Source organism: Drosophila persimilis, unplaced genomic scaffold, assembly GCF_003286085.1.
Source record: "Drosophila persimilis strain 14011-0111.01,24,50 unplaced genomic scaffold, DperRS2 tig00000002-arrow-pilon, whole genome shotgun sequence".
In the NCBI taxonomy this organism is placed as follows: Eukaryota; Metazoa; Arthropoda; class Insecta; order Diptera; family Drosophilidae; genus Drosophila; species Drosophila persimilis.
In genome coordinates this window covers 683794-755882 of record NW_020825289.1, presented here as the reverse complement: position 1 = coordinate 755882, position 72089 = coordinate 683794, and the positions used below count along the sequence as shown (strand labels likewise).

At 45.2% G+C, this 72089-nt stretch overlaps 2 protein-coding genes across 2 annotated transcripts; both read right to left on the bottom strand.

Annotated features, from left to right (window-relative positions):
- Positions 1 to 22174: 22174 nt before the first annotated feature.
- LOC6602041 (MOXD1 homolog 1) lies at positions 22175 to 25414 on the bottom strand. The gene is made up of 8 exons (XM_002027046.2): positions 24954 to 25414; positions 24482 to 24637; positions 24114 to 24421; positions 23755 to 24053; positions 23539 to 23702; positions 22961 to 23480; positions 22739 to 22905; positions 22175 to 22684 (listed from the first exon to the last, which is right to left on the bottom strand). The coding sequence occupies exons 1-8, from the start codon at positions 25287 to 25289 to the stop codon at positions 22514 to 22516; spliced, it is 2121 nt and encodes a 706-aa protein (XP_002027082.2). The 5' UTR covers positions 25290 to 25414; the 3' UTR covers positions 22175 to 22513.
- An 11999-nt stretch (positions 25415 to 37413) lies between these two features.
- Positions 37414 to 38233, bottom strand: LOC113565244 (putative nuclease HARBI1). The gene is given in 4 exon segments (XM_026986981.1): positions 37414 to 37909; positions 37911 to 38005; positions 38007 to 38144; positions 38198 to 38233. Coding segments are annotated over 4 exon segments (765 nt in total).
- Positions 38234 to 72089: the final 33856 nt, after the last annotated feature.

Sequence of the window (72089 nt, the reverse complement as noted above, 5' to 3'; positions counted from 1 at the left end):
TCTCTCAAGAGAACCACCAAATAGGGTGTAGGGAGCCAACAAAGGGCTAGAACGATGAAATGTCATAACTTTGCATTTCGATGCATTAAGGTGTAACAACTTTGCACAACACCATGACTGAAAGCTATTGAGATCGGATGGCAAGCGAGAATGAAATGAAATGTCCTTGTATTGGACACAGATTTTAACATCATCCGAATACGTAAGTACTCGAGAGTATGTTAATATCGAAGGCAAGTCATTAATAAAGAGTGTGAAGAGTAAGGGGCCTAGATGGCTGCCCTGTGGTAGTCCCGAAGAAACCTTTACTGGTAAAGAGAGGGAGTTTTTGAAGAGGACTCTTTGAGACCTAGAACAAAGATAGCTAGAAATCCATCTCAGAAGGTTGGGCGGAAACCCTAAAAGGTCAAGTTTATGTGCTAAAAGGGAATGGTTTACAGAGTCAAATGCTTTACTAAAGTCGGTGTAAATAACATCCGTCTGTAAGTTACCTTGAAAGCCTTTAATAATGAAAGAGGTAAACTCTAACAAGTTCGTGGTGGTTGATTGCCGCCTTATAAATCCATGCTGAGTTGGAGATATAAGTGACTTGCAGAGATGTCGCAAGTGCGGAGTTAAAACCTTCTCAAACATTTTGGGAATAGCGGATAACTTTGCTATACCTCTATAATTTTTTGCATCAGATTTGATACCTTTTTTATGGAGAGGAATTATAAACGATTCATTCCAGATTGGGGGGAAGCAAGAGGAATCAATGGACAGGGTGAATAGTTTAAGCAATGGTCCACACAGAGCCTCGGCGCAGTACCTGAGTACACAACCTGGAACCCCGTCTGGACCCGGTGAAAACACCGGCTTAACTAGTCGAAGATCATGAAGTAGGGAATATTCATTTAACAAGGGACTGAAAATGCCGTTAGACCTCGGTAATCCGTATGGGTACGGTTGACCAGAGTAGCGTTCCTCAGAATAGGTGGTTTGGAAAAACTGGGCAAAAAGATCGGCAATTGCCTGATCATTATTTGCCGACGTATTACAAAATGATAGCGAGGATGGGTGTGCGGACGTTCTACGCTTACTGTTTACGAAGCAGTAAAACTTTTTAGGGTCCTGAGAAAAACGTATCCTGCAACGAGGTAGGTAGTTCTTATAGCATTGAGCAGTAAGAACTGAAAAGTTTGACCGAGCTTTTACATAACGAGAGTGAGAAGTAGGAGAGCCCACTTCTTGAAATTTTTTATAAAGTCTTGATTTTAAGGTTTTCTAGCCTGGATAACGCTTTGGTAAACTAAGGGGGTTTTCCAGATCTAATCGGACAAGAAAGCGGGACACAAGAATCAAAAAATGTGCCAAGAGCAGTGTAAAAAATGTTTGTGCCTTTTATGACATCAGTGCACAAGTACAAAGCAGACCAATCAAAATCCCTAATAAGGTTATTAAGCTTCGCAAACTCGGCTTTACGAAAGCAGCGGACACGTTCAGGTAGTCTACTCGACCGATCCAATACAGTTGGTCCTATATCTAGCGACACCTCGAAAGTAGGGTGGCAGGCGTCTTCAGGTATAGTGAGCGGAAGGGCTCGTGCTAACAACACTATGGTCGGATCCGATATAAAGCATAGATCAAGCAATCGACCCAAGAAATTTTTTACATGATTGACTTGAGACAGGGACAGGGCAAGCAAGCCGTCAACAAAGTCATGTCGTGACATGGGCACTAGGATACTAGACTCGTTTACCGAAGACCAAACAGTTCCTGGCAAGTTGAAGTCACCAAGAACTATCATACGATCTTTATCAGTAGCGAGGAAGAAACAGCGGTTAAAGCGGACAAGTGCTGCTCATCAATTGAAATATCCGAAGAAGGTGGGATATACGAGCAAGTAATGAATATAGCGAAAGCGGGAAGAATCAGTTTTACACACAGGAATTCCAGTTCCTGTTGAACTTGGACTGTGAAGTGTTCTGACGTGACGTAAGAGTCCACTGCAATTAGAACCCCTCCTGCACGTCGAGACGAACGGTCCTTTCTAAAAGTGGTGTACCGACCTGCCAAAACCTCGGAACTAAGAATGTCCGGCTTTAACCAGGTTTCAGTAAACACAATAACGTGGGAAGCGAATGCAACACTATCCCGGAAAAGAATGCTGAGCTTACTACGCAAGCCTCTTACATTCTGATAGGTTACTAAGAGGTTACTAAGAGAAGTTCGTTTTTTGGAAGGGTGGAAGCAGGACGGGAAGATTTCGGAGAAGCTCCTGCACGATGATGCATCCTGCGATCTGCTCAGTGGTGCTCAAACCCTGGAGTGCGCGCATATGTGAATTGAACTTGTCTGAAAGCTCCCGAAGCATGACCACTGACCCAGGTTCCACAGCCTGAAGCGCCAAGATCTCATCGATGTGTGCCTGAACCAATCGCCGATTATTGAATCTGTTTTCCAACAAATCTAATGCCACAGCATAATTGCCATCTGAGATTTCCAGCGACCGAACAGTCTCCAATGCCGAATCCCGCAGACATGAACGCAAATGCTGGAGCTTTTCTATGTTTGTTAAGTCCGGATGGCTGTCGATGATGGTGAAGTGTTCTGACGTGACGTAAGAGTCCACTGCAATTAGAACCCCTCCTGCACGTCGAGACGAACGGTCCTTTCTAAAAGTGGTGTACCGACCTGCCAAAACCTCGGAACTAAGAATGTCCGGCTTTAACCAGGTTTCAGTAAACACAATAACGTGGGAAGCAAATGCAACACTATCCCGGAAAAGAATGCTGAACTTACTACGCAAGCCTCTTACATTCTGATAGGTTACTAAAAGAGAAGTTAGTTTTTTGGAAAGGTGGAAGCAAGACGGGAAGTTGAGGAAGAGGAAGTTGGGGTTGAGGGTGGCACACTGGAAAGATTTGGAAGGGATATGGGCTTCTTCTTAGCCTTAAACTCCTTCACCACCAAATGCTCCGGCCCTGATTGAAAACTGATTGGCGCCACAGGGAGCTCCATCTGGTGGGTCTCATTCAGTCACTCAGTGACCATCATTGCTCTTTTACCAGATTTCCTCCGGAATGGTGTGAATCTTTCTTCCAGATTCGTCGCAAAAGCCTCAACACTGTCCATTGCTGTTCTTGCCCATGAGCCATCAGCCTTTCTTACCGGAAAGCGAGGTGTTGGTTGCTGCTTGTAGCGTCTGTTTCCAAAGGGCGTAGCTTGAGTGTACGCGAACTGTGGCCATCGATAGCAGTCTATCCGTGGCATCGATCTTTGGTTTCGCCAATTTCTTCCTTACCCGATTAGCCACTCTTCTGAAGACTCTGTTAACCTGCGGGTTATTGGTGCTGTTCAGTTGCAGAAATATGCTTAAGTAATAGTTTATAATACCCGTCGGCATAACACAGTGGCACCGTGACACAGTGTTCTATTTAACATGTAATATAATAACTCACGACAACACACTGGCCACTGCAGTGAGTTCTGCTGATAATGCACTCTCTACGCAGAGGGCGAAGACAGCGGGGCAGCTGCTGACCATCAAAATATCGCAATTGCCCACCAGACACTAAAATTATCCATAATACACAAAACATATATTTTACAGACTCAGCACTTTTGTACCTTTTATTACCTATAAATAAGAATCAGTTTTATCAATAAAATCAGTATCAGAAACAGTACCATAACTGCCTGTCACTCATCTTCCATCGCAATCATCAGAGGCTGTCGCCGTGTCTTCAGACCCTCCCTTACGCACCGTAGGATACCCACTCTGCAGTCCAACTGGTTCAAGTTCTATTTGCGACGACCAAACTGTAGACGGTTTATGCACCGTATGCAACCCAGCTTCCTACACACACACACACATTAACATTTGGTGGCCCCGACCTTGGTCATCCTTTCAAACTGTCAGACAAGCTACAGTGAAAGGATTCGATCTGGACATTAGATTGAAGCAGTCAACAGGACATCTTCAATAAAAATTTGGCACCAGGCCAAATACTTACGGTATCTCCCACCAATAAGTATCACTTTGGCAAATCTGACATATTCAGGTTATCAACCAACAGAAAAACAGCTATAGAATTCGATTACCACCAAGGTAATCAATTTTTGTTGTTCCGTGCGTTCCATAGATTGGAAACAGTACAAATCCCTCCTTCCAACACATCACCTGTACTATTACATTTATGCACATTCTGCAAGAAAGTAAGCCATTGGCTCTAGGATGCGAAGAATTTCGCTCCAAATCTCCATCAGAACGACTAAATTGGTACAAAAACAAAGAAATGTGCGTTAATTGTTTTAGAACAAATCACAAAACAAACGCATGCCCTGGTCGAAACTGCTTCAAGTGTGTAAAGAAGCACAACACAATGCTACATTTGGAAACAGCATCAGGCGCAGCTACAAAATCAAGAGGCCCGGTTGGTGCAGCAAGTAACAATAGTTACAATCTTCTGGCCACAGCAAAGGTGGCAGTAGAAGCCAACAGGCATGTTGCTAATTTCAGAGCACTGCTAGATTCAGGATCACAGATAAACTTGATCTCTGAACGAATGGCATCAATGTTGTCACTCAAACTAAAAGACACAACATTACGGATCGAAGGAATCGGAGGTCAATCAAAGACCAGCAGGGCTCGAGTAAATGTGCTCATGAAATCCCTTCACAATGGTTTTACGCAAAGAATTGAAGCTTTCGTATTACCACAGATAATAGCTGATCAACCAGCTCAGGCACTCGATTCAGAGAGCTTAAACGTACCAAGCAAGATCTCACTGGCAGATCCAAACTTCCATAAGCCAGGCAAAATCGACATGCTAATCGGAGCCGAGCATTACTACTCGCTGCTGCTACCAGATCAACAGCAGCTAAGGACCGTTGCTACAAAACACGAAACTGGGATGGATTGTGGCAGGAAAAGTCAAATCTGCCCACAATTCCTCACCCATTTGTGCAACGGACGTAAACGAGCTCATGGAAAGATTCTGAACTCTGGACAATCTAGAGACGGAAGACAAACCACGCACTCCAGTGGAAGCACGGTGCGAAGCTCATTTTTACAGAAAATCTTCAGACAGCTTCAGACGGCCGTTTTATTGTAAAGCTCCCATTTTCCGAACACCCTTCAGCCCTGGGGGAGTCGTTGGAAACCGCAACAAAAAGATTCCTAGCGTTGGAGCGGCGAAGCTCAACAGAAACTTGGAAGAGTTATGTGGACTTCATGGAAGAGTATGAAGGACTAGGACATATGAAGATTGTGCAAGCATCAAAAGTTCCCAAAAGGCACTACTTCATTCCACATCATTGTGTACTCAAACCTGAGAGCACCACCACAAAGCTTCGGGTAGTATTCGATGCCTCATGCAAATCAGCATGATTTATGTCTATTCTGCTACGATTTCGAATTCATAAGTACGTATTCACAGCGGACATAGAAAAGATGTACCGGCAAGTGTGGATGAATCCGGATCAATTCCATCAGATGATAGTCTGGAGAAACAATCCATCCGAAGAGATCAGGTACTATCGCCTGAAAACAGTAACATATGGGACAACAGCTGCTCAGTTCCTAGCAACGAAATGTCTGGATCATTTGGCAATACAATACAAAGACAGACTACCAGTAGGATCAACAACATTAAAAACCGATTTCTATATTGACGACTGTCTAACTGGAGTAAACACGATTCCAGAGGCAATTCATGTTCGACAAGAACTAAATAAGATATTGCTACCGTCCGGATTCAAATTGCGCAAGTGGTGCTCCAACAATGAGCAACTTCTCCAAGGAATCCCCAAAGAGGATATTGTAACCGATGTAAAACTAGGAGAGACACTAGAGCACTACAGCGTGAAAACTCTGGGTCTCATCTGGATGCCGAAGAAGGATACATTGTGTGGACGAACACAGAAAGGCCAGGCTACACGCATCACCAAACGGGTGGTATGTTCCGAACTGCCCCAAATCTTTGACCCACTAGGACTCTTTGCACCGGTGGTAGTAAAGGCAAAAATCTTCATGCAACCACTTTGGGAGCTCAAACTGGATTGGGATGACGAATTACCATTACAACACCAAACCGAATGGAAAGAATACCGGGACGACTTACAAACATTGAACAAAATGCAAATTCCCCGGCATATCTACGATGGTAAAATTCCAGTTACACAAGAACTCCATACGTTTGTAGATGCATCAGAACGAGCATATGGCACAGCAGTATATGTACGCGCAACATACAAAAACAACCAAGTGTCAGTAAGACTGCTCTGTTCGAAATCACGTGTGGCGCCGACAGCCAAACAATCGCTACCACGGTTAGAACTTTGTGCTGCAGACCTCGGTGCCGAGCTCACAAACTGACTCCGACAGGATCTGCACATGGACATTAACACGGTTTCAGGATGGTTTTGGAGTGATTCCACAGTTGTGTTATCCTGGATAAACGCATCGTCATCAACATACCATACCTTTGTGGCAAATCGAATAGCCAAGATCCAGGCATTAACAAACCAGTCACAATGGCGTCACGTGTCATCGGCCAACAACGCAGCCGATGTCCTGTCAAGAGGAACCGCAGCAAGCAGACTGGCAGATCACAATCTGTGGTTATATGGACCAGTATTCCTGCACGGATCTCGAGACAACTGGACGAAGGCAGCCAACATAGAACCCAGCAATCTTGAGAGAAAAGCTAAACATGTAAGCTTGCCAATCACACCTAGCGCACTTGGGGATGAATTATATACTTGCAGACATAGCAACTCGTTTCACAAACTGCAACGCATTGTGACTTATATGTTACGCTTCTGCTACAAAACCAACAGAGCGAACACCACGACGCTCTGCTCAGACGAACTGACTCACGCCCGAGTTTACAGCAGAGTTAAAACAGTTCCAACGCTATAAGACTGTGGATAGAAAGAGCTCGATCATATCGTTATCTCCCTTCCTAGGAGACGATGAGCTCATCCGAGTTAGTGGTAGACTTGAAGAAGCTCTACTTCCATACAACGCAAAACACCCAGTTTTGCTGCCTTACAATGACCCAATCGTCAAAATGATCTTGCGGGAGGTACATGAGGAGAACATGCATTGTGGTGCTCAAGCACTAAGACAATCGCAAGACAACAATATTGGATTATCAATGACAAGACAATGGCTAGAAGCATCATCCACAGCTGTTGTAGATGCACCAAAGCTGATGCACCAGATCATGGGCCATCTCCCAGCACAACGAGTCACACAAGCACGCCCGTTTCTTAATGCAGGCGTCGACTACTGTGGACCAATCTCGATCCACCATAAGATCCGAGGCAAAAGACCAGATAAGGCATACATCGCCGTGTTCTGCTGCTTTTCCACAAAGGCAGTACACCTGGAGCTGGTAAGCCACCTGACCACAGATGCATTCTTGGCCGCCCTGCGTCGATTCTTAAGCAGACGTGGGAAGGGCCAAACTATTCATTGCGGCAATGCAACGAACTTTGTGGGTGCAAACAACCAGCTTAAAGAATTAGAAGATTCTATATTCAGCTCAAAGGCAAGTTCTCTGATCACGAATCATTGCAACAAAAAACAAGTGGATTTTAAATTCATTCCTCCCAGGGCTCCATCGTTTGGCGGCCTCTGGGAAGCGGCGGTAAAATCAGCAAAAAAGCTGTTGATAACAACCACCAACACAACCTCATTGACATTTGAAGAACTAAACACAGTGATAATCGAAATTGAAGCAATTCTCAATTCTCGACCCATCACTCCAATGTCAAATGATCCCACTGATACAACAGCGCTCACCCCAGGACACTTCTTAATTGGTGAACCATTGACAACGCCTCCTGACGTCAATGCTGATCATCAAGGAAGAACATTGGTCAAGCGCTGGGAATTGGTATCGCGCCTAAAGCATTCATTCTGGAAACAATGGTCTACAGAATACCTCCAAGAATTGCAAGCTCGGCATAAATGGAAGACCGCTTCATCAAACGTACCTGAAGGATTATTAGTTTTGGTTAAAGAAGACAACCTTCCTGTAATGAAGTGGCCAATGGGTCGCATCATTAAGACATATCCTGGACAGGACAACCACGTACGAGTGGTTGACAGCATCTGGCGTATACAACCGCCCGATCACTCGTCTAGCGCCGCTCTTTCCAGAAGATGTGGCAATCAAACGTTCCCACAACGTGATCAGTGACACCACGGAGATTGATGAGCCACCCAAACAGCGAACAACAAAATTGTCACCTACATTAACATCAACATTAGGGGTGCTGTTGCTCATGCTTCCATTAGCATTGTCACAGTCAATAAATGTGACATAATTCGCAAACAAGCCTGGAATATTCTATGAGAAACTTGGAACATCAAGAATAGCAACGTCTGAGTGGACCTTGATCGTATACTATGACTTGGACCCATATTGGAAGGATATGCAAATAATGTCTGCTGGAATTTCAGAGTTACGATACATGTGCCCTGAACTAATAAATGTTCCGGCATGTAACTCTATAGTTCAACACTTTCAACATGTGTATAACGAGCTACAAGCAGGAAGCGTTTTAATGAAAAACTCTCGAAAACGCAGAACACAATTAACCCTGCTCCCAACAACTCTTCAACGAATGCAGTCCGACATATCTGATGTCCTAATCGGTATTCATCATCGGAGAATAAGCCCCACGCTGGTGTCTCCCGAGCAACTAATAGACCAACTAGACCAGATACGGGATCATTTGCCACAAGATCAAATGCTGCCGGTCACAACGAAGGAGGTGATTCAACTACACAGAATCATGCGAGCCGAAGGAACCTCGACTGCAAAACACGTCATCTTCAAGCTGACGCTACCGCTGGTCTCAACAGCTCAGCTCGAAGTCTTCAACATCATCCCAATTCCGTTTTGGGATTCAACAAGCTGGAGTCTATTGGACCTCAGAACCACCATAGTAACGGTTAACATCCACCGAGACCAGTTCATGGGCACTACCCAAGAGGAATTCCGACGTTGTCTTAAAGTACACAACGAGGAGTTCATCTGCTTTGACCATCAGACGATCTTCAATGTGGACAATCGCTGTGAGTTTCAACTGTTTAACAATAAAACAGAAACACTGTGTCAGGTAACACACACAAAGGCTGACACGGTGTGGCTAAAAACTCAGCATCCAAATAAATGGATCTTCGCAACGCATTCTACAACTAAACTTCAAGCAGTATGCAACGGACTTCCGTCAACCATAACACTGGAAGGAACTGGTCTACTCTCCATGTCCCCTGGTTGCACTGCTCGCAATACTGAAGTAAGCATCAGCACCTTCAGCACCACAATCAGCGAAGTAAAATCGACTTACACTTGGTGACGTGAGCCCTCCGGTGGCAACTGCCCAATGTGGCAACTGAAGAACCAGACATCAGACTTTCTTCAAGAACTTGATGATCTACGCCAGCAACTATCAGCCATCAATCATCACGAGCTGCCACACCATCTCACCACCGTGCAGCACCATCAACTCGCTGCTTATGCAGCCCTAGCAATATCAATTCTATTGATCATTGCCTTCATTTTCCGGAAGAAGTATCAGCTATGGAAACCAAGGCAATCAAATCCCGATCCAGCCATGTCATCACCCCCTATACCCCTTGCACGCCGGTTTGCCGTCGACTTGAACGATGGTTGAACACAGTTTCAACGGCCGGGAGAATGTTCAGTTGCAGAAATATGCTTAAGTAATAGTGTATAATACCCGTCGGCATAACACAGTGGCACCGTGACACAGTGTTCTACGTAACATGCAATATAATACCTCACGACAACACACTAGCCACTGCAGCGAAGACAGCGGGGCAGTTGCTGACCATCAAAATGTCGCAATTGACCACCAGACACTAAAATTATCCATAATACACAAAACATATATTTTACAGACTCAGCACTTTTGTACCTTTTGATTACCTATAAATAAGAATCATTATATCAATAAAGTCAGTATCAGAAACAGTACCATAACTGCCTGTCACTCATCTTCCATCGCAATCATCAGAGGCTGTCGCCGTGTCTTCAGACCCTCCCTTGCGCACCGTAGGATACCCACTCCGCAGTGCAACTGGTTCAAGTTCCAGTTGCGACGACCAAACTGTAGACGGTTTATGTACCGTATACAACCCAGCTTCCTACACACACACACACATTAACAGGTGCGTATCTACTCGCGTCTGAGTCGTTTCTTGAGCAGAATAAGCCCTTCGATCTCATTTGAAGTGCCGCCTCTGTGGTTTTCAGTCCGCAGGTGGCAACAGCTGCAGAAGGGTCACAGACTTTTTTTTTATTTATTTATTAAATAAACAAAATTATCTGTTAATAATGGTACTTAGTTACTAAAAGCGGAAAAAGATAAGTTAAAAGTTAGCTAAATTTAAGTGATTATAAATATTGCATGCAATTAGTTTAAGGATGTCAACCCAAACGTCGGTGGAAAGCGTAACTGCTACCACCGGCGGGCACGGGGAGGAGCAATCCTCTCTGCGTGTAGCCAGCGGTCACACCTCGGGCATGGCGGGAGCAGGTCATGTCAGTTGTAATACTACTGCCACTAAAACGACGCGTTGCAGGGTGAGCTGCGCGGGTGCCGTTGTCGACGCAGACTCGGACCTGGAGAGCGTGCTATCCATTAGCAAGACCGAAGAGGAAAGCCTTCTCCGCTCGCCGGACCCAGGTACCAGCTCCCTGCGTAGGGAAGGGCCGAAGCGTTCCAGGGAGGGGATGAAGGCAAAAGCTCAGTATAAGGCGGCCCTCAAGTTACCGAGCCGGCTCCGGGGCAAGGCGGATATCTCCCAAGAGGAGAAGTCCAAGCTAGCCTGGGCTGAGCAACGGGTACAGGAGGGCCGCGAACACTAAGCGCAGTTGCCCCAGATGAAGGCAACAAACGGTGGATTCGCCAACAAGGTGGAGGAGATGTTGGCCACCAAGGGGCAACGCTCGATCGAGAGTGCTGCCAAAGACACTCCGGCGAGCAAGCGGCAACGCGGGCCCAAGGTGGCCACCCCCCCAGCCAAAGACGAGGAAGCCGAGACAGAAGGCCATGAGCGAGGTGTCCAAGAGACTTCTCATTATGGCCTTGATCGACCGCAGCGACGAGAACGGGAAGATGACGGCGGCGCAGTGGATGTTAGTCCACGCGCAGCTCGTCGAGGCACTGTTCTCGCGAATGGAGGAGGACCCCAGCGCTCCCATGCCCACGTTCGATGGAGCGGGATGGCTGAACGGGGTCAAAATTCTCAAGTGTAACGACGACCCAACGCGGCAGTGGCTGGTGCAGAATGTGCCCCTACTGGAAGCTCTGTGGGAGGGGGCCAAGCTGGAGGTGGTAGACAGGGAGCTGATCCCGTCCATACCAAAGGCGAAGGTGCTCTTCCCCATTGCTGTCCAGGGGGAGCGAGCACTGAAGCTGCTGCAGAGGCAAAATCCGGACGTGCCAACGGCTGACTGGAAGGTTCTGCATGCCGGTAGCCCACTACCCAACGAGGGGGGCCAGCACGTGATCCTCCAGATCAGCAAGGAGGCGGAGGACATCCTGTATCCCAAGTTCGGGAAGATGGCGTGGGGCGTAGGTAGCGTATACCTACGGCTGAAAAAGCGCCACCTCGAGGACAAAGATGCGCACACCCTCCAGGCAGGCGAGGTCGAGAAGGACCTAGGTCTGGAGACCATAGTGGAGGCCGCCCAGGGTCTTGCGCTGGACGACTCGGAGGAGGAGGAGGACGGTGACTTGACAATCATAGTCAACCCGTCGTGGGAGGTTGAATTAGCCACCCATGACACTAAGGGTGCTGCAACTCAATCTTCATAAAAGCAAGGTAGCGTCGGCGGAGCTCCTCATTGCCATGGAGCAAGGGCCCGCCAACATAGCTTTAGTCCAGGAGCCGTGGATTGCGTCAGGTAACTCTGTGGCCGGACTAAAGTCCTCAAATTACAGCCTTCTCTACTCAACATCGGTAAGCAGGAACAGAACCGCCGTACTCGTACGGAAGGGAATCCATGCTCATCTCATGTCTTATTACAGCACGGATGACCTGACGGTGGTGATGCTGGAGAGCGAGGAAAAGCGCCTAATGGCAGTTTCCTGCTACATGGCACACGACAGGCCCGCCCCAATCGGAAGAACTTAGGAGTCTGGTGACAGAAGCCGGCTCCAAAAATCTCCAACTCCTCATCGGTGCAGACGCCAACGCCCATCACAATGTGTGGGGAAGCCCTGACATCAACGATAGAGGTGAGTCACTCCTAGATTTTATCTTTTCCACTGACTTAGACGTAGCAAACGTGGGGGAGGAACACACCTTCGTGGGTCCCACCTCGTCAAACGTGCTGGACCTAACTCTTTTCACGGGAAAGAGTACCTTGGTATCTGACTGGAGAGTCCTCGAAAGACCATCCTTCTCAGACCATAACTACATTTAGTTCAAGTGCGAATTCGAACACTCTTCGAAGATAACAGTCTATAGAAACCCCCGGAACACAAACTGGGTAAAGTTTAAAAAGACAGTTACTTCGAAGCTCGCGAATCCGGGCTCAGTGAAATCCGCGGAGGACATAGAGAAGTCTCTAGAGACCCTATCCAACGAGTTACTGAACGCCTACCATGCATCGTGCAAACCCTCGAGAACGAAGAGGAGGTCCAAGCCACTCTGGTGGAACCGAGATCTCTCTCTCCAAAGGAACAACCTCAAGGAATTCTTCAAGATCGCCAAACAAGCGAACGAAGAGATTGTCAATGAGGAATATAAAATCCTACTTAGGAGCTACAAGAAGGAAATACGTAAGGCACAAAGGAACTCGTGGAGAAACTTCTGCTCCAACATCGAGAAAGTGCCCGAAACCGCTAGGCTTCGGAAGCTGCTTTCAAAGCAGCCCATAGTACAGAGCCAACTAAAACTAGACAACGGACAGTGGACAGAGGGCAGTAAAGAAGCCCTAACAGCACTAATGGAGGCGCACTTCCCTGGATGCACCGAGGTCACTGACGCCAAGGAGCATCAGGACCTAGCAACCGAGGAACAGCACCCTCCAATAGGTATGTTAACCACTAAGAGAATCCACTGGGCCATAGACTCCTTCGCGGGCTTAAAAGCACCAGGACTGGACGGGATATTCCCAGCCATGATGCAGTTGACCAAAGAGGTTATTACCCCATGGATCCTCGCAATATACTCAGCATGCCTAAGTACGGGCTATATCCCCATCCAATGGAGAACCTCGAGAGTTGTCTTCCTCCCTAAGGCAGGAAAGTGCAGCCATGTGAGTCCCAAGGATTACAGACCGATAAGCCTTACCTCCTTTTTACTAAAAACACTAGAAAAGCTGTTGGAGTTACACATCAGGAATGAGGTAGGGGGACTGATGTCAACAAACCAACACGCCTAAACCAAGGGGAAATCAGTGGAGACGGCACTACACTCGCTAGTAGCCACCATCGAGAGCGCCCTTCACAACAAAAAGTATGCTTTGGGAGCATTTGTGGACATCTCAGGAGCATTCAACAACGTGGCCACAACCGCAATAACAAGTCGCCTAGAAGCGAATAACATACACCCTGCAATCAACGTCTGGATCAAAAACCTCCTAAGTTGTAGACGGGTGCAATCGGAGTGGGGCACTGCTTCCATGGTAAAGGGGGCACACAGAGGCACACCTCAAGGTGGAGTCCTGTTGCCACTACTGTGGAATTTGGTGGTCGACGACCTCATTAAGAGATTTGAAAGGAAAGCCCCAAAAATAACAGCTTTTGCAGACGACATAAGCATACTTATTACGGGTGTATGTCCATCGACCTTCAGTTCCATAATGGAACGTACACTCAGGGAGATACGTGAGTGGTCGGAAGAGGTAGGACTCAGTATCAACGCGGACAAGACGGACCTCATTCTCTTTACCAAGAGGTACAAGGTACCGATATGGACCCCCCCGAAAATTTACCAAACTAGGCTGACCCCAAAATCACAGGTGAAATACCTAGGCACAGTACTGGACAGCAAGCTGGCATGGAGGCCCAATGTAGTGGAAAGGGTGAAGAAGGCTACCATTGCGCTTTATGCATCCAAGAAGATGCTCAGCAGCACATGGGGCCTGTCACCTGCTCTAATGCACTGGATCTACATCTCGGTGGTGCGACCAACTCTGCTGTATGGAGCTTTAGTGTGGTGGCAGGCTACTGAAAAGAAGACATACCATAAGCTTATGGAAAAGACTCAGCGACAGGCTCTGCTCTGTATTACAGGGGCGCTGAGGTCAACCCCAACAAAAGCACTCGAAACTGTACTCGGAATCGACTCCCTGGACATCCACGCTCGCCTGATTGCGGGAAAGGCAGCACAATGCCTTATAGCATCAGGAAACCTATCGATACAACGATACGGGCACAGTTCAATTGGCAGGGACATGCCTTGCCTTGACAACTTGCCTTGACGTCAAAACAGCCACATCTTTGGGACCTGAAGACTGGAAAATTGGAAGGGACCAAACTGAGCCCCTCAATATATACACAGACAACTCCAAGATGGACGGAGGAGTAGGAGCGGGCCTATACTGTACAGATCCTGAGATAAGGCTGTATTATAAGCTACCGGACCAATGCAGCATATTCCAGGCAGAAGTTTTTGCCATCGGGAAAGCAGCGGAGCTCGCTCTCCTCACAGAACGAGCACACGATGCGGTCAACCCATTCGTCGACAGCCAAGCGGCGATAAGATCCATGCAGTCGTCCGCGGTCAGTTCCACATGCAGCTAAGCTAGGCATCACCAACAGAGACAGTTGTAAGAAATGTGACGAACCTGGGGCTATTGAAACCCTGAAACATCTCATCTGCTACTGTCCGGCTCTCTCAAGGGCAAGGAGGAGATACCTGGACGCCCCAGTGCTGGCATCACTAGATGATGCCTCCAAAAGGACGCCACAGGAACTGCTGGCCTATGATAAAAACACCTCGATTCTCGGCGACTTTAAAACCACATAAACACTCCCGCGACGGTTCATACACCCCCCCCCCCCCCCCCCCCCCCCCCCCCCCCCCCCCATATGCGTGGCCCCGTTGAGGGCCTAACCTATATGGGTGTTAAAACACATCTTATGATCAAAAAGGACTCCGAGGTCATTTGAACTCGAAATTCGCTCAAGGACATGATTTCCTAAAACATATGGGACAAAATGAGGAGCACGACGGTAAAATGTCATAAGTTTGCATTTGGAAAGGTTCAGAAAAAGAAGATTAGTTGAACACCACAATAGTAGTTCACTTAGATCAAGTTGAAAGCGTGTGTGCAAATAACAATCAGAGTAATAAAGACAGATTTTAACATCATCAGCATACATTAGTATAGTAGAGTATGTTATAACTTGAGGAATGTCATTCACAAATAAAACGAGGGGGAACGTTGTGAGTTGCTGCGGACACCGCAACTCTACAGTTATACCCGATACTAAGTCAGTATGGCTCTCCTCCGGCAGACGCCGCTAATATTAAACGACACGACAAAGAGTACGTGCGAGAGAGACAGAAAATCAGTCTGAGCGTGACGTCGAGCGCTGCGTAGCCACTGCAAATTGATTTGTTCCTTTTGGCTATAAAAATTATCTGATCTGATCCAGATTCAGCAATCTGATAGATATGGTCATTATCTATGATTCTGCGTTTTTAGTTTTCTCAAATCTGCAATATTGTGGATGCAACAGATTTTCGTCCTTTGTGTGGGCGGAAGGGGGTGGGGCGAAATTTTGAGATAAAGGTTTTATAGTGAGATCTAACAGAAGTGCGGATGCCAAATTTGGTTACTCTAGCCTTAATAGTCTCTGAGATTTGTGAATATCCCCAGATTTGCATCCTTTGCGGGGGCGGAACGGGGTGTGGCGAAATTTTGAAACAAACTCGTCTCGGTCCGATATATTAGGATTGTGGATACCAAATTTGGTTGCACTAGCTTTTATAGTCTCTGAGATCTAGGCGCTAATGTTTTACTCTAAGCAAAGCCGCCTATGCTACGTGTGTGTTAGAGAGAGACAGGGCGAGAAAAAATGAAATTGTTTTCTTGAGGCTGGCTATAATAATAATACGATCCAATTCAGATTCTGCAGTCTAAAAGATATGGTCATTCTCTACGATTCTGCGTTTTTGGTTTTCTCGTATCTTTAAAATTGTGGATGCCACAGATTTTCGCCTTTTGTGGGGGCGGAAGTGGGCGGGGCAAAGTTTTGAAATATTTTTGTAGCAGTGACATATCACAGAAGTCTGGATCCAAAACATCGTTGCTCTAGCTCTTATAGTCTTTGAGCATTAGGCGCTGAAGGGGACGGACAGACGGACGGACAGACGGACGGACGGACAGACGGACGGACGGACAGACGGACGGACGGACATGGCTCAATCGACTCGGCTATTGATGCTGATCAAGAATATATATACTTTATGGGGTCGGAAACGATTCCTGGACGTTACACACATCCACTTTTACCACAAATCTAATATACCCCAATACTCATTTTGAGTATCGGGTATAATAAACAGAAGCGGGCCCAGATGACTTCCCTGTGGCACACCTGAAGTAACATTAACAGTATTTGACAACACGTTAGAAAACAAAACACGTTGAGTACGTTTAGAGAGATAGGACAAAATCCAATCTAGAAGATTCGTTGGGAACCCTAATAAAGAGAGCTTGTGAATAAGCAGAGCATGGTTCACAGAATCGAATGCCTTGCTGAAGTCCGTAAAAACTACATCCGTCTGCAAACCAATTTGAAAACCACGGTGGATTAGGTTAGAAAACTCAAGAAGGTTAGTCGATGTTGAACGATGTCTGAAAAAGCCGTGTTGCGACGGAGATATCAAGCTGCAAAAAAGATGTTGCAGTTGCCGGGTGACCAGGAACTCAAGAAGCTTCGGGATGGCGGAAAGCTTTGCGATACCACGATAGTTTTCAATGTTTGATCTTGAACCTTTTTTGTGAAGCGGAATAATGTAGGACTCATTCCAAATTACTGGGAGACAAGACTGTTCCAAGGAGAGGTTGAAGAGAAAGTTTTAAGATGCAACTTGGTACCTTTTCTGGACCCGCAGAAAACGATATGTCCATAGATGACAAACCTTCCTGAACAACGCTTTCCTCGAAAAAGGGCAGAAAAATGCTGTTAGCTTGAGGTAGCTGGTACGAATACGGAGTGGATGCGTTGTAAATTTGAGACGAGTACGTTGTTTGGAAAAAGGTAGCGAATAAATTTGCAATACCAACAGCAGAAACTTCTGTTTTGTTCTGGTAATGAAGGGACGGAGGAAAAGCTTTTGACTTGCGCTTAGAGTTAACGAACGAATAGAATTTTTTAGGATCACTACGAAAGTTTCTACTACATTGTGAAAGGTAATGATTATAACACTGACTATTGACGGCAAGGAACAGAGAGCGAGCCCGACTTCTGGTACTTTTTATAAAGCCGGGATTTATTATTTTTTAAGTATGACAAATACTTGGAGAACCAGGCAGGCTTGGACGATACTGGTACAGTGATATCTGGAACAAAAGTATTAAGGGCGGAGTAAATAGAACTATAAAACGAGTTAACAGTTGCATCTATGTTCGGTAATGAATAAAGAAACGACCAATCAACACGCGAGAGATGTAGATCTAAATCGATAAAGTTTGTTTTGCGAAAACACTTTATGTGACAAGGAGCCATGGAACTTTCAGCACCACCAGATTGTGTACACTCCAGGGATATCAACAAAGTTGGATGGTAAGGATCTTCAGGGAGTGATATTGGGCTTTCTCTAGATACCGTAGCAAGAGAAGCATCGATTACAAAAACGAGGTCAAGAAGTCTGTCCCTAATGTTTTTAACGGCATTAATTTGGACAAGGGAAATATCCGTTAGCCCATTGATAAAGTCATTATGGCAATTGGGAAACCAATGGTTAGCGTCATCACAAGGCAACCAAGAAAGAAATGGGAGGTTAAAGTCCCCCATGACAATAATTCGATCATCGCACCCTAATGCAGAAACAACAGTATTAATTGCTGAGAGGTGGTGGAAGTAAAGCTCAGCATCAGACCTGGGAGGAATGTAAGAGCAGAAAAATGCGGAGCCAACACGAACTTTGACTGCAACAAATTCAATTCCGTGAATGTTATTGAATGGGAATAACTCAGATGAGAAAACTGATTTAACTGCAATCAGAACCCCACCTGCAAAAGATGGGCGGTCCATTCTATAAATAGTGTAACTACCAATGAAAATTTCATGATCATTGACAGAAGAGTTAAGCCAGGTTTCGGTAAAAGCTATGGCGTCGAAATCAAAAGACGCGCTATTAGTATGAATTTGACGCAATTTTCCCAACAAACTGCAAACGTTCTGATAGTGCATGGAAATGGTACATCAGTTTTTTGGAGCAGGTTCGGTAATTCTTGGATTCGAGTTCGAATCTTTGAGAAGGAACTCATGCATAATTGTATGCTCAGGCCATATTGACGGTTTTAGAGAACTGGATAGTAAAGAATCAGGGAGAAGAATTTTAAAGGATGATATGTTGCGCTTATGTTTAAATGTAAATTTAGTCACAACTATATCAACAGGCGAAGTGTTAAGTTTAGAGGAAAGATGTTGTTTAACATCCTCCGTTGTAGCCTCAGGAATAAGACGAGAAACAAATATTGCTTTCCGAGGGACCACTGCTCTAAGTTGAAGTCCCGAGCGAGATCGAGATGGTGGAGCCACTCCTAAAAGAGATCTCGGGGCAGAGGGCAGGGTCCAAGGGCAGAGGAATTGGCAGCAATGGCTGGAGCAGGAATTGGAGCAGGAATTGGCAAGACGTCACCAGCAACCAGCACACCCGCACTAAGAGCACTCACCGCGTCAGAAGTGACGGCAACAGGAACTGCGGGGATGGGATTGATGCTGTTGGGAACTTGGATGCTCGAAGGAAGCACATTGCTCGGTGTAAAGAACACCGGAGCCACCGTTGGCGGCGTGGCATAACTACACGGAGTAAAAAATGCTTCCGATGGATGAAGGTAGGCGTACCAATCGGATTAGGTTGCAAGAGATTGGTATCATTATGCGGAATTTTCCGTCTAGGCGATTCGCTCAAGAGTTTGAGCCCAAGAAACTGGGATTCAAGGGCAAGAAATTTCTCGTTGAGAGCCAAAAATTGTTTCCGGACATCCAGAAACCCAGTTCGAGTCTGTCTCTTAAATGTGCGCATTTCGGCCTCAAACTCCCGACATGCCGGACATGACCAAGACAGGCCCATGCGTTTCGAGATCAGATCATTCAGCCGGCCAAAATTTCCACCACCAGCCCATTTTCTGTGGGCAAAATTGTCGCACAGCCAGCAGCTAAGAAATGAATCACCAATGATTACACCACCGAATTCACATTTCTTTGCACTACAAACGATTGCCATTATTGACAGCAGTAGAATCACTGTGCACGAATAATAAAAGAACGGAGTGAGATCGCAGGTAAAGTAGGAGAGCAGACAGCAGAGCGAGCCAGACAATCAGCTGCAGCGGCAATAATTCAAAGCAGGTGATCCAACGAAGTGCAGAAAACGAGCAGTAAACTCACCAAAGCAGAGACACAAAAGAAAAGTCCACAGAGAGGGAGAGTATAGGCAATCCAGAGAGAGTGAGAGCAACAATGCGAGCAGCAGGCTTGCTTATACTCACGAGAGAGTGTGGGCGATGCAAACGCTGATGCGCGAGAACAGTGCACAGCGAAGAAGCGATAACGAAAAGCAGACTGGGCAAAAAACAATAACAAATTGCCTGCACGAGTCCGATGCGTTACGTTGCGAATATTGAATTTATATTAAACACTTGTTTACAAACAAAACACTGGTGGTTAACACAAAGTAGAATCAAATTAAAGAGATGCGATGATATATCAAAACAAAGTCACAACAATGTTGTATGATATTTAGGCAAAGGGCGGAGAATGCGGAAGCAAGAAAAAAACACAACCGGCTTAAGCAAGAGCTAGAAGCAAATGACCACAAGAGTGTCGATTGCAGCATCTACATCCTGAACGGTCCTTAAATATGTCTCTAAGTCTAGCGAGCTGAACAGCGAAACGTTTGAGTTAGGTTTCTGTTGGCTGTTGCCTCGTCACAGCTGGGATTGTCTGCGGAGTTGTCGATAAGGTAGCAATGAGAGGCTGGTGGTCCGACCTGAGGTCATGCTCTTCACGGATGGTAAGCTGATTGATGGAGATAGATCGATATATTAAGAGGTCTAGGCAGGATCTCCGAATCGGTGGGTAGTAGGTGGGGCTTCCTGTCGCCAGAACCAGCAAATGCAGCGCCAATCCTCTGCGGTCTACTCTGTGACTGCCTCAAAGCCTGTGCTTCGCATTAATATTTCCTAAGACCCAGTTGGGCCAGAAAATTTTCGAAATCAATGCTTGAAAAGATAATCGTTGGGGGCAAATAGGCTGTAGCAATGAGGATCTTCCCACGCACTGTTGAAGCCATGACCACTGCAAGAAGAATCAGCCCCAATTGCACAGCACAATTGGTAGTCGGAAATATCCCTCCGAACGACTACAGCTGCTCCTCCTCTTGTTTAATGGGTGGTTGGCTCTGTTACACATGTATCTGTGGAGTGTGTAGTTTTTCCCTGGGTAAAGGTAGGTTTCATCCACTAACATGATGTCAATGTTATAACGCTGTAAAAATAAACCCAGCTCATTGGTGTTAAGAGCCAGGCTACGGGCGTTCCAGAATGGGATCCTTAGGTCCGACAGCATTATGGTTTTCAGAGAGATTGCGAGGGTAAGAGTGTATCTGCGTTACGCAGTTGGTCAAGGGATTCTAACCTCTGCAGTTCAACAAGAACCTGAGCTATGGAGTTCACATCCATCTGCGGTTCTGTAGGAGAACCTTGGGCGTTGGAGGACCAAGTTGGTGGTCTGCGTTTTATTTTTAAGGTGAGGGAACTGGGTTTTGTAGTCCTGCTGTGACGAGTAGTGCCGGCGAGTATCAACGTAGGCCCGTTGGGGTTTGTTTAGGCGGAAAGCATCCGCGAAGGATATTCCCCGTTGTACTGCCATCGAGGGTACATGTCTCACCTTTCTTCACCTTTCTTGGTTTTGCGGAGAGACATTCTCGACGGATTGGCGATTTTTAAGTCGTCCTCGGTCATGGCGTTGCATTCTGGGCTACCTGTCCAGTGGTCCTCGGCGCATCTGCCACACACTGGTCGCTTTAGACAATAGTTTTTCGTGTGGTTGAATTCAAAGCAACGGAAGCACTGCCTCACGCTGTTGTTTTTGCGGGGCAGCTCCGTTTGCACCCGTTGTCTGCTGATTCTAGCAATCTTGAGAGCTTACTTGTTGTTAGAGGCCTAGGCGAGATCAATAAACCAGACGTTTTTGGTTGGGTGGTTCCTGCCTGACTCCATCAGCGCTGATGGATGGGCTCCTCCTGGACTTCGGGTTGTACAGGTTGACCACTCCCAACTTCTCAAATGCCTGGTTGATGGTATCCTTGGGTGTAGATGCTGCAAGTTTTTTTTGCCACTACCCTGAAGTTTCTGTCCTCGGAGAGGCTCAGGGAATCCTCGACGGCAGTAATGTCCAGCACCCCAGGGATGGTTATTGGCCTAGGCTTTCGTGGTTTTTTGGGAGTTGTCTCAACCTGAGTTGCTTGAGCAGCTATTAAGGTGGACATTAAGGTGAGTTTGGGAAAACTCATTTCCCTGTTCCAGGGAGGAAGTGATTGAGCCTGGACTGGATCTTGCCTTGGATTTAGGTATTGGTTTCTACGAAGGTGCGAGCGCTATCCTTGATGCGGTACCTGGACGACAATTAGAGGCTGATGTTGTGGTTGACGTGATAGCTGTCGTGACGGTCGAAGTGGTAGTGGTTGCTGGTCCAAACCCTGGCAATAGGGTATGCATAAGACCATTAGCAGAAGTAGGGTCACGGATACGAGGAGGAGAGTCCAAAGAACTGATGCTGTACAATCAACAATGGTTTGACAGATTGCAGATTTTCCCAAATCCAAATCTATTCAAAAACGAAGATAGGTTTGTCTGTCTAGGCAGTCTGTAAAATAATTAAGAAATAAAACGTCCCTCAGTAAGTTTAACAAAAAGATTTATGGCCATTATTCTAAATCATACAAAATACTAAATAAAGTTTTCATGAATATGGGAACCACATATTAACATTCATTTTAATAAATAAATAGGTATGCCTATGCTTCCAATTTTTTTGATAAATAAATATATGTATTTCAATGTCAAAACTAAAAGTAATCATCTATTTAATTGTCATTAATTCGTAGATGAAGACGATTCGACAAACACATGGTATACTTATGATAGGGTTCGCCGATTTCTCGTAGAACCACCGCCACCCAGCCGCAAAAAAATCAGTCACTTTTGAACCATTTTGCTCATTGGGGGATTGGCTCTGATAAATGCTATAATGTTGTATGAGGGTATTATTATTTTATAAACATAAATAAGAGTCATGTGTGTCGTAAGCCAATTCCTGTAAGGACCAGACTTAATGTTAGATCGGCAAGCAGTCTCGAGCCATTGGAACTTATTTCAGCGTTATTATGGAAAAGGTGATTTAGACAAGTACTAGCTGGCTTAACAAATGTAGTAAAGTTGGGAAAACGTATAATTTCCGATGGCTGAAAATATATATTATAGTATTTAATTTAAAAAATATAGAATCACTAACTTACAATTGATATGGAATCGTTAGAAACACGACAAAAAGTCATATGTTTACCAGTTATAAGTTCTTGTTCGACACGTTTAGTAAAAAGTGGCTCAGACCATGGTAATTGATTTAAATGGGACAGAAATGTGCGATCATGAAACTCAACAGGATCAGATATAACCAGTTTATCTGTAAGTCAAAGTAAAATTAAGTGATTGCATACTAACACGTCGATACAACTTACTCAACAAAGACTCTTCAAACAAGATATCCTCGACGGTCATATTTGAGTGATTTTTCCTGGTTTTCAGGGAAGCTCTTTTGGGTATATAATCTAAGAAATTCCCATTGTAAAGGAATAAATTTTCAACGTCCGTCATGTTTAGAGAATAGAACTGGGAAACACCAAACATTTCGAAAAATTCTCGAACTGGCGTCATACTATAACAACCAGCCAACTCGATCTTCGGATAATAAGTAATGAAGGAAAGACACATTTCTTGTTTCGTTGAGTAACCTCCAAATGTGGGGCGTTTCCGCTGGATTGTCTCATAAGCACAATCCGTGATAATGTAGTCTCCAGGCAGTACGACTGTTTCATTGGCTAGTTGATGAACTTGCTGATATCTGTAATCGTAGTTATCATCCTCTATAATGCGGCTTAATTCTTTTCCATCCCGAACATGACGAAGACTCATTTTCCGACCGGCTTGATGCGAATGAATCATTCCAGATATAATTTTAATGCCATTCTTAGGAAACATCTAAATACTATATTGTTAGATCTCACCAATCAACGGTATTTATAATATTTGTGCATACCATGTTAGAACATGAAGGTCCACAAATGCCAACACTGCGATACAATTTCTGTCCAGGTGGAATTAGTTGAGTGTCGGATATAGAAATGCCACTGATCATTATGCCGGCATCGTTTGGTCGCAGATGGTTCGTATAATGTATACGAAACCCGGAATTATCTACGGCTAAAATTACTGCTTATATATATTATTCATCTTTGTTGACCCTACTACTTACATTTTTTTCCGTTAGGATTGTCATAATGTATTTCTAGCATGTAATACTTCACACCCAATGAGCCTCCCATTGGAATGCCGACATGAGAAGGTAAAAACTGTCCTGCGGATCCACCAGTGGACCAAACTGCAACTGGCGTCGAGCAAGAATCCCAATCCCGTGGTGTCAATAGATTACTGTTGCACACTGTACCAGAACTTCTCACCCAAACATCCCAAGAGGCCGGATCCGATCCAGGATAGAATTTCGTTTGACATTCAAATAGTGTCATCTGATGAACAATATTTTTATGCTCTAACCTATTAAATAATAAAAAACATTATTGATTAAAAATTAACACTTGGCAAACAAGTTTTTACCCAGAACGAGACAAGAGAGCTTCAAAGCCAATAATATGTTGTTTGTCAGTTAGCTTGGGGAGTCGCACAATTTTACACCAGTATAGAGTGTCCATTGATGGTTCGATCGTTACATTATTTACTATTACGTCCCATTTGTTTGCCGCTGAGCTTTCCGCTGTTGCTCCGTATGTGAGGACGCTATGTTTTTGGAACATCGGAGAAAGTAAATGCAACGATTTTTCGCCTCGATTGCGACCATGTCCTTTTAAGCTGCCATAAACCGGGTCAGTATCACCAAAAGACCAAATAACTTTAAAAGTATCGCCCTATATGTGTTTAAGAATATGTATATGATTGTTCACAATCTATGATCATAAAATACGTACGGTTAATGGCATATCATATGGATCGCATGTGTCTATTTTACGAGAGAATCGAACATGGGTATGAGTAGCATTTTGATAACCACCGACGACGTGGTAATTTTGGGTATCATCTTGCACTGGAGCTCCGTTTGGAGAATAAATTGATCCATGACAGTCCTAAAATATTGGTTAATTGTGACAGACCCATTAAAGTTGAGTAAAGGCGAAGGGTAGTATGTAGGTATATATGTTTGTTTTATAAAACTAGAATTTTGAAATCTTTTACGTACAAAAGGCAGTTACTTTTTTATGTACATTCATACATACATATACAAATATGTATAAACTATATGTACTATATGTATAAATCTGTCCCAGAACCTGGATTGGGATCGTTATCCAAACACACGTACATATGTACATATGTACCCAAACTGTTTTGATATGAGATTTAATATTTAAATCAATATACAGTACAAATTATGAAACTTACTAAAGCATTTGCTTGGCCTGTGCGATCATCAACCCACAATAGCACTATGTCCGCTCTTGACATTTGTCCATCTTTTGAGAACCCGAGTCCAATAAAACCACGGGTGTTAACGTTAACTTCAAAGTTAATAGCTTTCTCGTTTAGATTTATCCACCACTGAAGCCAATACAAGCCATTGGAGTCCATCATCACATGACGCTTCCAGTTCTGATGATGCACTGAACCACCACCGTCGACCACATTGTATATTCTCTTATCATTATGATCTGCTTCAGAAAAACATTGACTCAGTTGTACGTAAAGGATCCAGAATGAAATGAAGACTAGTAACATCATAATAATGTTAAATAATTCTTTTATCGGATTAGCTGGCCCAAATCATTCAATTTCGTCCGTGAACTCCAATGACAAAATTAATTTCCGTGCTAGATATGTTGAGAGCGAATAGTTTTTTCACTCAGATAATGAATTCGTGAGTGTTCACTCGCAAAAGTATACATTTAATCTTTGTTTATGCAAAACCAAATCACATCTATTAACATACACATATGTTTTGTATGTTTGCTTTGCTAACACTTTTGGCGCCAATCTTTATAATTCTGAAAATCGATCATGCTCAAATACCAACAAAAAATACCAAACAATTATTCCTGTTTTTCACAGTATGACCACTAACCATTCAGTATATAGATGTGCGCACATCGAACACGGAAAAGTGAATCCCAAAGGTCTTCGGTTTTGGTGTTTTTGGAGATCGCCCAAAGAGCGATCCAGACTACCGGATAGTGGATACCATTCATTTCGGGGATTGTCCGTAAGGTTTTGCCTTTCCGAAAGTTTCCCAGTTTGGATGTTCCTAAGCCGCTCGTTTCTACGCAATACTTAGCCGATGGTTTTCAAATGCAACTCTGAATAATTGTCATTTACAACGAAAAAATGGTATTCACTGCGAAAACGTTAAAAATGATTGTGACCAAATTAGCAAAACACAACAACAATCGTTTCCAATGAAGTTGCAAGTGTGTAGCGAATAAATGGCAGACGACTGACAACATAACACAAATATTTGTTTGCTCTGTAAACGCTTTATTATATGCATAATTTATTCTTTAATAATGAGATTTTTTCGGATATTATCGAGTTGGATCTGGACGGATCATGTAGCTCCAGCACCTTTTCTGGCAACAAGGGCCCCCGCCAAAGCGAACCAAAAAGACGACACTTCTTGGATGGCAGAGATCGCCAGAGAGCGACTCGAAGAGCAGAAGGAATTTCACAGGAAGAAGGAAGAAAATTAAATGAGGAAGGAAAAGATGGTCAAGGACCTCATCAAGACGCAAAAAAAAAAAATACTGAATGATTTATTGGAAGTGGTTGAAAATAAAAGTAAATAAGTTTATAATTTGAATTACGGTCTAAACAATATTTTGCGATTGCGGATCGTATCTGTTCTGCTGACTGATTAATATCACCAGAGCTTTTGCTGCTATCGGGCTGTTTGCGAAATAATTGATACATCTTCATCATCCATTATTAGAAAAAAATTTTAAATCTTCCGCGTAAATTGAATGTACTTGTTATTGGCATTAGCTGTTTTTGACGGATGATGGATGGCGGATGGTGGCAGTGTGAATCGGAGTTTCACATCTGTCAAAAAATCCCAACATTCCCCCTGGATGGACTCAGTGTGCAGAGCTCTGAATAATTGTCATTCACAACGAAAAAATGGTTAAATGGTTGTGACCAATTTAACAAAAAACAACAACAATCACGGCACAAAACAGATGAAACAAGTTAAAATAAATATAAAATAGAAGAAGGAGCAGCAAATTCCAGTGCTAAGTTGAACAGATATATTTGTTATTTATTAAATTGATTATAATAGATAATAATAATAATAGAGAACCTGCTAATAGTCATTTGGCAGGAAAAAATATAAAATTTGCGTGGAGCACGAATAAAATTAGTATGTGATAGTATGATCGCTCCGTTTTTTAGAGTTCTGGCTTTCTGTTTTCTGTTGTCTCCAGCATATTTTAATGTACATATGAATACGCATTCTTACGTACTTTGAATGTGTATTATTATATTGCTGGTCGCTACAACCAAAACTTGAATTTGTTTTTTGTTTGAGCCTTCAGATTATTTATGAACTGACCTGACCGAATCAAAATAAATAAAGAATTGGCTGGTTGGTGGAGGGGTGCGATGCACTCGGGTGCGGGAAATTAAATAAAAACTGTTAATTCTTTAATTTATACTACAAAATGTATACTACAGGTATACTGGGTAAAAAATTTATCATTGGAGGAGACTGTAATGCACAGCACAGGATTTGGGGTAATCACAGAGGAGACCGCAGAGGGTTGGCGCTGCATGACTACCTAGCCAATGGGTCGACTCAATTTCTGGTAACAGGAAACCCACACCTACTACACACCGTTTCAGAGAGCCATGCCCTCTTGCCTAGAATTATTCATATATCGATCTATCCCCAGCAATCAGCTTACCATCCGTGAAGAGCATGAGCTCAGCTCTGACCACCTGCCTCTCATTGCTACATTATCAACCACTCGACAGACATTCCCAGCCATGACGAGGCTGTTGAAACCCAACTCAAACATTCCCCTGTTCAAGGAAATTCTGCGTAACATTTAAGGACCGCTCAGGATGCAGATTCTGCAGTCGACACTCTTGTGGCCGAAGTCTGTGAAGCTTCTGCAGCTGCTACCAGCTACGGCCCTCAAGGCAGTCGAACTTCACAGACTGGAAACCACAGAGGCGGCACTTCAAGTGAGATCGACGGGCTTCATCTGCTCAAGAAACGACTCAGGCGCGAGTACATACGCACCAATGACCTGCAGGTTGACAGAGTGTTCAGGAGAGTGGCTAACTGGGTAAGGAGTGACAGAGTGGAGGCTTTTGCGATGAATCTGGAAGAAACACACCACATAATTCCGGTCGACATCTAGTAGAAGAGCAATGATACTCACTAAAAGGCTAAATGAGACCCACCAGATGGAGCTCCCTGTGGCGCCAATCTCGGAGGACATAAGGACTCTCAAGTGCAAGAAGGCCCCTGGCGACGATAGGAAGGACAATGTTGAAGCAAAGGCGCTACCAAACAGAGTGATTCTGTATCTGTTGCTAATCTTTAACGCTCTCTCAGATTAGCATACTTTCCCAAAGCCTGAAGAATCCAGGAAAACCACCGATAGACATCAACAACTATATTATTTGGACGTTGACATGCAATGACTGCATTTTCAAGAGGCGATGCAGCTAGTCTAGTCTAGTCTAGTTTAGACTGTGCTAGTCTAGAGGTCTAGTATGCGTTCCACTACCCTGTGCAGTTGTTCGGGTGTGCCGTGCTGAACCCTGAACCCAAATTGATAGTTTGGCATGGCTGTTTTAAACAGTACCCCTCGTAGGATGCCGCGCTCAAACATTTTTCCAAGAGTTGACAAGAGACTATTTGGTCTATTTTGTATTGATTGCATGATTAGTTCCTTAGTAAGTTTAGTGCTAATTTTCCTCGAATGTTAGTCTAATAGCTATCTTTCTTGCATGTTCGCGTTTGGTTCGGCTACGCACCACGCGTCATGCGGCAGCGCCCCTCGGTCGGTTGGGCGGGAGGAGGGCTGCGTTTTGCCTGGGATCCGCGCGTAACAGCCTTCTGCTAGTTTCACACTGGCCACTTGAGGGTGCAATAGCTGCATCGCCTCTTGAAAGATGCAGTCATTGCATGTCAACGTCCAAGAAGAAGAAAAAAATAAAAATAAAGAAGCTAAGGCTTATCGGTCTGTAATCCTTGAGACTCACGTGGCTGCACTTTCCTGCCTTTGGGTGGAAGACAACTCTAGAGGTTCTCCATTGGATAGGGATATAGCCCGTACTTAGAAATGCTGAGTATATTGCTGAGAGCCATGGGGTGATCTTCTTTGGTCATCTGCATCTGGCTAGGAATATTTAGTCCAGTCCTGGTGCTTTTATGCCCGCGAAGGAATCTGTGGCCCAGTGCATTCTCTTAGTGGTTAACAGACCTGTTGAGGGGTGCTGTTCCTCGGTTGCTGTTCCTGATGCTCTTTGGCGTCAGTGACCTCGGTGCATCAAGGGAAATGCGCCCCCACTAGTGCTGTTAGGGCTTCTGGCCTATGTCAACTGTCCGTTATCTACTTTTAGTTGTGGGCTGCTTTGAAAGCAGCTTCCGGAGCATAGCAGCTTGGAGCAGAAGTTCCTGCAAGTCCTCCTTTGTGCCTTACGTATTTTCTTCTTGTAGTTCCTAAGTAGGATTTTATATTCCTCATTATATTTCGTTCGCTTGCTTGGCAATCTTGAAGAATTCCTTGAGGTTGTTCCTTTGGTGAGAGAGATCTCGGTTCAACCAGAGTGACTTGGACTTCTTCTTCGTTCTCGAGGGTTTGCACGATGCGTGGTAGGCGTTCAGTAGGTCTTTGGATAGGGTCTTTAGGGACTTCTCTAAATCCTTCACGGATTTCACACAGCCCTGATTCGCGACCTTCGAAGTAACTGTGTTTTTAAACTTTACCCAGTTTTTCTTCCGGGGGTTTCTATAGACTGTTATCTTCGAAGGGTGTTCGAATTTGCACTTGAACTTATAAGTACTTATTGTCTGAGATGGATGGCTTTTCGAGGACTCTCCAGTCAGATACCAAAGTACTCTTTCCCGGAAGAAGAGTTAGGTCTATTACGTTTGACGAGGTGAGACCTAAGAAGGTGTGTTCATCCCCCATACGTCTGATACGTCTGAGTTAGTGGAGCCATCCCCCTCCATCAAACGTGTGCATGGGACTGGCATAGGCAGCACTCTCGATCTCGTTTGCGGACCTCCTGTACCCGTTGCTCAGCCGAGGCTAGCTTGGATTTCTCCTCTTGGGAGATTTCCGCCTTGCCCTGGAGCCGGCTCAGTAACGTGAGGGCCGCGTTATACTGAGCTTTTGCATTCATCCCCTCCCTGGAACGCTTCGGCCCTTTCCTACGCAGGGAGCTTTTACCTGGTTCCGGCGAGCGGAGTCTTGTTCTGTCTTGCTAATGGATAGCACGCTGTCCGGGTCCAAATCTGTGTCGACAGCGGCACCCACGCAGCTCATCCTGCAACACGTCGTTTTTGTGGCAGTTGTATTACAACTGACATGGCCTGCTCCCGCCGTGCTCGAGGTATGACCGCTGGTGACACGCAGAGAGGATTGCTCCTCCCCGTGCCCGCTGGTGGTAGCATTTCCACCGACGATTGGGTTGACATCCCTACCCGTGTTTGCTCTCTTTCAGCCTCCATGTTTGGCCGGAAGGTCCATACCGGTACTCAGTACTTGATCACTGGGCATAAGAGAGACTCTACTGTGGTGAATTTGTAACAATGATTGGGAGAGTAATTATACAATGTGAGCGTAGGCTATCTATTTTACGAGGGCCATTCGAGTAGTTTGTTTCGTGAAAAGAGTTTGACCGAACCTTCCAGCCCCGTTGAAAGGACTGCTTTCAAACCACCGGAAGAATTGCCAACTTGTGTATTGGCCTGCAACATGTTCCATGTGCAGTGCGGAGATGCACCACCCGTACAAGCCCTTCCTTCCCAAGCACAGTAGACTGCACTCGGCCTAGTTTCCATCATCCTCATGGATGATGATCAACGTGCCCTCGGTGAGGTTCGTTGAGGGTGCTGTCCACTTCGTGCGTCAATAGTCAGCTGACCATTGCTTCCAAAACCGTTGCTTGACGGCCGCGATCGCATCGCAGCGGTCCATATTTGGCAGCTTGATATTCTCGAAGAACCTCTAAAGTAGTGGTCGCAATGATTTGCCAACCAAGAGATGACCAGACGTGAGAGTGCTATAGTCATTTGGGTCTGACGAAAGCGGCGATAGCGGGCGCGAGTTGAGAATCGATTCTATTTCGACGACGACGGTGCTCAACTCTTCAAAGGTGAACCTGGTGTTGGCCAGCTTACGATACAACAGGTCCTTTGCACTCTTGACTGCCGCTTCCCAAAGGCCTCCGAAATCAGGTGCCCTGAGGGGAATAAAATCAGATAATCAGATAAAATCAAAATCAGCGCAAAATTTATAAATTTCAGTTTGGGTCTACTTTAGGTTAGGTTAGCATCCCACCCCCGAGCTCACTTGGACCTATAAAAGGTCCGTTGTGTTGCCGCATGGGCATGTGCTCCTTCTCGTTGCCTGAACCGTGAAAGCAGGCTACTGCAGGATTAAGGGCAGTCCCATCCGGTCGCTTGGATGTATTTGAACAAGGTCCCTGGTTTGATTTCGGAGAGGTCCTAAATGTCCGTGAGGAAAGCGTCCCCGAGAATACGAAGACGACGATTTCCAAGGGCTGGGCAGTGGCAGAAGAAGTGGGGGACCGATTCCTCCTCCTCCTCGTCGCGACAACTCCTGCAGAAGTCGTTATGAGGGACTGACAGTCTGGAGGCATGAGTGCCGATCTGCCAGTATCCCGTAATGGCTCGAGTAACTGCAGAGCACTGTGCTCTGCTGAGTCTATACAGCTCTGCTGAGCGCTTCTTCGATCGATATGGCCATATCAATCTTGAGACTTTACAGGAGACGGTTTGCTGCCATCTCCTATTGGCATTTTGCTCAAACAATTCATGCGTTAGGAGCCTGCACGTAGCCAAAGGCTTCGCTACTTGCTCCTTCTCCGATAGAAGAGGAATCGTAGTACCCTGCCTGGCTAGCTCGTCGGCGGCGTCATTCCCCTCGATGTCCCTGTGGCCGGGGACCCATATAAGTAAGAGAACTAACTGCTCTGCGATCTCGTGCAGAGACCTGCGGCAGTCATTTACAGTCGCTGAGTTCGACGATATTGAGCCTAGAGCTTTAATAGCCGCTTGGCTGTCCGCGAAGACGCACACTAAGTGCGTGTCTAGACGTAGTTTGGAGACGATAGAAATGGCCTCCTTGATGGCTTCAATCTCCGCTTGGAACAAACTACAGTGGTCCGGGAGCCTGAAGCAATGACTGATGTTCAGCTCGCTGCAGTAGACTCCGCCTCCCACGCGGCCGTCTAGCTATAAGCCATCAGTGTAGACGTGAACCGCATTTGCAGGTCCTGGTTCGCCCATCTCCCAGTCCTCCCAAGGTGGGATTGATACCTGGAAGGGCGTCGAGAGGTGATCACTAGGAATAAAGTAATCTGTCCTCTCTGGTAATTGTGGGGTCTCATCAGGAGTCCCGAGTGCCCAACTGCGGACGCCTTCCACAGTCTGGCTTCTCTCATTCTGAGGGCAGAAAGTGTTGCCACCTTCTTTCCCATGAGATCTACAGGGAGGAGGTCCAGCACAGTATCCAGGGCTTCCCCTGGAGTAGTGCGTAGCCCGCCAGTGATGCATAGCTCTGCCATGCGTTGAACTCTGCTGAGTTATTGAGGCATGTCCTTCTGTCTAAGGCTGGCCACCATACCACCACTCCATAGAGCATGATCGGTCGTATGATGGCGGTGTAGAGCCACCGGACTGTATAGGGGGTCATTCCCCATTTCAGTCCGATAGCTTTCCTGCAAGTATAGAGGGCCACTGTGGCTTTCTTTACTCTGTCCTCTATGCTCAATTTCCAGTCGAGCTTTCTGTCGAGGATTAGGCCAAGATACTTGGCGTTGTTGCTAAAGACTAGCGCTTCCCCACGTAGTTTTGGGGGAATCAGTGCCGAAACTTTGTACTTCCTAGTGAAAAGCACCAGTTCCGTTTTAGACGGGTTGACGCCTAACCCGCATTTGTCTGCCCATTTCGACATTTTCGTGAGAGTACTTGTCATGCATTTACACAACGTCTGCGGAAATTTTCCGGAGAGTGCTATAGCAACATCGTCCGCATACGCCACCACACGGCAGCCACCCCCCTCTATATCGTTCCATAGGAGGGGCGAGAGGACTCCGCCCTGCGGTGTGCCTCTGCTGACAAATCTGGTGCACGTTGACGTCCTCAGTGATGCCTCAACCGTCCTGCATTGCAGCATCTGATCGATCAGGCTCACCGTCCTGTAGTCAACCCCCAGATCCGTCAGTGCGCCCGTGATGGCGGTCGGAAGGATGTTGTTAAAAGCGCCTTCTATGTCGAGGAAGGCTACGAGTGTGTACTCCTTAAAGTTAAGGGACGCTTTGATGATCGATGTGATCGAGTGTAGGGCCGTTTTGGTGGATCTTCCCTTCCGATAGGCATGCTGGGAGTCTGAGATCAGACTGGACGGAATACACGCTGTGAAAATGCCGTCTGGGACCGCGGATTTGTTAGGTTTAAAACTTCTGATCGCCCAGGAGATGTTCTCCTGGTTTAGCAGGCTCAGGATGGCATTTGAGACGACAGAAGGAGGCGCGAAGTAGTTGGGTCTGTTTTCATCGCAGCCAGGGAAGTGAGTATTTAGGAGAAGACTTAGCGATTCATCGCTGGACGTAGTCCACGACTGGTCGGTGTTCTTCAAGCAGCTCAGGGTGGGTGTTGTCTCCGAGAGAACTTTGCGCAAGCGCGAGGCTTCTGAGTTACTCTCGATTTCGCTGCAGAACTTACGCCAGGAAGCGCGTTTGGCTTTCCAATTTCTTTGTTGTTCTCCGGCCTCTGTTCTTGCCAGAGGGGCATGCTTTGTCGAGCGCCTTATTGCAGGCGTCGTGGCCTCCGTGGAGAACTCCTCCTCAGATGGGGGCTCGGGGAGAACACGACAGAGGTAATCAGAGTACCGAGTCCAGTTTGTCCGCCTGATGTTCCGGAAACGAACTGGCTTCGGTACTGAGAAGGAGAAAACAGTTTCCACGTACCTGTGGTTCGAGAAGGAGTGCTCTTCCTGGACCCTCCAGGATACAATGTTACTCTGTATCTCATGAGAGGCAAGCGTGAGGTCCAGGACCTCCTTGCGGTTTTTAATAATAAAGGTGGGATCACTAATAAGACCATCTGAGTGGTCAGTAAGTAACTGAAAAGGTAGTCACCCCTTTCGTTTGTGTCAGTGCTTCCCCACTGACAGTGATGTGCATTGGCATCGGCATAGGCCGATGTCCTTGGCCGAACATTCTGCGATTAGAGCCTGGCGAGGCGCGTGTGGAGGGGGTTTGGTTGATCATGCCCCATGCATGCGGAGCAGATCCTGAGTGAGCGCTCTTGGCCTTCGAGGCTCACTGCTGAAATTTGGGAGCAAAAATAAGTGCAACTCTCTCTTTGCAAGAATGCAGGTACGAATTTTACCTGCGGTCTCAGCTACGTATAGCTTGTAGTCAGAAGTCCTCAGACCGGAGACCCTGTTTCCGAGGATCCAGGGCTCCTGAATGAGGACTATGTCGGCTCCTTGGCCAGGTGGAGAAGTAGAGCAGCGCATGCTGCCTTACAATGGTGGAGGTTTATCTGCTGGATCATCAGTGACATTCCTGAGTCTCACCTCCACCATTGTTGCTTCTAGATCGCTGTCGGGGGAATCCGGCTCCTCCACGACAAAGATATGGCTGAGACCTCTGGCTAGGTCGCTCTCGTCGAACGCGTGGTCCTCCAGGATGTCGTCCGCAGAGCGTGCGTCTTGGCAGGCGATGGCTTTCACCTTGCCTTGATGCCACCCTGCGTCCTCACACTTTGGCGGTGGTCCGCTGTTCTCCTCCAGTTCCTGTAGGAACCGGTCCTGCAGCTCGTTCACCACCAGGTGCCACTTATCGCGAGGAACAGTGCCGTCCTCGGCGCCCCAGTCCAGGACACCGATCAGGGTCTTGCCCCTCGCCACCTCAGCGAACGACCGGTTCGTGGCTTGCTGGGCTTGGCCTCGCTGATTAGCGGGGTCCTCCGCTGACCGTTGCCGCTTGTTGGGGCCTTGGCTGCGCCCTTTCCGGCTTTGGCTGGCTGGAATAGTGGCAGGATTGAGGAGGCCCACAGCCTCTGCTCCTTTCCTTCCAAGTTCCAAGTTGGACAGGTTGAAAGCCGCTCGTCTCCTGTCCTGGTACGACGGCTTTCCTCCCGTGGTGCAGAGACGCTGCTCGCCGGGGCCCCCATGGGTTCCTCGGTCCCGGTGCGTTTACCAACTGCGATTACGCTCTGCTTGGCAGCCACCCCGGTATCCGACTCGCCCTTGGAGCCACCCGACTTGGAAGGACCCGATTGGCTTTTTGGGCCCCCCCTCGCTGCGGCTGCTGCCTGAAGACGGTGGAACGACTCAGTCTCGTTCCCCGTCTTCTTTGGACCTGGTTTCCCAGGCGCTGGTACAGAGGGATTAGCTTGTACTTTAAGTACTTTAAGAGGAGTACCGAGCTCCTTTGCCGTGTTTTTGTTTTTTATATTTGATTTATTTGGCATTGTTGTTCCCACGAGTAGGCGGGCAGGGGTTGGTCACCCGAGGCATAGCCCGCTTGCCCCGGGAAGCCAAATTTAAACTGGAGGTCGGCAGGTATCCAGAGTCCGCATATTAGTGACCGGGCACCCCCCGGCCATGCATCCCTCGGCATATAACAGTGTCACCTTGGATTGGGGGTAATTTCACTGAGAGTTTTCTTCTCTCCGCCCGACTACCATTCGCCAGAATCCTGGCAGAGACATGTCCGTGCCAGGACCTGTTTCCAGCCGCCCTCACGGGGAGAGTATAGTCGCACGTCCACCGGTGTGTACAGTTACGCAACCCTCTGTGTCCTAGGGGGTGTGGGACGCAGGCCGCACCGGGTTTTACTAACCGAAGCGGCTGCGCCTCAGTTCCGAGTTCACAGTTGTGCGAGCCGACCTGTCATCCGTTTGTCCCCCTGTAGCACCCGATGGCTGACGGCCTGTGTCTACTTTAAGAACATAACCTTTTTTAGTTCATGCCGCTGATTCGATGCCCTTACAAAGTTAGTGGCATTATCGCAGAAGATGTCTGCCGGCAACTTGCGACGACAGCCCATCCGTTTCAATGCATTTAAGAATGCCTTTGTTGACAAGTCAGATACTACTTCGTTGTGAACGGCTTTGGTGAGAAGCCAAACGAACGTGGGTATGTATGATTTAGTAGGTCCCTTTCCTCGAATACGTAGATTTGTGTTGATGGGTCCTCAAAAGTCAACTCCACAGCGTTCAAAAGGTCTAGCAGGAGCAGATCGCGTAGGCGGTAGTTATTGTAGCAGCTTTGGTCTGTAGCGAACGCAGTGTAGACAGGAGCGGACAATTCGACGTGCCAACTCTCTGGCGTTAAGATGCAAATGGCGAATACAGTTCCATACAAATTTTAGCTGACTAGGCAGTAGCAACGGATGTTTTTGATCGTATGGCAGGTCTGAGTATTCCAATCGTCTACCAACCTTGATAAGTTCAAATCCGTTCACGACTTCTAAAAAGGGGGTAAGAAACTTTAAGCTGCTTTTTAAAAATTCCTGCTTCTGAAGTAAACGGATGTCCTCTGCAAAATGAGTTTGTTGAATGTTCCAAATAAGGCAGCGTGGGATTTAGTATTCCATCATGTGAATGTGAAACAAACCGAAGTTCATCTGGCGTCGGTGAGGTTGTGGTAAACGTCGATTGCTTCCGACATCTCCTTATGAACCTTATGAACATCCAAGCAATGAGACGAAGACTGTGAGTGTACGAGCTGATATTATCGACGATGTTGAGGATATTATTTGTCTCCTGTACGGTAGCGAACAAACTCTTCCGTTTCTCCGAGTTAACCACGTCCATGTCAACATCAAGTTTTCCACCAGTGGCGGGCCAGTTTAGCGAATCCTCGACTACAAACGTATGACCCGAAAACCACGGAGACTTGATCAGTTCGCTCACGTTACAGCCTCCTGAGAGAATATAAGCAGGGTTTTGATGTATTGACACATAACGCTACGCTCCGTTTTTCACTTTCACAAAAGTTTTCCGATTTACTTTTGAAATCTCATAAATTGGGGCTCCCGTTTTCCCATTCCACAAGATTTCTTCGTTTTCAAAACGAAAACATTTTCGTTGACGAAATGAAAAGTAAACGGATTTTAGACAACAAAACGAACCTTAATTGCAAAAGGAAAAAAATAGATGACTTATTGATGCATTAGCATAAACTTGACACCTATATCAGGGTAATTTAACTTGTGCTTTCTTTATAAATAATTTTATTTGAACCCAACCTCAAATTTGATTCGTAGAAAATTGGCCACGGCAACAACAAATTTCGTTTTGGTGTAAACAGCTGACGCATTCCGATTTGGTTATCGGAACGTTGGTAAGTAATACATTTTTGCGCATTTAACAGAACATCTGGGTGAGCACAGCTGTTTCCCGCCCAATTTAATTCGGACTTCAAAATGTAAGTGCAGCAAATTAAGTTTTTATTTCAAAATTACCGCTTTGTTCTTTATATTCAGGGGAAAGCATAAATCATCTCTTATTAAAAAATTGGAAGGAGTATGGGCCAGCGTATGGACTTCCCCCCCGTACGACCAAGGAGGCCGACACTGGGGTTAATTGCGTGATGGAAGACCCCAGAAGAAAACATATGAAAAAATTTGCATTTTAATAAGGAATGGCCTGAGCTATTTCATCTCGTATAGATGATCCATTATTTTCAGTGTCATCGAATTCATTTTCATTGTCTAGAGGGTCGTTAAATCGAACATCCTCCTCGATTAAGTCATTACGTCTTCTACAAATATTGTGCAGGGCACAGCATACATTTATAATTTGGCAACAAAATATTGGTGGGTAATTTAAAGTGCATTGCAAGCAACGGAAACGGCTTTTAAGGACTCCAATGGTGTGTTCGATAATATTTCGTGCTCCAGTAAGCTTTATGTGGAATCTGTGTTGATAGGTGGCTATCTCCGCGCTCCCATAAGGAGTCAGAACAAAACTCTCTAGAGCGTAGCCCGAATCAGCCAAAAAAAGCCCATTAATGGTCGTGGATAAATATTCCCTAGCAGGAAAGTGATTCCAAATGAAGGCGTCATGGCCGGAACCAGGGTGCGTGGCATCAATAGCAATTATCTCCATGTTGTAGTTACACACCACCATTCATGCTATAAAATCCTTTCCTATTATAGAACACGGATTGGTTTTGTACAGGCTTTAGTATTCTGATGTGAGTTCCATCCACACAGGCTGGTGTCTCGAGGCAATTTAAAATTCCGATAGAAATATTCATATGATTGTTGCAATTGATGATTGTTCATCTGCAACGAAATGAACTCAACACATCCAAAATCATATTGAAAGTTTTTTTGTCGATCCGAAATGACTTCACAAATCTGAAAGCTTGATCATTAGCAATTTAATTTTCAATTTGCATGCTGTTACTCACAGTTCGTCTGACATGTTGAAGACACAAGTGTTGCATCTTGTATTGCCTCAAAACAAGCAATTGAATTGATAGCTGACCGATTGGATCGAATAGCGGCGACGCAGTTGACAAAATTGTTCGTTTTGTGATAGTGGGATATACTTCCTTTGGATTGAATGTGAAACTAAATGCATCATTTCGTTGATGCCAAGTTATGCCGAGTGTGCTGCTGACTGAGATTTCTGAAATGATTATTTCCTTCGTAGATTCATCTTCCATCACGCCTGGATGATTTGAATGCCACTTGCATAATGGAAACTGACCAAAAGCGAGAGTTGATGTGATTTCAGTTTTTAGTTTGAGGAGTGTATCTATATCATCAGACCCACACAAAAGGTCATCAACATAAAAGGCAGTTTTAACAGCAGCAGATCCTAAGGGCCATGCATTTTTACAATCCTCAGCCCAGTAATGAAAACTACGAGTTGCGAGATATGGGCAGACGCAGTCCCATATATGTCACGGTATTGAGTGGGTAGGTTTGAAGATCCGTATTTGGAGATGCTCGCCACAAAATGTACTGGAATTTTCTATCCTTCTCACCCACAAGTACCTGCCAGTACATTTTTGTAACGTCAGCCGTGATGCCGAACCTATGCATGCGAAACCGCAGCATTTGCAAGTGCAACTCATCCTGGATGGTAGGGCCGACTAAGAGTAGATCGTTAAGTGACCTTTGAGATGTTGTACGGCAATACGCGTCAAAGACAACTCTGAGCGTCGTCGAGGTACTGCCTGGATTTAAAACGAAGTGGTGTGGTATATAATAATGCGGTTCCTTTAAGTTAGAATTCGGTACGAGGGACCGAGCGAGATATGCTGCGAGCGAATTTCCGATGCAAAAAATCGAGTTTGAGCTGTATCAAAGGAACTTCCAAGACAACTAGGACAATTCGCCCACTGGCATCCTCATGTGTTGTGTCCCTAAAATGGTCCTCACAGCGACGATGATTTGGAAGAATTGTAGCGCTTGGATCGACAATTGAGTCCACTTTCCATAATTGCTGCAAATTCTTGTCGATCGACTCTTCTACAGTCGCCAAGAACAATGGTGGCTGTCTGTTATGTTGGCGCTGGTACCTCCCAACAACAACCCAACCAAAAAGAGTCTTCTGCCAAGTGGGAAGATTTGGACCAATGCGAATCTGGCCAACAGCTAGAGCTCCATAGAAGACTTCAGTTTCCAGTAGCAGATCAATACGTTTAGTCCTATAGAATGATTCGTTAGCCAATGGAGTGTTGGCAGGTAGGTTCCAATTCGACATGTCGATCTCACTATTTGGCAGGTAGGCAATATGGGATGTAATTCCCAACTGTGAGCTGTAAGAGTGAGCTGATAGCCAGATGTATGTGACTTAATAGAGATAGTCGTACGAGCCTTCAAACTAGTAAGGGAGTCTCCTATACGACGAATTCCAATGTGGTGTCTTTCACGACGAAGGCGAAGTTTCTGTGCAAAGGATTCGGTTACAAAAATTAACCTGAGAACATGAATCAAGCAACGCTCTGCCGAGTTTGTATTCACCTGAGGAATCCTTTACCAACACCATAGCTGTTACCAACAAAAGTTGATCATCTGCTACGATCTCCATATGACAGTGTGAAGCAGCTTGATGAGACTGAGTAGCAGACGTTTGTCAGGAGGGTTGCTGGTTGGAGTACCGGTTCTGTCGTTGAAGATTGTCCTGCTGATGATTGGGGTGACTGTTGCGGCTGAGAGTGATGCAAAGATGAGTGATGAGTCCGATTACAGGATTGGCAACGATGAGTCGATGAACATTGTGACACTCTATGACCGCTTCCAAGACAATTGAGGCAAAGACCGAGGCGTTTTGCATTGTCGTACCGTTGGTTGCTGTTCATAGCCTTGAGCTGAGGGCAGTTAGTGATTTTACATTACAATAAATATAACCATAGAGTGAACAATATTCTCAGGTTTGCTGATTGACTCCAACGAACTCAAGATAGCGGATGCCTTATAGACTAGGCTGCGAAGCTGGTGACTGTTTGACTTTTCCACAGGTTTTAGTGCAAACATTGTCTCAATACCTTCTAAAAATATAAGAGTAGGATTATCAAAACGGCTAATGATTTTTTTTAGGGCCTTCGGATAGTTTTCGCTTGTAACCTGAAATGCCTGAATTGTATCCAGTGCCGGCCCCGTGAGGCAGGTCAGAAAATAATTAAACTTTTCTATATTTGACAATCTAGACTCCCTATCTTGGACGTTGACATGCAATGACTGCATCTTTCAAGAGGCGATGCAGCTATTGCACCCTCAAGTGGCCAGTGTGAAACTAGCAGAAGGCTGTTACGCGCGGATCCCAGGCAAAACGCAGCCCTCCTCCCGCCCAACCGACCGAGGGGCGCTGCCGCATGACGCGTGGTGCGTAGCCGAACCAAACGCGAACATGCAAGAAAGATAGCTATTAGACTAACATTCGAGGAAAATGAGCACTAAACTTACTAAGAAACTAAGCATGCAATCAAAATACAAATACCACTACAATTACTAATTTCTAGAATGGTGTGTAAGGCTTAGTAATTTAATAAGAGGAAGAGAATAAGTGGTGGATATAATATGGTAGAGGGAATTATAATCCGAGCATTAGACTCTAAACGGTTCAAGCAAGGAATAATTCGATCTACAAAGTGGAAGGAACAACGGTATCTAATTGCTAGTCAGTCTAATAGGAATTGTGAAGTATATGCGGCTCAACAGATCAGGGCTGTCTATGTCACCCCTGATCAAGTTGTGCATAAATATCACACCAAGCATTCTTCTACGGTTAACTAAGGATGGGAGGTTTACTAATAGTAGTCTACTAGAGTAAGATGGAAGTCTTACACCCGCATCCCAGTTAAGGCCCCGCAGAGCAAAGATTAACGAGGGGGAACGTTGTGAGTTGCTGCGGAGACCGCAACTCTACATTTATACCCGATACATAGTCAGTATGGCTCTCCTCCGGCAGACGCCGCTAATATTAAACGACACGACAAAGAGTGCGTGCGAGAGAGACAGAAAATCAGTCTGAGCGTGACGTCGGGCGCTGCGTAGCCACTGCAAATTGATTTCTTGCTTTTGGCTACTCCAATACGCTTTCTTGGAGTAACCAAGTATTCACTATTTGGTAGAACATATAGCTGGTAGAACATACTGCTACTGGTAGAACATATAGCCTACTAAGAAAACTCGCATTAACACAAAAATACCTACCAGATATACTCAAACTAATGATAGCTAAGACATATTTGACACCCACCTTATTCTATGGTATTGAAATATTTCGAAATTGTGACGCTGAATCTCAAAAAAACTAAAAGTAACATTTAACAACAATGCCCGCTACATATATAATAAGAGACGGACCGATCATATCTCAATCTTAGCAAGATAAATATTCAAAATGGATTTAAAGACATGGATAGGGTACAGAACAATTATTTTTCTACATAGAATAATCTATACCAGACAGCCGAGCTACTTATATGATAAATTAACCTTTGCTTCATCAAATAGAACGTTGAATCTGGTAACCATAAGGTACAAACTCGCCAATTCAGGAAAACAATTTTTAACAAATGCTATTTGGTTATGGAATGAGTTACCTTTCAATATTAAAAAAATATTAGTAGAGCAACGCAATTTAGGGATAAATTAGAAAAACACTTGATAAACCCCTAAAAAAAAAAATTATTATAAAAAAATAATAATAAAAAAAAAAATTAGAATGAGTATTAGTATTCATAATACAAATATAAGTCATAATAATAAAAATATTAGTCATACTAAAAATGTTAGAATAAGAAAATCATTCTGCTTAAAAGGACACAACTATGCGAACTCCATGTGACTAGCGCATTAACAAAAAGTCGAAATACTGATTTGTGGTAAAAGGGGATGTGTGTAACGTCCAGAAGGAATCGTTTCCGACCCCATAAAGTATATATATTCTTGATCTGCATCAATAGCCGAGTCGATTGAGCCATGTCTTTCTGTCCGTCCGTCCGTCTGTCCGTCCCCTTCAGCGCCTAGTGCTCAAAGACTATAAGAGCTAGAGCAACGATGTTTTGGATCCAGACTTCTGTAATATGTCACTGCTACAAGAATATTTCAAAACTTTGCCCCGCCCACTTCCGCCCCCACAAAGGGCGAAAAGACGATACAAGAAAACTAAAAACGCAGAATCGTAGAAGATGACTATATCTTCCAGAGTGCAAAATCTGAACGAGATCGTATAATTATTATAGTCAGAATCAAGAAAACAATTTCACTCTTTCTCGCTCTGTCTCTCTCTAACACACAGGTTTCATGGTCGGTGTTCGGTCAAACTCCTTTAAGGAACAAGTATTCAAATGACCCTCGTAAAATAGAGAGCCTACGCTCACTTTTTGTATTTCCTCTCACCATAATTGTACTAAATTCACCACTGTATTCTCTCTCTTATGCCCAGTACTCAAGCACTAAGATTTGTAATAAATAGTTATTCCCTAATACTCAACTGGATCGATCGACTTTTCTCTTTCTTGTATAGACTTTGATTCGTTTGCAGAAAAAACTAACACACCCCCATCCGTGAATTAACAATAATGCGAAAAACGCTCCGTGTACAAACATTTTGGAGCCCAACGTGGGGCATGTGTGTTATGTTAATTCTTCTGTGAACAATTAAGCTAATCGCAATCTACAAAGCCAACAATTACAACATTCGCTCGTCTCGCAGCTGCAATCGAAAGGCCGAAAACCGAATCAGAATTGTTCGTCTAGATCGCGGGATCGTTGTCCTCGCCTTGCTCTCGCCGTTCTCGCTTAATTTTATCATTCGCTTGTCACCCACAACGCATTCAACGGCGCTTGCATTCTCGTTCGCTTTGCAGCTACCTGCTTTGGTCCATCGATCAACGCATTCTTTCTATTGGAATTCCACCGCTTCACTTTCGTTTTGCTTTCGTTGCCGCTGCTGGAACTTTTGCTTTTGCTTTCACCGTTGGATTTGTGCTCTAGCTGCTGCTGCTTGCTGCGTTTTTTGTTGTTGTTATTTTTGGAAGCTCTAGTTCTGTGTCAGCGTAATTAAACTACACAACAAAATGACGACGCTCGAAGACTTAAAACGCCAACGGAGCAATATAAAACGAGATATAACTCGGATCAAATCTGTGGTAGATGCTAAATCGAAAACCCCGATATGCAATGATGATCTTCGCTATCGGTTGAACATCTTAGAAACGTATTTCAAGAATGTTTTAAATGTCCAAGCTAATATTGAAGACCTTAGTCCGAATGATGAAGGACGGGCAGATTTGGAGGATACATACATAGCAATCAAGCTAGCCATAAAGGAAAAAATGGGAAGAGATCTGAACGCCAGCATTGTTGCGCCGGACTACCACCCACCGCCAGTGAAGTCATCGTTACCAAGGTTGTCGCTACCCACTTTCGACGGAACATATGCAAACTATAAGAATTTCATTCACTCGTTCGAGCAAATTGTTGTGCGTGAGTCTGGATTGTCTAATATAGAAAAGTTTAATTATTTGCTGACCTGCCTCACGGGGCTGGCATTAGATACAATTCAGGCATTCCAGGTTACAAGCGAAAACTATCCGAAGGCCCTAGAAAAACTCAAAAGCCGTTTTGATAATCCTACTCTTATATTTTTAGAAGGTATTGAGGCATTGTTTGCACTTCAACCTGTGGAAAGGTCAAACAGTCAGCAGCTTCACAGCCTAGTGGATAAGGCATCCGCCTTATTAAGCTCGCTGGAGTCCATCGGCAAACCTGAGAACATTGTTCACGCTATGGTTATATATATTATAATGGAAAAGTGTGATCAGCAAACTCGGAACAAGTGGAAGGAATCGCAGGACTACAAAACTCTGCCAACCTGGCTAGCATGCACACAGCTTTTGGAACGCCACTGTCAGTTTCTCCATTCGTCTGGAAACTCGGCTGCTACTTCGTCACAACGAAAGGCTGAATCCAATAAGTCAAATCGTCATTCTAATCACCAAATAAACTCGTCGTTTGCTATCACTAATCCGTCTTGTACACTTTGTTCTAGTTCTGGCCATAAGATCTCTAATTGCGCTCAGTTCAAGGCTATGAACAGCAACCAACGGTACGACAATGCAAAACGCCTCGGTCTCTGCATCAATTGTCTTGGAAATGGTCATAGAGTGGCGCAATGTTCATCGACTCATCGTTGCCGATCCTGTAATCGGAATCATCATTCATCTTTGCATCACTCTCAGCCGCAACAGCCACCCCAATCATCAGCAGGACAATCTTCAACTACTGAACCGGTACTCCAACCAGCGCAACCCTCCTGGCAAACGGCTGCTAATCAGTCTCATCAAGCTGCTTCACACTCTCATATGGAGATCACAGCAGATGATCAAATTTGGTTGGCAACAGCTATGGTTTTGGTAAAGGATGCCACAGGTGAATATAAACTCGGTAGAGCGTTGCTTGATTCATGTTCTCAGTTTAATTTTGTAACCGAAACCTTTGCACAAAAACTTTGCCTTCGTCGTGAAAACACCACATTGGAATTCGCAGTATAGGAGACTCCCTTACTAGTTTGAAGGCTCGTACGACTACCTCTATTAAGTCACGTACTTCCGGCTATCAGCTCACTCTTACAGCTCACAGTTGGGAATTACATCCCATATTGCCTACCAGCCAGATAGGGAGATCGATATATCGAATTGGAACCTACCAGCTGACGAATCATTCTATAGGACGAAACGTATTGATCTGTTACTGGGAACCGAAGCCTTCTATGGAGCTCTAGCTATTATCCAGATTCGCATTGGTCCAAATTTTCCCACTTTGCAGAAGACTCTTTTTGGTTGGGTTGTTGCTGGGAGGTACCAGCGCCAACATAGCAGACAGCCACCATTGTTCTTGGCGACTGTAGAAGAGTCGATCGATAAGAATTTGCAGCAATTATGGAAAGTGGACTCATTTGTCGATCCAAGCGCTAGAATTCTCCCAAATCATCGTCGCTGTGAGGACCATTTCAGGGACACAACACATCAGGATGCCAGTGGGCGGATTGGCGTTCGCTTGCCATTCCAAGAAGATCTAACTTGTCTTGGAAGTTCCTTCGATACAGCTCGAGCTCGATTTTTTGCCATTGAGAGACGTCTCGCTCGTCTACCGGAAATTCGCTCGCAGTATATCTCGTTCATGCAGGAATATGCAAGTCTCGGCCATATGTCCCTTGTACTGAATCCTAACTTGGAGGAACCGCATTATTATATACCCCACCATTTCGTTCTGAAACCAAGCAGTACCTCGACGAAGCTCAGAGTTGTCTTTGACGCCTCTTGCCGTACAACATCTCAAAGGTCACTTAACGATCTACTTTTAGTCGGCCCTACCATTCAGGATGAGTTGTACTTGCAATTGCTGCGGTTCCGACGTCACAAAAATGTACAGGCAGGTACTTGTGAGTGAGAAGGATAGAAAATTCCAGTACATTTTGTGGCGAGCATCTCCAAATACGGATCTTCAAACCTACCAACTCAATACAGTGACTTATGGGACTGCGTCTGCCCCATTTCTCGCAACTCGTAGTTTGCATTACTTGGCTGAGGATTGTAAGGATGCATGGCCATTAGGGAATGCTGCTGTTAAAACTGCATTTTATGTTGATGACCTTTGGTTGGGGCATTCAAATCATCCAGGCGTGATGGAAGACGAATCTACCAAGGAATTAAACATTTCAGAAAACTCAGTCAGCAGCACACTCGGCGTAACTTGGCATCAACGAAGTGATGCATTTAGTTTCACATTTAATCCAAAGGAAGTCTATCCCACTACCACAAAACGAACAATTTTGTCTACTGCGTCGTCGCTATTCGATCCAATCGGTCTGCTATCACCGTTAGTCATTGTCTCTAAGATCATTCTTCAGGAGTTGTGGCTTTTGAAACTAGACTGGGACGAGTCTGTCCCCCAGAATTTAAGCCACGCATGGAGCAAGTGTTTGGAATCGCTGAATTAACTGTCGTCACTAGCGGTAACTCGTTTTTGTTCGCTGCCTGATACTAGGAGCATTCAAATACATGGATTTTGCGACGCATCGATTCGGGCATACGGCTGCTGTGTTTATGTGCGCACGGAGAATTCGCTTGGACAGGTCACAGTGAAATTGTTCACTTCTAAGTCAAGAGTAGCACCAGTGAAGAAACAGTCTCTTCCGAAGCTTGAACTATGCAGTGCACATCTACTTTCTCAGTTATATAACAAGGTCAAGGCCATATTCAGTAAACACACTATCACATCTTATTTTTGCAGCGACTCACAGCTCGTATTGCATTGGCTGCAACAACACTCAGTCACCTTATCGACCTTTGTTGGAAATCGAGTGTCCGACATTCAGGATTTAACGTCTGATGGAAAATGGCGCTATGTGCCAACACATCAAAACCCTGCTGATATTCTGTCGCGAGGCTGTAACGTGAGCGAGTTGATTAAGTATCCATGGTTTTCGGGTCCTACGTTTCTAGTCGACGATTCGCTAAACTGGCCCGCCACTGGTGGAAAACTTGATATTGACATGGACGTGGTTAACTCGGAGAATCGGAAAAGTTTGTTTGCTGCCGTACACGAGACAAATAATATCCTCAACATCATCGATAATATCAGCTCGTACACTCACAGTCTGCGTCTCATTGCTTGGATGATTAGGTTCATAAGGAGATGTCGGAAGCAATCGACGTTTACCACAACCTCACCGACGCCAGATGAACTTCGTTTTGCTTCACATTGCCTTATTTGGAACATTCAACAAACTCATTTTGTAAAGGACATCCGTTTACTTCAGAAGAAAAAACCATTAAAAAGCAGCTTAAAGTTTCTTACTCCCTTTTTAGAAGTCGTGAACGGATTCGAACTTATCAAGGTTGGTGGACGTTTGGAATACTCAGACCTACAAGACGGTCAAAAACATCCGTTGCTGCTGCCTAGTCAGTCCAAATTTGTATGGAACTATATTCGCCATTTGCATCTTCGGAACTATCACGCTGGACCTAAAGCCCTAGTCACTCTCATTCGTTTGGAGTATTGGATCGTTAACGCCAGAGACTTGGCACGTAGAATTATTCGCTCCTGTGTACACTGCGTTCGCTACAGACCGAAGCTGCTACAACAACTCATGGGCTCATTACCGCCTACGCGACTCGCTCCGGCTCTACCCTTTGAACGCTGTGGAGTTGACTTTTGTGGACCCATCAACACATATCTACGCATTCGAGGAAAGGGACCTACAAAAGCATACATAGCCGTGTTCGTTTGCCTTCTCACCAAGGCCGTTCACATCGAAGTAGTCTCTGATTTGTCAACAAAGGCGTTCTTAAACGCATTGAAACGGATGGGAGGTCGTCGCAAGCTGCCGACAGACATCTTCTGCGATAATGCCACTAACTTTGTAGGGGCATCGAATCAACTGCAGGAACTAAAAAAGTTTATGAAATCTATAAATTTTGCGCATCTGACTTTATTAATTTCCATTTTATTCCCCTCAGGGCACCTCATTTCGGAGGCCTTTGGGAAGCGGCAGTCAAGAGTGCAAAGGGGCTGTTAAATCGTACGCTGGCCAAGCGCTATCGCCGCTTTCGTCAGACCCAAATGACTATAGCACTCTCACGGCTGGTCATCTCTTGGTTGGCGAATCATTGCGATCACTACCTGAAAGGTCCCTCGAGAATATCAAGCTGTCAAGTATGGACCGCTGCGATGCGATTACGGTCGTCAAGCAACGGTTTTGGAAGCAATGGTCTGCTGACTACGTCAACGAATTGCGATCGCGCACGAAGTGGACAGCACCCTCAACGAACCTCACCGAGGGCACGTTGGTCATCATCCATGAAGACAACCTGCCACCGCTACGCTGGAAACTAGGCCGAGTGCAGTTTACTGTGCTTGGGAAGGATGGACTTGTACGGGTGGTGCACCTCCGCACTGCAAATGGAACATGTTGCAGGCCAATACACAAGTTGGCAATTCTTCCGGTGGTTTGAAAGCAGTCCTTTCAACGGGGCCGGGATGTTCGGTCAAACTCCTTTAAGGAACAAGTATTCAAATGACCCTCGTAAAATAGAGAGCCTACGCTCACTTTTTGTATTTCCTCTCACCATAATTGTACTAAATTCACCACTGTATTCTCTCTCTTATGCCCAGTACTCAAGCACTAAGATTTGTAATAAATAGTTATTCCCTAATACTCAATTGGATCGATCGACTTTTCTCTTTCTTGTATAGACTTTGATTCGTTTGCAGAAAAAAACTAACACACCCCCATCCGTGAATTAACATTAATGCGGAAAACGCTCCGTGTACAAACAGTCGGTTTTGCCAATTGCAAAATATGAGTTCAAAGGTCTCAGAACCCCTGTTGCGTGACCTTCCATCCATGGCCACAATTATTAGTTATAGATGGAATTATGAATTATGAATTATGAATTATGAAGTCTAGTGTAAGTTAGGCTAGGGCAAAGCGGGAGCGCAATAAAAGCTCGCTCTCTCGCTCTTGGCGAATTCGCCCCGCTTTGCCACCGTAGGATAGCTAGAGTAAGAGATTTGAATTGTGAAGAAAATATAGTTGTTCGCCAACCTTGAAATAGATCGAGCGTATCAAGTTTTTCGCCCCGCCAAATAAATAATTTAAATTACAGCCACCCAAAGTTTTCGGTAACTGATTAGAAAAACTCTTCTAATTTTTCATGGCGCCCCCGGGTGGACTGTAAAGTGAATTATAGGCAACAAAAAACAAGTGACAGTGACACAAGAAATTGCAGTATACATATGCAAACATATTCGTTGCCCGCGTCGTGTGTGTGTGCAATCGGCAATCAATTTTTGTAAAATATCATCGCGTCGGTCGCGCCAACAATAATTTTTGTGCAATTCTGCTACCGCCGAGGGATGCCCTGCGAAAAAGACAGGAAAGTAGCAGTTGGATTCAAAAATCCAAAAGAGGAATCAGAGGTATTTGTGCAGAAAATTGAAGGCTGAGCTAAAGACATTCAGATCTTTCTTTGAGGTGTCTTGTGCTGAATACATTGCACATCGCCTTCAATTCTAGGCACAGACGTATGATACATATATAGTAGAGCTTGATTGCATGCATTTTGTTATTAATTGCATAAATATAACTAAAAACATAAATACATACATACATATCGACCCAAACAGACATACATATGTGAACCGCTATTTGGCCGCAACAGTTATACATATGTACATACATACATACATCTTTCGTTTACTGCAATCACTGTCAACGCCCCCCCCCCCCCCCCCCCCCCATTTTATTTTGTTCTACCTTTCTCGTCGTTAGAACAAAGTTTGTTCGTTCGTTCACCCAAGCCACGGCGTATAGAAAATATCCACACATACATACAAGCAGCAGCACCGGTGCATTATTTCGTTTTCGCTTTCGCTTCTCCACTGCTGCTTGCGTTGTATTTGTTGGGAGAATTTTCGTTGCCGCTCTTGAGCTTAACGGTGCGCCAAGTGACGTGCTACCCTACATCCAACGGGTATATTGTTTTCGGCTGTTACTTGCCAAGTGACGCGCTACCCTGTATCTAACGGGTATATTGTTTTCGGCTGTTACTTGCAACAACTCTTTCCCTTGATACCTCGTGCATCGACATTCAATTAAAATTCGTTTTCGATTATCGTTCTCGTTCAAAAATTTAAAATTAAAAAAAAAAAAAAAAAATATTAATAATAAATATATAAATAAAAACACAGCCATTATGGCAGAAAAAAGTAAACCCACTCTTGAAGACTTAAAGATTAAGCTCAAAAGTAGAGTAAAAAGCATTCGCCGCTTAGAGGATCGATTAGATCAAGGGTCGATTCCTTTGCAATTACCGGAATTACAATGTAGATTAGATTGTTTGAATGCTTCAATTGAAAAGGCTAACCATTTGCAGGAGCAAATCGAGGATATAACAGGTGATGATGCATATGCAGCCGAGTTGGAAGAGCTGATAATTGTCACCAAAGGAAAGATAATGTCGCTTATCGCCGCCTTTGATGCAGCAAGCGAGACGAAGCCAGTGTCTTCTTCAGCCCCAACTCATGCTAGACTTCCGAAATTGGCATTACCCAAATTTAGTGGTAAACACTCGGAATTCAAAAATTTCATTAGCCTTTTTGAAAGACTAGTCCATAGCGACAACAGCATACCGGTGATCGAAAAATTTAATCATTTGATTTCGTGCCTCTCTGATGAAGCATTAGGAACAATAAAGGCGTTCCAAGTCACCGAGGCAAATTATGAAAAGGCCATGGCTGGCCTAAAACGAGTGTATGACAACGATTATTTGATTTTCACGAATAATATTTCCACATTGTTCAATCTGCCGAGAATGTCGCATCAATCTGCATCATCTCTAAGAACTCTAATCGATACTGTTTCGTCGATTTACGGATCGTTACTGTCGATCGGAGATGATACAACAATTTCGAATGCAATGCTCATTCATCTCGTTTTAAACAGAGTCGACCCAGTGACGAAACAAAAGTGGGATGAACAGCTTACTTATGAGAAGTTGCCGCTTTGGTCCGACTTTGAGAAAGTCTTGAATCGTCGATACCAGCATCTGTCTGCTGAAGAATCGACCAAGCCAAGGCAAGACAAAGTCATGCCAAGCAAGCAACATAATCGCAGTTCATTTGCTTGTTCTTCCACTTCCACCAACAGTAGAACTCAGCAAACTTGTAGCTACTGCAATTCAGGAGACCATGTAGTGTCAAATTGCCCTTCATTTTCGCGTCTCTCGGTGATGCAAAGGTTTGAGTTTGCTAAGTCGGCATCCCTATGCATTAATTGTCTGCGAAAAGGCCACGCTGTTGTAAAATGCAAAGCCAATAAATGTCGAGTGTGCAGCCGCTCACATCATACATTATTGCATCGATACACAGTGTCGGCTAATAGTCTCGCGTTGCCACCACCCCAAGAGAGTCCTTCTCCTCCATCAAATCAGAATCAACCTTCCACGTCACATGTTTTGCATGCGACAGCGTTGGACAGGGTAATTCTGGCTACGTCGATCGTAAGCGTCCGAAATAAGAGCGGTGAACACATTCTGGCCAGAGCTCTGCTCGACTCTGGATCACAAACAAATTTCATTACCGAGGACCTCGCTAATCGCTTACAGATCCGTAGAGAGGAGTCCTGTATTAACTTGCTTGGAATTGGTGAATCTAATTCCCAAGTAAAGGATAAAATACACACAGTGGTGAAGTCGCGAATAAATGGTAGTGAGTTCTCCTTTGATTTTTGGATCCTGAAATCAATTTCAGGTTATCACCCTGACCAGTCAGTGAATGTGACTGACTGGCGAATCCCAGAGAACCTACCACTGGCAGACCCTTATTTCTACAAGCCACAAAGAATAGATATGTTAATTGGAGCAGAATCGTTCTTTGAATTATTAGCTGTTGGTCAAATTAAACAAGGTCCTGACTTTCCAACTCTTCAGAAAACCCTTCTTGGTTGGGTTGTGTCGGGAAAATATGTTTCCAGGAGTTCTGCTCCTCAAATTACAAACAGTTTGAGTTGCAGTGAAGAGTTGCTAGTATCCATCGATAGGACCTTGAAAAAGTTTTGGTCACTGGAAGAAATGCCATCTACCAAGAAAATTGCCACACCTGAGCACAAGCTATGTGAAGAACACTATCGTAAGACGACTCAGGTACTATCATCAGGTCGGTTCGAAGTAAGGCTCCCGTTTAAATCAGATCCAAATTGTTTAGGAAACTCCTTTGAGGTTGCGAAACGGCGGTTTTTGTCGCTTGAAAGACGATTGCATCGTGACCCTGAGTTGAAGAAAATGTACTTGGAATTCATGGAAGAGTACCTCTCCTTAGGTCATATGTCTCCTACTGACAATACGATTCCGTCTACTCCACACTACGTAATCCCTCATCAGTGTGTTCTGAGGCCCCAAAGTACGTCTACCAAGCTCCGAGTCGTGTTCGATGCTTCGTCCAAGACGTCCTCACAGGTGGCCTTAAATGACATTCTGATGGTGGGACCTACCATTCAAGAGGAATTATACTCGACACTGCTCCGTTTCCGTCTGCACAGGTTTGCCCTGACTGCTGATGTTAAAAAGATGTATCGCCAAGTGATGGTGAACGAAGCGGATCGGCAGTTTCAGCTCATAGTGTGGAGAAGAGACCCTTCTGAATCCTTGAGATTATACAAGCTCAACACTGTAACCTATGGGACTGGACCAGCCCCATTCTTAGCTATCCGGTGTTTGAAAAGGTTGAGTGAGTCTGCGAAGCTCTCATTCCCTAGAGCTGCTAACGTTATTGGGTCCGACTTTTACGTCGATGACTTGTTGACTGGTGCTGCATGCGTAGAGGAGCTAAGGGCAATTAAGTCCGAAGTGTCTCAGGTTCTTCAGACCGCAGGGTTTGAGTTGACTAAGTGGTTTTCAAACTCACCCGAGATCACCGCATCTGAGAGCACCGCCAAACCCATAACAATCTCGGATTCAGAGTCGACAAAGGCGTTAGGAATCTCATGGTTACCTACTGACGATGCCTTTAAGTTCAAAATTGACAATTCAGTTATGGGTCTCCGAGCGACAAAACGGAACATACTATCGGTGACATCAAAGTTGTTTGACCCCCTAGGTTTATTAAGTCCTATCGTTATAAAAGGCAAGATCCTATTGCAGGAGCTTTGGCTTAACAAACTAGATTGGGATGAGTCGATCCCGCTGCATTTGGAAACAGCGTGGAATAAGTTGAAAAATACACTATCTCAATTGGAAGACATATCCATATCTCGGTTTGTGTATTCCGATCCGATGTCACCGGTTCAAATACATGCCTTTGCTGACGCCTCCATGAGAGCGTATGGAGCGTGCGTCTATATACGTAGCAGAACTGCAGAAGGTTTAAAAGTATCATTGTTGACTTCGAAATCCAAAGTAGCGCCGCTCAAGACCAAAACGCTCCCAAGGCTTGAGTTATGTGCCGCTCACCTTCTCGCAGATCTCTGTCACAGAATCAAGCCCCTATTAAACGTGCCCATTGAACGAGTCGTTTATTGGTCGGATTCAGAGGTAACTCTCCATTGGATCCGGTCTCATCCATCGTCGCTGTCGACTTTCGTTTCAAATAGAGTGGCTGAGATTCAAGAGTGGTCAGATGATGCTACGTGGCGGCATGTACCCACGAAACAGAACCCAGCAGATATTGTCTCAAGAGGTTGTGACGTCGACGAAATCGTTCAGTCAATTTGGTTCGAAGGACCATCATTTCTGAAAGAGGAAGAAGAAAACTGGCCCAAGAACGCTCATTTCGAACACTCCGATGATCTTCAGCTGGAAAAGAGGAAGACTGCGGTCGGGCTGACCGCGGCTGTGCGAAGTTCGGAGCTGTTAGATGTCATCGAGGGATTCTCGTCACATCTCAAACTGCTTAGAGTGTTCGTGTATGTGTTCCGCTTTATAAGAAAATGTAAAGACCCAAGCCTAAAATTCGAAAAAACTATCTCACCGACCGAATACAATGAAGCCTTTTATAAAATTGTCGAAATCGTCCAGCATCACGAGTATCAAGGAGAAATCGAAAAGGTTAGGAAAGGATCTACAATTGGTCCTAGTCTTCAGCGGTTGAACCCATTCATCCATGAAGACACAGGGACTTGGTGTAACTTTTCGTTGTTGCGAGTGGGGGGGCGACTAGCTAAAGCTCCTATATCATACGATGCCAAGTTTCCTCTGCTTTTGACTAAGCGCTCGCAATTCGTGCGAAGCTATATTCGTCATCTGCACCATTCGAATTTTCATGTCGGCCCACGAGCACTTGTGAGCATCCTTCGACAGAGCGTGTGGATAGTGAACGCTCAGGAAGTCTGCCGTCAGACAGTTCGATCCTGTATGCGCTGTTTTAAATGCAAGCCTCGATTGCTGACGCAACTCATGGGGAATTTACCCGCAGATCGACTCCGTGCTCTCCGCCCATTTTCAATTTGCGGCGTTGATTTTTGTGGACCAGTGCACACGACATTGAAAATTCGCGGAAGGCCCCCATACAAGTCATACATTGCGCTTTTTGTTTGTTTTGCGTCCAAGGCGGTTCACCTAGAAATAGTTTCCGATCTAACCACTGATTGTTTTTTGTTGGCTTTTCAAAGGTTCGTCGGGCGCCGAGGATATCCCCAAGTCGTTCATTGCGACAACGGGACGAACTTCGTCGGAGCGAGCCGCCATCTCAGCGCTCTGCGGATCAGGCTCAAGGAGCAGGGAGACGCAATTCGCGACTTTGCGTCAAAAAACGGATGCGAATTTGCGTTCATACCGCCGCGAGCTCCTCACATGGGAGGGCTATGGGAGGCAGGTGTAAAAACTGCCAAGAGCCTACTCCTACGGGCGGTAGGCAGCGCGCTCCTAACCGCCGAAGAGCTCGCCACAGTCCTCGTCGGCATCGAGGCCATAATGAACTCGAGGCCGCTGGGAGCCATCAGCCAAGATCCAAGCGACGGCGAGGCCCTAACACCCGGGCACCTGCTGACAGGCGGGTCGCTCATCGCCCCCCCAGCACTGCGGACTCCGGACCAGGAGAGTCTCAGTTGCTTGCGGCGATGGCGACTTGTCTCGTCAGTCAGGCAAGCGTTTTGGCAGCGATGGTCCCGCGAATATGTCCTGGGGCTGCAAATTCGGGGCAAATGGCACCAGCAGCAACCGAACCTCGAGGAAGGAGACCTCGTCATCGTGGCCGAGGACAATCTGCCGCCTCAGGAGTGGCTCGTAGGGAGGGTCATAGCCACGCACGCAGGAGAGGACGGCATGGTCAGGGTCGTCGAAATAAGGACTAGCACTGGAGCGGTTTTTCGGCGGCCCATACACAAATTAGCGCCGCTCCCAATGTGTTGAAGCCGATGCAGGCGTTCAACGGGGCCGGTGTTGCGTGACCTTCCATCCATGGCCACAATTATTAGTTATAGATGGAATTATGAATTATGAATTATGAAGTCTAGTGTAAGTTAGGCTAGGGCAAAGCGGGAGCGCAATAAAAGCTCGCTCTCTCGCTCTTGGCGAATTCGCCCCGCTTTGCCACCGTAGGATAGCTAGAGTAAGAGATTTGAATTGTGAAGAAAATATAGTTGTTCGCCAACCTTGAAATAGATCGAGCGTATCAAGTTTTTCGCCCCGCCAAATAAATAATTTAAATTACAGCCACCCAAAGTTTTCGGTAACTGATTAGAAAAACTCTTCTAATTTTTCAACCCCTAAGAGCTAGAGCAACCAAATTTGGTATCCACACTCCTGTGATATCGGACCTTGACCGTTTTGTGTCAAAATTTCGCCGCACCCCATTCCGCCCCCGCAAAGGACGAAAATCTGGGGCAACCACAAATCTCAGAGACTCAGAGATCCTTGAACTCATATTTTGCCATGGGCAAAACCGACCATGAAACCTGTGTGTTGAGGAACGTATAACAAGTCCATCGCTAAGCGAAGAACCATCGCCAAAAGAGAACAAGAAGAGAATGGAAGAGACGAAAATTTGTATACACACATATTCTTACCGCCGCTGCGACGGCATTTTTCAGTACCAAATAGACATCGAACTGGACAAGAACCAAATAAATACAGTCCACTAAAATCAAATCCGTCGAGCAGATTATTCGCGAACATTCTTTGGTCCTTCGACCCGGATTCTTCAACAGTTTTGTGTGCTTTGGTGTTCATTGAAAATTGTTTACAATGGAACAATTAAAGGCATTGGTAAAAGCTCGTGGCAGACTCAAGGCCATTATCACACGCGCATTGGATTGGGCTGAACGGGAGGAACCAACTACAACGGCGGAGGTCACCTCACGGATGGAACTGCTCCAATCGGCTTGGAAAGAGTTCTCGCAACTTGGGGAGCCCTTCTCGAACACGTGGATGGGTATAGGGATCCAGACGAAGACAATGCATTCTACGAGGAAAAGTATCTATTGGCACATGCAATGATTTTGGAGAAAAAGGGGTTAGTACAACCAACTACAACTGCAACGATCAATGGGGATGGCAGCAGAGAGCTTCATCTAAACAACGACGCATTACTCAGCCTGCTATACAGAGCGAATTGCCAAAAATTCAAATCAAACGGTTCGCTGGCAGCTACACTGAGTGGCCAGCATTTTAGAATATCTATGAAAGTACAATTCATAGCAAGCAGCATTTGACGAACACACAGAAGTTTCATCATTTGAAAACACTACACATCGATGAGGCTGCCAACTTGGTACGACATTTGGCGATCACGGACACTGCTTACAACACTGCATGGGAGCGTCTCAAGGAAAGGTACAATCGGCCGAGGCATATCGTAAACTCGTTTTTGAAACAATTTATGAGGTTGCCCACAACTACTAAAATTGAGTCGGCGATTTGGCGTAAAGTGTCCGACGGTGCAAACGAAATTGTACGTGGTCTGGACGCCGTAAATCAAACGGGACGCGACTGTTGGATTATATATCTAGCACTGGAAAAACTTGATGCCGACACGAGGCGCAGGTGGATTGAACGCAGTTTGGATAAAGACTCACCCACTCTCGACGACTTCTTCAAGTTCTTGGATGCTTGTTGCGAGGAATTGGAAATAAGCAAAGGGGAGCCTGCGTCTGAAGGGAAAACAGTAACTTACGGGGACAAATCAAAAAGAATCACACACTCGATGGTGGCAGTTGAAGGCAGCAACTGCACCAAATGCCATTCGACAGAACACATTCTGTATGGCTGTCCAAAATTTTTGGAGATGACAGGTTTGCAAAGGCGCACTTTTTTTTTTTTTATTTGGACGTTGACATGCAATGACTGCATCTTTCAAGAGGCGATGCAGTTACTGCACCGTCAAGTGGCCCGTGTGACACCAGCAGAAGACTGTTACGCGGGGATCCCAGGCAAAACGCAGCCCTCCTCCCGCCCAACCGACCGAGGGGCGCTGCCGCATGACGCGTGGTGCGTAGCCCAACCAAACACGAACATGCAAGAAAGATAGCTATTAGACTAACATTCGAGGAAAATTAGCACTAAACTTATTAAGAAACTAAGCATGCAATCAAAATACAAATATCACTACAGTTACTAATTAATAGAAAGGTGTGTAAGGGTTAATGATTTAATAAGAGGAAGAGAATTAGTGTTGGATATAATATGGTAGAAGGAATTATAATCCGAGCATAAGACCCTAAACGGTTCATGCAAGGAATAATTCGATCTACAAAGTGGAAGGAACAACGGTATAAAATTTCTAGTCTGTCTAATAGGAATTGTGAAGTATATGCGGCTCAACAGATCAGGGCTGTCTTATGTCACCCCTGATCAAGTTGTGCATAAATATCACACCAAGCATTTTTCTACCTTTAACTAAGGATGGGAGGTTTACTAATAGTAGTCTATTAGAGTAAGATGGGAGTCTTACACCCGCATCCCAGTTAAGGCCCCGCAGAGCAAAGAGTAAAAAGTTTTTCTGTACTGATTCTATACGGTCCTGGTGTACTTTGTACTGAGGGCACAATACACAGGAGCCGTATTCTAAGATCGGACGAACAAGCGAGATATAGAGAGTCTTTGTTATATAGGGGTTGTCAAATTCCTTTGACCACCTCTTTATAAACCCAAGCACGCCCATGGCCTTATTTACCATGGTAGAAATGTGTTCGGAAAACTTTAACTTGGGGTCTAACATAACACCCAGATCATCCACCAGGGTAATTCTCTCAAGAGAACCACCAAATAGGGTGTAGGGAGCCAACAAAGGGCTAGAACGATGAAATGTCATAACTTTGCATTTCGAGGCATTAAGGTGTAACAACTTTGCACAACACCATGACTGAAAGCTATTGAGATCGGATTGCAAGCGAGAATGAAATGAAATGTCCTTGTACTGGACACAGATTTTAACATCATCCGAATACGTAAGTACTCGAGAGTATGTTAATATCGAAGGCAAGTCATTAATAAAGAGTGTGAAGAGTAAGGGGCCTAGATGGCTGCCCTGTGGTACTCCCGAAGAAACCTTTACTGGTAAAGAGAGGGAGTTTTTGAAGAGGACTCTTTGAGACCTAGAACAAAGATAGCTAGAAATCCATCTCAGGAGGTTGGGCGGAAACCCTAAAAGGTCAAGTTTATGTGCTAAAAGGGAATGGTTTACAGAGTCAAATGCTTTACTAAAGTCGGTGTAAATAACATCCGTCTGTAAGTTACCTTGAAAGCCTTTAATAATGAAAGAGTTAAACTCTAACAAGTTCGTGGTGGTTGATTGCCGCCTTATAAATCCATGCTGAGTTGGAGATATAAGTGACTTGCAGAGATGTCGCAAGTGCGGAGTTAAAATCTTCTCAAACATTTTGGGAATAGCGGATAACTTTGCTATACCTCTATAATTTTTTGCATCAGACTTGCTACCTTTTTTATGGAGAGGAATTATAAACGATTCATTCCAGATTGGGGGGAAGCAAGAGGAGTCAATGGACAGGGTGAATAGTTTAAGCAAGGGTCCACACAGAGCCTCGGCGCAGTACCTGAGTACACAACCTGGAACCCCGTCTGGACCCGGTGAAAACACCGGCTTAACTAGTCGAAGATCATGAAGTAGGGAATATTCATTTAACAAGGGACTGAAAATGCCGTTCGACCTCGGTAATCCGTATGGGTACGGTTGACCAGAGTAGCGTTCCTCAGAATAGGTGGTTTGGAAAAACTGGGCAAAAAGATCGGCAATTGCCTGATCATTATTTGCCGACGTATTACAAAATGATAGCGAGGATGGGTGTGCGGACGTTCTACGCTTACTGTTTACGAAGCAGTAAAACTTTTTAGGGTCCTGAGAAAAACGTATCCTGCAACGAGGTAGGTAGTTCTTATAGCATTGAGCAGTAAGAACTGAAAAGTTTGACCGAGCTTTTACATAACGAGAGTGAGAAGTAGGAGAGCCCACTTCTTGAAATTTTTTATAAAGTCTTGATTTTAAGGTTTTCTAGCCTGGATAACGCTTTGGTAAACTAAGGGGGTTTTCCAGATCTAATCGGACAAGAAAGCGGGACACAAGAATCAAAAAATGTGCCAAGAGCATTGTAAAAAATGTTTGTGCCTTTTGTGACATCAGTGCACAAGTACAAAGTGGACCAATCAAAATCCCTAATTAGGTTATTAAGCTTCGCAAACTCGGCTTTACGAAAGCAGCGGACACGTTCAGGTAGTCTACTCGACCGATCCAATACAGTTGGTCCTATGTCTAGCGACACCTCGAAAGTAGGGTGGCAGGCGTCTTCAGGTATAGAGAGCGGAAGGGCTCGGGTTAACAACACTATGGTCGGATCCGATACAAAGCATAGATCAAGCAATCGACCTAAGGAATTTTTCACATGATTGACTTGAGACAGGGACAGGTCAAGCAAGCCGTCAACAAAGTCATGTCGTGACATGGGCACTAGGATACTAGACTCGTTTACCGAAGACCAAACAGTTCCTGGCAAGTTGAAGTCACCAAGAACTATCATACGATCTTTATCAGATAGCGAGGAAGCAACAGCGGTTAAAGCGGACAAGTGCTGCTCATAAATTGAAATATCCGAAGAAGGTGGGATATACGAGCAAGTAATGAATATAGCGAAAGCGGGAAGAATCAGTTTTACACACAGGAATTCCAGTTCCTGTTGAACTTGGACTGTGACGTGTTCTGACGTGACGTAAGAGTCCACTGCAATTAGAACCCCTCCTGCACGTCGAGACGAACGGTCCTTTATAAAAGTGGTGTACCGACCTGCCAAAACCTCGGAACTAAGAATGTCCGGCTTTAACCAGGTTTCAGTAAACACAATAACGTGGGAAGCGAATGCAACACTATCCCGGAAAAGAATGCTGAGCTTACTACGCAAGCCTCTTACATTCTGATAGGTTACTAAGAGGTTACTAAGAGAAGTTCGTTTTTTGGAAGGGTGGAAGCAGGACGGGAAGATGAGGATGGCACATTGGGATGATTTGTAAGTGTTATGACGGGCCTATTTTTCTTCTTAGCCTTGAACTCCTTCACCACCAAATGCCCTGGCCACAATTTGGCAAAGAAAATGGTGTCAAAATGAGTTGGGGAGACACTTATCTTGAACGAAGATATCTTCATGGCATAAGAGAAATTAAACTTCTCCACCCTTAAACCCACGGCTTTTATTCTGCTTTGAATAAAAGCAATTACATCATTCAATGTGAGGTCAGGGGCCAGCCGTGACTTGTCGTTTTGGAGTCCCACCAGTGGTTTGGGCACCAAAGGCCTAGTGCCGGGACATCTAGTGAGCTTGCGGACACCACGGACACGGACGCTGCAGACGTACTTGACATTCTCCGAAGCGTTGAAATCGGCAACCGAATCTGCATCCCCAGCAGCTGTCGTTGCACTTGGGGTGGCAAACGAAATCAGCTTCTGTAAACTTTGAGTGGTCGGAGTCCGATTTTCGGCAACCTCGGAGACTCATTCAGCAGTTTTAAACCGCTCAACTGAGCCTCCATGGCTAGGAGCCGATCGTATTGGTTTTTAAAAGCAACGGTCAGCTCCTTAAAGTCACTCCGCGTCTGCGTCATAAAAGCTACCATGTCTTTCTCCACAGTACGGCATGCCTCGCAACTGTAGTGCAAACCATTACGCTTTGATATAGCATCACCCACAAGGCCCGAAAATCCAGCGCACTTTGCGTGCACTACGCTGTCGCAGAGCCAGCAGGGGATAATCGGCTGATCGTGGGTGATCTGCTTATTGCATGATTTTTTGGCACATACAACAGAAAACTCCATAATAAAAAATTTGAACAAAATTAAAATCAAATAATATTTCAAAACAAAATGGCTATCAAACCAGTGTACCAGACAAACGCTAATAGGAGGAGAGGAGAACAGTTGCAGCAGCAGCTAATGAGAGAGAGAGAGAGAGAGCTACTGAACAGAAAGTTACGAGAGCGAGAGAGAGAAAGAGTAAGTTTAGGTGATAGGGAGACAGTAATACTACAATAAAAGTTACAAGACGAGAGCGGACTGTAATGAAATGTAATGCGTACTCACTCACTGCAACAACACAAACACGACAAGCCGACGCCGAAAAATGAAAAGTTAAATAATGTTTTAACACATATCAAAAGGCATGCACTCGCGGAATAGAATAGGTTTCCAGATTGCTGGCTGGTTAGGAAGTTAATTAAAGTTTATTTAGGAAAACACCGGCTCTTTATTCAAAACGCGTCTGATCTCTACGAAAGAGAACGAACGAAACAACTATTTTCTCGAAAGAGTGAGTCGGGTCAAGCAGCATAAATTCTTTAAATTATAGCCAGTGGTGCAGCCTAAAGTAAATCACCATTACTGTTTGATATTTGCAGTGCCCACTGTATAAAATCGTTGCTTGCCGCAAAGCTTACGCACAGCAGCGGCCGTTCTTTAGACTCTCTGTCCGCCTTCTTCATTCCTGCCGTTCTCTCGCGCTCTAATTATTGTTTCGTTTTCGGCTTAGCTTCAGTCCGAGCTATGGGATTAGCTGAAGCTATAGCGCTCTCCTTCTATCGCTCTCGTTCTACGCTCGCGATATTTCAATGACCAGTGAGCAAAACAGGGTGTCTTTTTTAAAGCTTAAGTCAACGGAATTATGCGAAAAAATGAAAAGGTTAGCCACCGCTTGGCAGAATGAGTCGTCGAAGTGTGACTACTACATGCTCGTGGTAAAGCAAGAGCAAGTCGAGAAGTTGATCGGCAAATTTGAGATGTTTCACGGCGAGCTTGAGGAATTGGATCGAAGCGAAATTCACAGTGGTTTGTGTGACATTTTTGAGTCATTTGCAAGCTCGCTGAAGGCGGTGATTATGAGGGAAATGGCTAAGAGTAGCGGCCGCATGCCGTTTCATTCTACCTTGGCTGGAGGAAACACTACGGTTGATTTTGCCGGATCGCAATTTCTACCTCACCGTAAAAAAGTACCACCCCTGCCTCCTATACAATTGCCGACGTTTAGCGGCGGGTATGCGAACTGGACGGACTTTTGTTCAATGTTTGCCACCATCATCGACAGCCATCCGGACTTAACAAACATAGAAAAGCTCCAGCATTTGCGTTCATGTCTGCGGGATTCGGCATTGGAGACTGTTCGGTCGCTGGAAATCTCAGATGGCAATTATGCTGTGGCATTAGATTTGTTGGAAAACAGATTCAATAATCGGCGATTGGTTCAGGCACACATCAATGAGATCTTGGCGCTTCAGGCTGTGGAACCTGGGTCAGTGGTCATGCTTCGGGAGCTTTCAGACAAGTTCAATTCACATATGCGCGCACTCCAGGGTTTGGGCACCACTGAGCAGATCGCAGGATGCATCATCGTGCAGGAGCTTCTCCGAAAACTGGATCCAGCGAGCCAAGAGAAGTGGAAGGGAACGATTCAACGACCCCGCATTCGCAAACTTAATTCCGTCGTGGGAATCTATGGCCTCGTTCTTGCAGCAAGAATCAAAAAATGTGCCAAGAGCATTGTAAAGATGTTTGTGCCTTTTATGACATCAGTGCACAAGTACAAAGCAGACCAATCAAAATCCCTAATAAGGTTATTAAGCTTCGCAAACTCGGCTTTACGAAGGCAGCGGACACGTTCAGGTAGTCTACTCGACCGATCCAATACAGTTGGTCCTATATCTAGCGACACCTCGAAAGTAGGGTGGCAGGCGTCTTCAGGTATAGTGAGCGGAAGGGCTCGTGTTAACAACACTATGGTCGGATCCGATATAAAGCATAGATCAAGCAATCGTCCCAAGAAATTTTTCACATGATTGACTTGAGACAGGGACAGGGCAAGCAAGCCGTCAACAAAGTCATGTCGTGACATGGGCACTAGGATACTAGACTCGTTTACCGAAGACCAAACAGTTCCTGGCAAGTTGAAGTCACCAAGAACTATCATACGATCTTTATCAGATAGCGAGGAAGAAACAGCGGTTAAAGCGGACAAGTGCTGCTCATCAATTGAAATATCCGAAGAAGGTGGGATATACGAGCAAGTAATGAATATAGCGAAAGCGGGAAGAATCAGTTTCACACACAGGAATTCCAGTTCCTGTTGAACTTGGACTGTGAAGTGTTCTGACGTGAAGTAAGAGTCCACTGCAATTAGAACCCCTCCTGCACGTCGAGACGAACGGTCCTTTCTAAAAGTTGTGTACCGACATGCCAAAACCTCGGAACTAAGAATGTCCGGCTTTAACCAGGTTTCAGTAAACACAATAACGTGGGAAGCAAATGCAACACTATCCCGGAAAAGAATGCTGAGCTTACTACGCAAGCCTCTTACATTCTGATAGGTTACTAAAAGAGAAGTTAGTTTTTTGGAAAGGTGGAAGCAAGACGGGAAGTTGAGGTTGAGGGTGGCACACTGGAAAGATTTGGAAGGGATATGGGGGGCCTATTCTTCTTCTTAGCCTTAAACTCCTTCACCACCAAATGCTCCGGCCAGAATTTGGCGGAGCAAATGGTGTCAAATTGAGTTGGGGAGATGCTTATCGTAAACGAGGCTATCTCCCTGGCATAATAGAAGTTAAATTTCTCCACCTTTAAACCCACGGCTCTTATTTTGCTTTGAATAAAAGCAATTACATCATTAGATGTGAGGTCAGGGGCCAGCCGTGAAAGAAAAACTTGTGGTTTAGTCACCACAGGTCTAGTACCTGTGGTGGCAATATCCGGAGGTCCGGAACGTCTATTTACTGGTGGGATCGGGATGGACGGGACAACTAGTGAACTTGCGGACACCACGGACACGGACGCTGCAGACGTACTTGGCTGCACATTCTCCGAAGCGATGAATTCGGCTACCGAATCTGCATTGCCAGCAGCTGTCGTTGCCTTTGGAGTGGCAAACGAGATCAACTGCTGCACACTTGGAGTGGTCGGAGTCAGTTTTTCGGCGGCGCACGGCTGAGTGACGGTTGGCACTTGCAGATCCCGCGGAGTGACCTTTTTGCGCCTCGGAGACTCATTCAGCAGTTTTAAACCGCTAAACCGAGCCTCCATGACTAGGAGCCGATCGTATTGGTTTTTAAAAGCAACGGTCAGCTCCTTAAAGCCACTCCGCGTCTGCCTCATAAAAGCTACCATGTCTTTCTCCACCGCACGGCATGCCTCGCAACTGTAATGCAAGCCATTACGCTTGGCTATAGCATCACTCACGAGGCCAGAAAATCCAGCGCATTTTGTGTGCACTACGCTGTCGCAGAGCCAGCAGGGGATAATCGGCTGATCGTGGGTGATCTGCTTATTGCATGATTTTTTGGCACATACAACAGAAAACTCCATAATAAAAAATTTGAACAAAATTAAAATCAAATAATATTTCAAAACAAAATGGCTATCAAACCAGTGTACCAGACAAACGCTAATAGGAGGAGAGGAGAACAGTTGCAGCAGCAGCTAATGAGAGAGAGAGAGAGAGAGCTACTGAACAGAAAGTTACGAGAGCGAGAGAGAGAAAGAGTAAGTTTAGGTGATAGGGAGACAGTAATACTACAATAAAAGTTACAAGACGAGAGCGGACTGTAATGAAATGTAATGCGTACTCACTCACTGCAACAACACAAACACGACAAGCCGACGCCGAAAAATGAAAAGTTAAATAATGTTTTAACACATATCAAAAGGCATGCACTCGCGGAATAGAATAGGTTTCCAGATTGCTGGCTGGTTAGGAAGTTAATTAAAGTTTATTTAGGAAAACACCGGCTCTTTATTCAAAACGCGTCTGATCTCTACGAAAGAGAACGAACGAAACAACTATTTTCTCGAAAGAGTGAGTCGGGTCAAGCAGCATAAATTCTTTAAATTATAGCCAGTGGTGCAGCCTAAAGTAAATCACCATTACTGTTTGATATTTGCAGTGCCCACTGTATAAAATCGTTGCTTGCCGCAAAGCTTACGCACAGCAGCGGCCGTTCTTTAGACTCTCTGTCCGCCTTCTTCATTCCTGCCGTTCTCTCGCGCTCTAATTATTGTTTCGTTTTCGGCTTAGCTTCAGTCCGAGCTATGGGATTAGCTGAAGCTATAGCGCTCTCCTTCTATCGCTCTCGTTCTACGCTCGCGATATTTCAATGACCAGTGAGCAAAACAGGGTGTCTTTTTTAAAGCTTAAGTCAACGGAATTATGCGAAAAAATGAAAAGGTTAGCCACCGCTTGGCAGAATGAGTCGTCGAAGTGTGACTACTACATGCTCGTGGTAAAGCAAGAGCAAGTCGAGAAGTTGATCGGCAAATTTGAGATGTTTCACGGCGAGCTTGAGGAATTGGATCGAAGCGAAATTCACAGTGGTTTGTGTGACATTTTTGAGTCATTTGCAAGCTCGCTGAAGGCGGTGATTATGAGGGAAATGGCTAAGAGTAGCGGCCGCATGCCGTTTCATTCTACCTTGGCTGGAGGAAACACTACGGTTGATTTTGCCGGATCGCAATTTCTACCTCACCGTAAAAAAGTACCACCCCTGCCTCCTATACAATTGCCGACGTTTAGCGGCGGGTATGCGAACTGGACGGACTTTTGTTCAATGTTTGCCACCATCATCGACAGCCATCCGGACTTAACAAACATAGAAAAGCTCCAGCATTTGCGTTCATGTCTGCGGGATTCGGCATTGGAGACTGTTCGGTCGCTGGAAATCTCAGATGGCAATTATGCTGTGGCATTAGATTTGTTGGAAAACAGATTCAATAATCGGCGATTGGTTCAGGCACACATCAATGAGATCTTGGCGCTTCAGGCTGTGGAACCTGGGTCAGTGGTCATGCTTCGGGAGCTTTCAGACAAGTTCAATTCACATATGCGCGCACTCCAGGGTTTGGGCACCACTGAGCAGATCGCAGGATGCATCATCGTGCAGGAGCTTCTCCGAAAACTGGATCCAGCGAGCCAAGAGAAGTGGAAGGGAACGATTCAACGACCCCGCATTCGCAAACTTAATTCCGTCGTGGGAATCTATGGCCTCGTTCTTGCAGCAAGAATCAAAAAATGTGCCAAGAGCATTGTAAAGATGTTTGTGCCTTTTATGACATCAGTGCACAAGTACAAAGCAGACCAATCAAAATCCCTAATAAGGTTATTAAGCTTCGCAAACTCGGCTTTACGAAGGCAGCGGACACGTTCAGGTAGTCTACTCGACCGATCCAATACAGTTGGTCCTATATCTAGCGACACCTCGAAAGTAGGGTGGCAGGCGTCTTCAGGTATAGTGAGCGGAAGGGCTCGTGTTAACAACACTATGGTCGGATCCGATATAAAGCATAGATCAAGCAATCGTCCCAAGAAATTTTTCACATGATTGACTTGAGACAGGGACAGGGCAAGCAAGCCGTCAACAAAGTCATGTCGTGACATGGGCACTAGGATACTAGACTCGTTTACCGAAGACCAAACAGTTCCTGGCAAGTTGAAGTCACCAAGAACTATCATACGATCTTTATCAGATAGCGAGGAAGAAACAGCGGTTAAAGCGGACAAGTGCTGCTCATCAATTGAAATATCCGAAGAAGGTGGGATATACGAGCAAGTAATGAATATAGCGAAAGCGGGAAGAATCAGTTTCACACACAGGAATTCCAGTTCCTGTTGAACTTGGACTGTGAAGTGTTCTGACGTGAAGTAAGAGTCCACTGCAATTAGAACCCCTCCTGCACGTCGAGACGAACGGTCCTTTCTAAAAGTTGTGTACCGACATGCCAAAACCTCGGAACTAAGAATGTCCGGCTTTAACCAGGTTTCAGTAAACACAATAACGTGGGAAGCAAATGCAACACTATCCCGGAAAAGAATGCTGAGCTTACTACGCAAGCCTCTTACATTCTGATAGGTTACTAAAAGAGAAGTTAGTTTTTTGGAAAGGTGGAAGCAAGACGGGAAGTTGAGGTTGAGGGTGGCACACTGGAAAGATTTGGAAGGGATATGGGGGGCCTATTCTTCTTCTTAGCCTTAAACTCCTTCACCACCAAATGCTCCGGCCAGAATTTGGCGGAGCAAATGGTGTCAAATTGAGTTGGGGAGATGCTTATCGTAAACGAGGCTATCTCCCTGGCATAATAGAAGTTAAATTTCTCCACCTTTAAACCCACGGCTCTTATTTTGCTTTGAATAAAAGCAATTACATCATTAGATGTGAGGTCAGGGGCCAGCCGTGAAAGAAAAACTTGTGGTTTAGTCACCACAGGTCTAGTACCTGTGGTGGCAATATCCGGAGGTCCGGAACGTCTATTTACTGGTGGGATCGGGATGGACGGGACAACTAGTGAACTTGCGGACACCACGGACACGGACGCTGCAGACGTACTTGGCTGCACATACTCCGAGGCGATGAATTCGGCTACCGAATCTGCATCGCCAGCAGCTGTCGTTGCCTTTGGAGTGGCAAACGAGATCAACTGCTGCACACTTGGAGTGGTCGGAGTCAGTTTTTCGGCGGCGCACGGCTGAGTGACGGTTGGCACTTGCAGATCCCGCGGAGTGACCTTTTTGCGCCTCGGAGACTCATTCAGCAGTTTTAAACCGCTAAACCGAGCCTCCATGACTAGGAGCCGATCGTATTGGTTTTTAAAAGCAACGGTCAGCTCCTTAAAGCCACTCCGCGTCTGCCTCATAAAAGCTACCATGTCTTTCTCCACCGCACGGCATGCCTCGCAACTGTAATGCAAGCCATTACGCTTGGCTATAGCATCACTCACGAGGCCAGAAAATCCAGCGCATTTTGTGTGCACTACGCTGTCGCAGAGCCAGCAGGGGACATTCGGCTGATCGTGGGTGATCTGCTTCTTACAGGTTTTTTTGGCACAGACCACAGCGTATTCCATTTTTATTATTTATTTATTTACTATTATTTGCAAAAAAAAAATTGGTATCAGACCAATGTGCCAGACAACGCTCAAAGCGGAATTGGTAAAAAAAGAGAGCAGAGTGGAGAGCGGTTATAGCGAGAGCTACTAAGCAGAGAGCGCTATTGCTCAGAAAGTTTAAAGAGCGAGAGAGAAAAATAATAATAATTAATAATAATAATAAGGAATAATGAAGAAAGAATATTATCTTAGTATTTAGGAACCCATTTTGTCAAATTTTATAGAGAAATGTGACTTCCCCATATCCGAGATCACTTTCCAGCCAGACGGTAGCACGACGCACACGGCTAAATTCGTAAAAAATCGTCCCAATAATTCGAGTTTTCACTTAATCCAGTGGCCTGCTGAATAGTCCAGATCTAAATCCCATTGAAAATCGATGGGCTCTGTTTAAAAAACATTGGAAAAGTACGAGTCTGCACCATATTCGGAATATGATAAAAGTTAACGCCCTTTGGAACAAATATTTTTAAAAAATTATTAAAGTAAACATTTTTGAAAGGTGCAAAAGTGGATACATGCTCATTTTTTGAACAAACTAAAATCTCTTAAGGAAAAGGATATTTTTGAATTGAAATTGTTGTCTTTTTTCATTCTCAATAAATTAATGAATCTTTAAAAAAAAAATCACAAGGATTTATTGATTTTTAAAGATTTTACAGGCGCTTAAAGTGAAAAGTGATAAACATGTATCCACACGTGCTCGCCACTGTATGTGCGCATGGCACTGCAAAATCTACTCAAGCAAAGGGATTGAACAGAAGCACATTACCCACGGCCATGGTTTATGTTAAAAACGCAAATGGGGACTACATAACATGTCGCCTCTTATTGGATACTGGCTCTGAACTCTCGTATACATCGGAACGTTGCATTCACGCTCTTGGGTTGACACGTTCACAATCACGCATCCTTGTTTCGGGAATGTCTTCAGTAAAAGCCGACACCACAAGGGGATTCAGCACACTTCACATCAAGTCCCGAATTTCTGAGGATTATTTGACTGTAAACGCCCATGTAATTGGCAGAATCACTTCATCAATAGGAAGGCAAAACATTGATGCATCGGCACTCGATGTGTTTAGTGATCTTCAATTGGCTGACACACACTTCTGCACAAACGCACCAATTGACATACTATTGGCTAGCGAACACGAATGGTCTACATTTACAGGAAGGAAGATGTATGACAGCAAGGGCAATCTTATCGCCATTTCATCAATTTTTGGATGGGTTATTACGGCACTCATGACACCCCAAACAAGCAACGCAATTTCACTAACAACAACATTGAATATAGATGCTTCGCTCCAGAAGTTTTGGGAGCTGGAGAACGTCGACTGCACGACCAAACTTGAACCCGAAGATGAACAGGTCGAGAAACACTTTCTCACCACACACAGTCGCGATGCAAATGGGAAGTATATCGTGGAGCTTCCATTCCACACCACACACCCTGAATTTGGAGATACTCTACAAAGAGCTCTACAGCGTTTCAAAATGGTTGAACGTCGCTTGCAACAGAATGAGCATCTACGAATACAATACATACATTTCATGCGAGAATATCAGACTTTGGGACACATGCGACAACTGCCAACGGAAGAAATCACCTCTGGGCGACATTTCTACATGCCACACCACCCTTTGTTGGGTCGAAAACTCCGAGTAGTTTTCGACGGGTCATTCCGTGACGCCAAGGTAAGACTTTGAACGACACTCTTTTTAAAGGGCCGAGCATTCAACGCGATCTGTTTGCTGTGTGCCTGTGCTTCAGAATGTACAAATTCGTATTCTCAGCGGATATTGTGAAAATGTTCCGCCAAATATGGGTCTGCAATAAGTATCGAGATTTTCAGAGAATCGTTTGGAGGGAAGATCCAACCGATCCAATCAAGCACTTTCAACTATGTACCGTCACCCACGGAACTTCATGAGCGCCATTCCTAGCGGTTCGGGTGTTGCAACAACTGGCTTAGGATCATCATCATGAATTTCCGAATGCTGCGAAAATCCTACTGGAAGATTTCTACGTTGACGATGTTCTTACTGGATCAAACAGTGAGGATGAGCTACTGCGGAACCGGAACGAACTTATCCAACTAATGTCCTGCGCCAAGCTAGACCTCGGGAAATGGGTATCCAGTACCAAAGGCATAACAGAGGAGGATACCGACGCCTACACACAACCAACTCAATGGTCACCAGTAAAGGTTCTGGGACTCTACTGGCATCCTGGAAAGGACACGCTAACATACAATGTGGGTCTATCTGCAAATCCTAACTGCACAAAAAGACAAGTCTTGTCGGCACCCGTCGTGGTTCAGTTCAAGATTCTTTTTCAGCGACTATGGTTACTCAATCTGGATTGGGATGATCCACTTCCAACAAAACTGGCGGACAATTGGCTGACAGTTTCAACTACCACGTTTGGTTGATGCTTCTATCAAGGCATACGCGGCTATAGTTTACAGCAGAGTAATACACGACGACGGCTCTGTGTCCGTATCTTTAGTGGCTGCAAAGACAAGGGTGGCTCCACTCAAGCAGAAATCCTTGCCACGACTGAGCACTTCTTCTGAGCCAACTCATACGATCAATTAAGGCTGGATTACGACACAAAGATACAACTGTATTTGCATGGTGCGACTCTACAATTGTTTTATCGTGGTTATCATATGCACCAGCCCAGCTGAAGACGTTTCTTGGGAATCGAACCTCGGAAATTCTGGATTCCATTCCATGCCATGCTTGGCGTCATGTGGACTCCAAAACAAACCCAGCTGACTGTGCGTCCAGAGGCCTCATGGCAGACAATCTCATCGACTTTCGGCTGTGGTGGACTGGTCCTTCATGGCTACGTGACAACGATCAATTCTTGGTAAAGTTGAACATCTCAAAGTTTTACGTTACTCTTTCAGAAACTGGCATACAAAACTAAGTCAAAACCAATTGTTTGTCTACATTGGCCGAATCTCCTCCTGGTGGAAGCTGGTGCACACTATTGGCTATGTCCTTCGCTTCATCCAACGCACAAAACATCCATCTCGGGACAGGAGCTCCCAATCTCTAACATTTCATGAGATGTGTGTGTTTGCGTTACGCGCAAACCTGCTTTCAAGATGACTACCAATTGCTACTTGCCAAGAAGCCATTACGGAGCCGATCGCAGCTTGTGAAACTGTCACCAATCATTGACAAAGACAATCTACTCAAGGTCGGCGGACGATTGCATCACTCTCAATTGCCAGAAGAGGCGAAACATCCAGTTTTGCTGCCAAAGACTCATCGCATCACGAAACTGATCTTGGAACACGAGCACCGGGTCAACCTCCACCCTGGTGTTTCTGCACTCTTCGTAATTGTTCGGCAAAGGTTCTGGATATTTGGCGCACGTAACCTCGTACGCTTGCTTTCGATGCTAGGCCAATCCTTCTCAAGGATGGTAAGGTTCGCAAACCACGTATAAGCAAGGGCTATATATGCCTATTCTTTTGCCTGGTCACATTGGCAATACATTTGGAACTTGCCACGGATCTCACCACTGAAACGTTCCTGGCTGCACTGCGGCGCTTCATATCTCTACGTGGCAAGTGACAACGGCACAAATTTCATCGGCGCGAAACGCTCACTTGCTCACCCTGCTGGCGTCACAGCAACACACCGACCTGGTTACTCATACCCTGGCGGATGACGACATACAATGGGTATTCATTCCGCCTGGCTCACCTCATTGGGGTGGAAAATGGGAATCGGCAGTTCGATCTGTTAAACTGCACCTTCGAATCACCAAAACATCGTTGCTCTAGTTCTTATAGTCTTTGAGCACTAGGCGCTGAAGGGGACGGACAGACGGACGGTCGGACAGACAGACATGGCTTAATCGACTCGGCTATTTATGCTGATCAAGAATATATATACTTTATGGGGT

Coding starts and splice junctions, on each gene's coding strand:
- LOC6602041 (XM_002027046.2), bottom strand. CDS start 25,289: ATGATGTTACTAGTCTTCATTTCATTCTGGATCCTTTACGTACAACTG. Junction 24,638..24,953: donor CAGGCCAAGCAAATGCTTTA/GTAAGTTTCATA, acceptor CCAATATTTTAG/GACTGTCATGGATCAATTTA. Junction 22,906..22,960: donor GTTTGAAGAGTCTTTGTTGA/GTAAGTTGTATC, acceptor TTTGACTTACAG/ATAAACTGGTTATATCTGAT.